Source organism: Apium graveolens, chromosome 11, assembly GCF_009905375.1.
Source record: "Apium graveolens cultivar Ventura chromosome 11, ASM990537v1, whole genome shotgun sequence".
NCBI classification, from domain to species: domain Eukaryota; kingdom Viridiplantae; phylum Streptophyta; class Magnoliopsida; order Apiales; family Apiaceae; genus Apium; species Apium graveolens.
The window spans coordinates 6,466,828-6,538,916 of NC_133657.1; the positions used below are offsets into that span (position 1 = coordinate 6,466,828).

General features: G+C 35.2%; 1 protein-coding gene across 1 annotated transcript; it reads right to left on the minus strand.

The window, feature by feature from the left end:
* Window positions 1-17,143: 17,143 nt before the first annotated feature.
* LOC141698077 (uncharacterized) lies at window positions 17,144-21,035 on the minus strand. The gene is made up of 2 exons (XM_074502684.1): window positions 20,645-21,035; window positions 17,144-18,273 (listed from the first exon to the last, which is right to left on the minus strand). The coding sequence occupies exons 1-2, from the start codon at window positions 20,935-20,937 to the stop codon at window positions 17,448-17,450; spliced, it is 1,119 nt and encodes a 372-aa protein (XP_074358785.1). The 5' UTR covers window positions 20,938-21,035; the 3' UTR covers window positions 17,144-17,447.
* Between the last annotated feature and the right edge of the window lie 51,054 nt (window positions 21,036-72,089).

A 72,089-nucleotide genomic window follows, 5' to 3' on the forward strand; every position in this document is an offset into this window, starting at 1 on the left:
GTTGTAGCAGCTTCACCAGTATCTCCAACATTTGCAGCATCAGAACTTAAAGAATCAGTATCTTCTGATAAGACAACTGTATGAGTAGCAATGGAGGCTTCAACATCCTCTAATTGCTGATCTGATACTAAGTTCTGATCAACAACCATATCCTGATGCTCACCTAAAATCGGATCATCATCTTGATGCAGAGAAGGTGTTAGTGATAACTCAGGAGTTTGAACAGCATCAGTAACAGGTGTTGTGGAAGGATTATTTGCTGTTGGAGCTTCTAAGAAAAGTATTTCAGGCACAACCAAGTTCTGAATATCAATTTCAGCACTTGTGCCTGGATCAACAAGAGATAAAGAAGGTAAATTAGCCTTGTCAGATACAGGTTCCTGAAATGGAGTTGATGGAGAAGAAGTGACTGGAGCAAATTCCTTGTCTTGTGAGATCAGAGATTCCTGATCCCCTTCCTTAGCTGCTTCCTCCTCATCATCTGAAACTGGCCTCTGTGCCCTCTGTTTCTTGTACTTCCTTGTTGATTTGGATTCCTTGGGAGTTGCAGGAACAGTCATACGTCTAAGCCTCTTGAGAAGCCTAGAACCCCCAATTGCAGAATCCTTCTGAGAAGTTGCCTTCTCAGCTTCATAAATCATAGGTTCTGAAGAAGGAACCTGATCTTCAGAATCTGTTTCATCTCTCAAAGTAATCCTCCTCTTCTTCTGAGATGTTTGAGGAACAGTCTTTGTTCTCTTTGGCTTAGAGGATGTAGGCTTCACAGTAGGTGCTGAAGAAGAAGGTTGAGCAGTCTGTGAAGTGGAGAGATATGATTTGAGATAAGTTCTGAGGGTAGGTTGAGTAGAATGAGAGGTAGGGACTGAGGTTGATGGATTTTGGTTATGGTGAGTTGGTTGAACATTTGAGTAAACAGATTTGTAAGTAGCTGGATCAGCATTTACCAGAATCTGTTTCACAGACTGAGACTATTAATCTTCCACTTCAACATTTCGAAATTAATCTGAGACTGTTACCAAATTTTACTCACAGATAAGTTAAGTAAAGGGTTAGACTGAAAAATCAGAACTTAGACCTATACCAGAACTTAACAGTCATCAGAACATAATGTCTTAACTCGAACAAGGAATATCTATCTTAATAAATACTCATACAAGTTCTTAGTTATGAAAGTCAGAAATTAATCATCAGAACGTGTAACTAGAACTTGTCCTCAGAATTTGTGCAGAAGTGACACAATGACTGTTTATCTAAAATAACATAGACCACCACAGAAATTTCATCATTCATATGGAGTGATGTGTGTGTGCATTAAGCTAAATAACAGACAAAGAGTAAAGTCTGATCTACTTCAGTACATCTTAGAAATAAGTCATAATTAAAATTTTGCTAAAGATCTGTCATTATCCTGAAACCTACTGATAAATGAGTTCATGCATGAGTTCACCTCTACTGTTTTTGTGCTAATTTTATGCATCTTTTGAAATTCTATTTTACAGAGGCTTCTCAGTGTAAGTGAGTCACGACTGTTTATTAGAATTTATGCTATTATCAGAGTATTTCTCCAGTAATCATAGAGTGTGAAAAGTCACCAAGAAAATATTTTGCTTTTCTAATGCATATTTACTTAATACCAGCAATGCACTTGGGTCGTCCCTTTCACATTTTTACTCTAGATCTCAAAGGAGTACCTGATATTATTCTTTGATTATTGTTCTTCTTCTTTTGATAAGTGAGGTTTATCAGCACTTAGTACATTCAGCAGTTTTACTAGAATCAGAACTTAAACAGATGAGTAGCATTATTCTAATTTGTGACTTAGTAATAAGATATACAAAGTAAACTTAACTAAGCTCAGTTATCAGAATTTGCTTGTGTCATAAGATTTCCACAGAAATAACTACTTCTTTCATGGGATCATTTGTTTATTGAAGACTAGTAGGTCAGTATCTAGCACAGTTATCCTCATAGGATAGAAGAGTTACTGAAACAGACATATCACTTATCAGAGTTTAGACACATATATCAGACAACAGTCAGTACTTGAAGACATTTATCAATTAATGCACAGAATATACAAAGAGATTAATTCTGTAAATACTGATCATAAAGTCTGATAACATAGAACAAGTTTAAGCAGATTTAGAGAAAGAACCTGAAATCATTCCAAGTTCATTTACCAATTTTGAAAAGGTAGCTTCACACAGTGGTTTTGTGAAGATATCTGCTACTTGTTGATCTGTGGGAACAAAATGCAATTCCACTGTACCTTCATCCACATGTTCCCTGATGAAATGGTACCTGATGCTGATGTGCTTTGTCATAGAGTGTTGAACTGGATTACCTGTCATAGCAATAGCACTTTGATTATCACAGTAAATAGGGATTTTGAAATATGTTAACCCATAATCCAGTAACTGATTCTTCATCCAGAGAATCTGTGCACAGCAGCTTCCTGCAGCAATATACTCTGCTTCTGCAGTTGATGTGGAAATTGACTTTTGTTTCTTGCTATACCAAGAAACCAATCTGCCTCCAAGAAATTGGCAGCTTCCACTTGTGCTTTTCCTGTCAATTTTGCAACCTGCAAAATCTGCATCTGAGTAACCTATTAATTTAAAATCTGATTCTCTAGGATACCATAATCCTAGATCAGCTGTTCCTTTAAGATACTTAAAGATTCTTTTTACAGCTGTTAAGTGAGGTTCTCTTGGATCTGCTTGAAATCTTGCACAAAGACAGGTAGCAAACATGATATCTGGTCTACTAGCAGTTAGATAGAGAAGTGAGCCAATCATACCTCTGTAATCAGTAATATCTACTGAATTACCAGTATCCTTATCCAGTTTTATTGCAGTGGCCATGGGAGTGGATGCACTTGAACAGTCTTGCATTCCAAATTTTTTCAGCAAGTTTCTGGTGTACTTAGATTGACAAATAAAAGTTCCTTCTTCACTCTGCTTGACTTGAAGGCCCAGAAAATAACTAAGTTCTCCCATCATACTCATCTGATATCTTGACTGCATTAGATTGGCAAACTTTTTGCAAAGTTTGGCATTTGGAGACCCAAAAATGATATCATCAACATAAATCTGGATCAAAAGTAAGTCCTTGCCATGGTTGAGATAGAACAATGTTTTGTCAATAGTTCCTCTGTTGAATCCACTTTCCAGAAGAAACTGAGCTAAAGTCTCATACCATGCTCTAGGAGCTTGCTTAAGTCCATAAAGTGCTTTATCAAGCCTGTAGACATAATCTGGATGTTTGGAATCTACAAAGCCTGGAGGTTGTTCAACATATACTTCCTCTTCCAATTCTCCATTGAGAAAAGCACTTTTCACATCCATTTGAAAGACAGTAAACTTTTTGTGAGCAGCATAAGCCATGAATATCCTTATGGCTTCTAACCTAGCAACTGGAGCAAATGTTTCATCATAGTCAATCCCCTCCTGTTGAGAATATCCTTTTACAACCAGCCTTGCCTTGTTCCTTACAATTATGCCATCACTGTCAGTTTTGTTTCTGAATACCCACTTTGTACCAACAACCGATCTATTCTTGGGTCTTGGCACTAAGGTCCAGACTTTGTTTCTTTCAAATTCATTCAACTCTTCCTGCATTGCTTGCACCCAATCAGCATCTTGAAGAGCTTCTTCCACTTTCTTTGGCTCAGTCTGAGAGAGAAAAGAATTGTAAAGACATTCATTCGAAGTACCTGTTCTAGTTCTGACACCTGCCTCAGGATTTCCAATTATTAAATCAGGTGTATGTGATTTTGTCCACTTCCTTGCAGATGGAAGATTTTCTCTAGAACTGGATGCTCCCCCATAATTCATGCTGTCTTCGATTTCATTTTCTGATGCTCCCCCTGAAACTATGCTCTCTGAGTTGGATCCTTCAGTATTTAGATTTTCAGCACTGTCAGTACTTGGCTTATCAGAACTTGACGAATCAGAATTTGACGAGCCAGATGTATGTTCTGATGCTTCTTGAGATGTGATAAAATCTTGAGTATGCTCCCCCTGCAATGGTGCATCTTCCTTTGACGTAGTCACCACAGTTTCAATAACATCAGAGTTTAATCCATCAGAATTTACAGTATCAGGACTTAGACTGTCAGGACTTGAGGTATCAGAATATGAATCTTCATTTTCAAATCTCAGCTTATTATGATCAATGCAATCTTCAAGTCCAGTGATCTTCTTGTCATCAAAAGAGACATTGATAGATTCCATGACCACTTTTGTTCTCAAATTATAGACTCTGAAGGCTTTTGTAGAAAGTGGATATCCTACAAAGATTCCCTCATCAGCTTTTAGATCAAACTTGGATAGCTGTTCAGGATGAGTCTTGAGAACAAAACACTTACATCCAAATACATGAAAGTATTTGAGATTTGGCTTTTTGTTCTTCACCATCTCATATGGTGTTTTTCCATGCTTGTTAATGAGTGTTGCATTTTGAGTAAAACAAGCAGTCTGCACAGCTTCAGCCCAGAAATAGGTTGGAAGCTTTGCTTCTTCAAGCATTGTTCGTGCAGCTTCAATTAGAGTTCTATTCTTCCTTTCAACAACTCCATTTTGCTGTGGAGTTCCAGGAGCAGAAAATTCCTGCTTTATTCCATAATTTTTGCAGAACTCTTCCATTATCAAATTCTTGAATTCAGTGCCATTATCACTCCTCAAAATTTTCACAGAATCTTTGATCAATTTATCCAGATGTTTGACATGATCAATCAGGATAGATGCAGTTTCACTTTTTGTGTGCAAGAAATACACCCATGTGTATCTGGTGAACTCATCTACTATGACCAACGCATATTTCTTCTTTGCAATAGACATGACATTCACTGGACCAAATAGATCAACATGAAGTAGATAATAAGGCTCAAGAATTGATGATTCAGTCTTGCTCTTGAACGAAGATTTTCTTTGTTTAGCCTTCTGACATGAGTCACAAAGACCATCAGGAACAAACACTGATTTTGGCAGTCCTCTCACAAGATCTTTCTTGATCAGTTCATTTATCTTGTTGAAGTTTAAATGAGAGAGTTTCTTGTGCCAATTCCAGCTTTCTTCAGTTGAGGCTCTACTCACTAAACAGATTGCAGAACCATCAGAACTTGTTGAAAGCTTAGCTTCATAAATGTTACCACGCCTGAATCCCTTCAGAACAATTTTTCCTTTAGATTTACTAACTATTTCACAATGTTCTGCAAAGAAATCAACATGATAACCTCTGTCACAGATTTGACTTATACTCAGTAGGTTGTGTTTAAGTCCTGAGACCAGAGCTACATCTTTAATAATGACATTCCCAAGATTGATATTGCCATATCCCAAAGTTTTTCCAATGTTGCCATCTCCATAAGAAACACTTGGGCCAGCTTTCTCCACAAAGTCTGATAGCAGGGCCTTATTTCCAGTCATATGTCCTGAACATCCACTGTCCAGAACTAGAATATTTTTCCTGTTGCCCTGCAATCAAAAAGACCACTAATTATTAGTTTTAAGGACCCAGACTTGCTTGGATCCTTTGGCCTTTTTAGGTTTGTTAACATTTGCAGCGGATTTAACATCAGATTTTATGTTAACAGTTTTCTTATCAGACCTTATACTAGAAGGAACAACAGAAACTTTCTTTAAAGAAGGTTTTATTTGATAATAATCATAGTACAAACTATGATATTCCTTACAAGTATAAATGGAATGCCATAAACTACCACAATGAAAACAAGGATTTTGTGGTTTGTATCTAACAGACTGACTCTTAACTCCTGACTTTGTAGATAAGGAGTTAATATTCTTATTCTTCCTGCAAAAAGAAGCCAGATGGTTAGAACTTCCACAGTTATGACATGCTTTCCTAGGAGCATCAGGAACAGATTTATAGTTATTGCTTTTATTCACACCTTCTTTTCCATTCCTGTTTTTCCTAGGTGATTTTACCTTGTTTGCATCCTTAACATCTTTCAGCTTATGCTTAAGCTGCTTCTTCGTCATTAAGCCTATGTTAACTTCAGCTGTCTTTTCCTGTTTTGGTTTGTCAGAAGCTAATTCCTTTTTAACTTCTGATTTCTCATTTTCGGATTTTTCAGTTACAAACTTAACAGGTTTTAACTTCGGCTTTTGCTTATCAATAGGCTTAATTTCTACAGTTCCTTTTTCATTTTCTCCATAGCCTAAACCCTCTTTCCAGTTTCCACTGCTTAGCAAATTTTGAGTTGTTTTGCCAGAGTTAGTCCAAGTTCTGATAATCTCTCTCTCCTTTTCTAACTCAGTTTTTAGAGATTCATTCATTTTTAGCACTTCATCCCTAATATAAAAAGCATTATCTCTATCCTGCTGAGTTTGATGAAACATGACTAACTCTTTTTCTAAGAAATCATTTCTTTTCTTAAAAGCAAGATTTTCAGAAGTTAATCTTTCACATGTTAAAGTTTGATCTCTATAACTAACAAACATGGTTTTAAGATATCTTCTCAACTCATCAATATCATCAGTATGAAAAGCATAAGTAGTCTGAGGTACCTTTGTTTCAGCAGCTTCAGAACTGCTCTCAGAACTTGATTTATCAGCATTTGCCATCAATGCATAGTTCTCCTCACTTTCAGAGTCTGAGGTGTCTGTCCAGCTTTTCTGCTTTGTGACAAGAGCTTTGCCTTTGTCATTCTTGGTCTTCTTGCAATCAGGAGATATGTGGCCTTTCTCACCACAATTATAACATTTAACATTAGCGTAATCTCCTCTGTCAGACTTTCCTCCTTTTCCTTCAGATCTTCTGAAATTCTTCTTATCAGAACTTATGCCTTTCCTGGAAAACATCTTTCCCTTCCTGAACTTCCTGTATGCAATCTTTGTGATTCCTTTCACCATAAGAGCACACAGCTTCATCATCTCCTCATCAGCATCAGTTTCAGGCAAGCTTTCAGAATCTGAGTCATCATCACTCTCAGAACTTGATGACTCAGTATCAGATTTTATGATAAGAGCTTTACCCTTATCTTTCTTTGAGGAAGGTGGTTTGGGGGATTCCTCTTCAACCTTGAGAGCAACTGTCCTTGACTTTCCTCCTTTTCTCTTGCTTCTTTGTTCCATCTCAAGTTCATGGGTCTTGAGCATTCCATAGATTTCATCAAGAGTTGTTTCATCAAGATTGTAGTTGTCTCTTATTGTTGTTGCCTTCAAATCCCAACATTCAGGAAGAGCTAACAGGAATTTGAGGTTTGTATCTTCAAGATCATACTCCTTATTTACTAATGACAAGTCATTCAAGAGTTTGACAAATCTATCATATACATCAGTCAATGACTCATTAGTCCTAGAGTCAAAGTGTTCATACTCTTGAGTGAGTATTGTCTTCCTGTTCTTCTTAACTGTTTCAGTTCCTTGACACCTTGTCTCTAGTGCATCCCATATCTCCTTAGCAGTCTTGCAGTTGATTACCCTGTTTGACATTACATTATCAATGGCACTATGCAATAAGTGACGTACCTTGGCATCCTTAGCAATAGATGCTATATCTTCAGCAGTGTAATCAGTCTTTTCCTTTGGTACGGTCATTGCTGCTTCACCTGCAACTACAACAGCGAGCTTGGTAGGTTTGTGAGGCCCTTCCCTGATTCTATCAAGGTATTCTGGATCTGTTGCTTCCAGAAACATGGTCATCCTTACCTTCCATATGGGATATTCAGATGGTCTCAATATGGGAACTCTGATAGTCTCATATCGACTCTGAGTTGATATCTTTGATGATTCCTCAGTTTTGGTAGGCTTAGTTGGAGTTTCTGTGTCAGACATGATTGTGTTTGGATCTTTAACTGTATGTGTGTTAACAGATAGCTCTGATACCACTTGTTAGGTCACACTTTCACTGTCGAGGGGGTGAATACAGTGTTTATTACAATCAAATCAAACTTCAAGAACTTATGTAACAGAAAACAAACTTTATTTAAACAATAAACTCTGTTACAATCTGGAACTGTTATCTCTCAGTGATGAACAAAATATCACGAGAGCTTCTAGAGTTATAATAAATAATATTCTCGATAATGATAACACCTCTAGTGTAAACTCTATTTCTGTGTTTATATACTACACAGTTACAAGATATTCGCTAATTGATATGGAATATAATTCTGCTTCCTAAAATATATCAATCAGATATCTTCTATTCCAAGTATTCCATTCTTCACGGAATTCCTTCTTCATGCATATCTCTTCTTATGTTTATCTTGATCTTCTTAACTTTAATCAGCTACTGTCCTTATCTGATCGTCCTTCAGCACTTAAGTTCTGATATCTATCTCCTGATAACATAAGTACTGATATCCCTTAAGTTCTGACTTCCAGTACCTTAAGTTCTGACTTCCAGTATAAGTACTGATCAGTTAAGTACTGATTTGTTCTGTTCAAATAAGATCTGAAATCTAAACATAAAACATATTAGCCATGACATTATCAAATATATCTAACAAAGTAAACTTAACTAAGCTCAGTTATCAGAATTTGCTTGTGTCATAAGATTTCCACAGAAATAATTACTTCTTTCATGGGATCATTTGTTTATTGAAGACTAGTAGGTCAGTATCTAGCACAGTTATCCTCATAGGATTGAATAGTTACTGAAACAGACATATCACTTATCAGAGTTTAGAAATATATATCAGACAACAGTCAGTACTTAAAGACATTTATCAATTAATGCACAGAATATACAAAGAGATTAATTCTGTAAATACTGATCATAAAGTCTGATAACATAGAACAAGTTTAAGCAGATTTAGAGAAAGAACCTGAAATCATTCCAAGTTCATTTACCAATTTTGAAAAGGTAGCTTCACACAGTGGTTTTGTGAAGATATCTGCTACTTGTTGATCTGTGGGAACAAAATGCAATTCCACTGTACCTTCATCCACATGTTCCCTGATGAAATGGTACCTGATGCTGATGTGCTTTGTCATAGAGTGTTGAACTGGATTACCTGTCATAGCAATAGCACTTTGATTATCACAGTAAATAGGGATTTTGAAATACGTTAACCCATAATCTAGTAACTGATTCTTCATCCAGAGAATCTGTGCACAGCAGCTTCCTGCAGCAATATACTCTGCTTCTGCAGTTGATGTGGAAATTGACTTTTGTTTCTTGCTATACCAAGAAACCAACCTGCCTCCAAGAAATTGGCAGCTACCACTTGTGCTTTTCCTGTCAATTTTGCAACCTGCAAAATCTGCATCTGAGTAACCTATTAATTTAAAATCTGATTCTCTAGGATACCATAATCCTAGATCAGCTGTTCCTTTAAGATACTTAAAGATTCTTTTTACAGCTGTTAAGTGAGGTTCTCTTGGATCTGCTTGAAATCTTGCACAAAGACAGGTAGCAAACATGATATCTGGTCTACTAGCAGTTAGATAGAGAAGTGAGCCAATCATACCTCTGTAATCAGTAATATCTACTGAATTACCAGTATCCTTATCCAGTTTTGTTGCAGTGGCCATGGGAGTGGATGCACTTGAACAGTCTTGCATTCCAAATTTTTTCAGCAAGTTTCTGGTGTACTTAGATTGACAAATAAAAGTTCCTTCTTCACTCTGCTTGACTTGAAGGCCCAGAAAATAACTAAGTTCTCCCATCATACTCATCTGATATCTTGACTGCATTAGGTTGGCAAACTTTTTGCAAAGTTTGTCATTTGGAGACCCAAAAATAATATCATCAACATAAATCTGGATCAAAAGTAAGTCCTTGCCATGGTTGAGATAGAACAATGTTTTGTCAATAGTTCCTCTGTTGAATCCACTTTCCAGAAGAAACTGAGCTAAAGTCTCATACCATGCTCTAGGAGCTTGCTTAAGTCCATAAAGTGCTTTATCAAGCCTGTAGACATAATCTGGATGTTTGGAATCTACAAAGCCTGGAGGTTGTTCAACATATACTTCCTCTTCCAATTCTCCATTGAGAAAAGCACTTTTCACATCCATTTAAAAGACAGTAAACTTTTTGTGAGCAGCATAAGCCATGAATATCCTTATGGCTTCTAACCTAGCAACTGGAGCAAATGTTTCATCATAGTCAATTCCCTCCTGTTGAGAATATCCTTTTGCAACCAGCCTTGCCTTGTTCCTTACAATTATGCCATCACTGTCAGTTTTGTTTCTGAATACCCACTTTGTACCAACAACCGATCTATTCTTGGGTCTTGGCACTAAGGTCCAGACTTTGTTTCTTTCAAATTCATTCAACTCTTCCTGCATTGCTTGCACCCAATCAGCATCTTGAAGAGCTTCTTCCACTTTCTTTGGCTCAGACTGAGAGAGAAAAGAATTGTAAAGACATTCATTCGAAGTACCTGTTCTAGTTCTGACACCTGCCTCAGGATTTCCAATTATTAAATCAGGTGTATGTGATTTTGTCCACTTCCTTGCAGATGGAAGATTTTCTCTAGAACTGGATGCTCCCCCATGATTCATGCTGTCTTCGGTTTCATTTTCTGATGCTCCCCCTGAAACTATGCTCTCTGAGTTGGATCCTTCAGTATTTAGATTTTCAGCACTGTCAGTACTTGGCTTATCAGAACTTGACGAATCAGAATTTGAAGAGCCAGATGTATGTTCTGATGCTTCTTGAGATGTGATAATATCTTGAGTATGCTCCCCCTGCATTGGTGCATCTTCCTTTGACGTAGTCACCACAGTTTCAATAACATCAGAGTTTAATCCATCAGAATTTACAGTATCAGGACTTAGACTGTCAGGACTTGAGGTATCAGAATATGAATCTTCATTTTCAAATCTCAGCTTATCATGATCAATGCAATCTTCAAGTCCAGTGATCTTCTTGTCATCAAAAGAGACATTGATAGATTCCATGACCACTTTTGTTCTCAAATTATAGACTCTGAAGGCTTTTGTAGAAAGTGGATATCCTACAAAGATTCCCTCATCAGCTTTTAGATCAAACTTGGATAGCTGTTCAGGATGAGTCTTGAGAACAAAACACTTACATCCAAATACATGAAAGTATTTGAGATTTGGCTTTTTGTTCTTCACCATCTCATATGGTGTTTTTCCATGCTTGTTAATGAGTGTTGCATTTTGAGTAAAACAAGCAGTCTGCACAGCTTCAGCCCAGAAATAGGTTGGAAGCTTTGCTTCTTCAAGCATTGTTCGTGCAGCTTCAATTAGAGTTCTATTCTTCCTTTCAACAACTCCATTTTGCTGTGGAGTTCCAGGAGCAGAAAATTCCTGCTTTATTCCATAATTTTTGCAGAACTCTTCCATTATCAAATTCTTGAATTCAGTGCCATTATCACTCCTCAAAATTTTCACAGAATCTTTGATCAATTTATCCAGATGTTTGACATGATCAATCAGGATAGATGCAGTTTCACTTTTTGTGTGCAAGAAATACACCCATGTGTATCTGGTGAACTCATCTACTATGACCAACGCATATTTCTTCTTTGCAATAGACATGACATTCACTGGACCAAATAGATCAACATGAAGTAGATAATAAGGCTCAAGAATTGATGATTCAGTCTTGCTCTTGAACGAAGATTTTCTTTGTTTAGCCTTCTGACATGAGTCACAAAGACCATCAGGAACAAACACTGATTTTGGCAGTCCTCTCACAAGATCTTTCTTGATCAGTTCATTTATCTTGTTGAAGTTTAAATGAGAGAGTTTCTTGTGCCAATTCCAGCTTTCTTCAGTTGAGGCTCTACTCACTAAACAGATTGCAGAACCATCAGAACTTGTTGAAAGCTTAGCTTCATAAATGTTACCACGCCTGAATCCCTTCAGAACAATTTTTCCTTTAGATTTACTAACTATTTCACAATGTTCTGCAAAGAAATCAACATGATAACCTCTGTCACAGATTTGACTTATACTCAGTAAGTTGTGTTTAAGTCCTGAGACCAGAGCTACATCTTTAATAATGACATTCCCAAGATTGATATTGCCATATCCCAAAGTTTTTCCAATGTTGCCATCTCCATAAGAAACACTTGGGCCAGCTTTCTCCACAAAGTCTGATAGCAGGGCCTTATTTCCAGTCATATGTCCTGAACATCCACTGTCCAGAACTAAAATATTTTTCCTGTTGCCCTGCAATCAAAAAGACCACTAATTATTAGTTTTAAGGACCCAGACTTGCTTGGATCCTTTGGCCTTTTTAGGTTTGTTAACATTTGCAGCGGATTTAACATCAGATTTTATGTTAACAGTTTTCTTATCAGAACTTATACTAGAAGGAACAACAGAAACTTTCTTTAAAGAAGGTTTTATTTGATAATAATCATAGTACAAACTATGATATTCCTTACAAGTATAAATGGAATGCCATAAACTACCACAATGAAAACAAGGATTTTGTGGTTTGTATCTAACAGACTGACTCTTAACTCCTGACTTTGTAGATAAGGAGTTAATATTCTTATTCTTCCTGCAAAAAGAAGCCAGATGGTTAGAACTTCCACAGTTATGACATGCTTTCCTAGGAGCATCAGGAACAGATTTATAGTTATTGCTTTTATTCACACCTTCCTTTCCATTCCTGTTTTTCCTAGGTGATTTTACCTTGTTTGCATTCTTAACATCTTTCAGCTTATGCTTAAGCTGCTTCTTTGTCATTAAGCCTATGTTAACTTCAGCTGTCTTTTCCTGTTTTAGTTTGTCAGAAGCTAATTCCTTTTTAACTTCTGATTTCTCATTTTCGGATTTTTCAGTTACAAACTTAACAGGTTTTAACTTCGGCTTTTGCTTATCAACAGGCTTAATTTCTACAGTTCCTTTTTTATTTTCTCCATAGCCTAAGCCCTCTTTCCAGTTTCCACTGCTTAGCAAATTTTGAGTTGTTTTGCCAGAGTTAGTCCAAGTTCTGATAATCTCTCTCTCCTTTTCTAACTCAGTTTTTAGAGATTCATTCATTTTTAGCACTTCATCCCTAACATAAAAAGCATCATCTCTATCCTGCTGAGTTTGATGAAACATGACTAACTCTTTTTCTAAGAAATCATTTCTTTTCCTAAAAGCAAGATTTTCAGAAGTTAATCTTTCACATGTTAAAGTTTGATCTCTATAACTAACAAACATGGTTTTAAGATATCTTCTCAACTCATTAATATCATCAGTATGAAAAGCATAAGTAGTCTGAGGTACCTTTATTTCAGCAGCTTCAGAACTGCTCTCAGAACTTGATTTATCAGCATTTGCCATCAATGCATAGTTCTCCTCACTTTCAGAGTCTGAGGTGTCTGTCCAGCTTTTCTGCTTTGTGACAAGAGCTTTGCCTTTGTCATTCTTGGTCTTCTTGCAATCAGGAGATATGTGGCCTTTCTCACCACAATTATAACATTTAACATTAGCGTAATCTCCTCTGTCAGACTTTCCTCCTCTTCCTTCAGATCTTCTGAAATTCTTCTTATCAGAACTTATGCCTTTCCTGGAAAACTTCTTTCCCTTCCTGAACTTCCTGTATGCAATCTTTGTGATTCCTTTCACCATAAGAGCACACAGCTTCATCATCTCCTCATCAGCATCAGTTTCAGGCAAGCTTTCAGAATCTGAGTCATCATCACTCTCAGAACTTGATGACTCAGTATCAGATTTTATGATAAGAGCTTTACCCTTATCTTTCTTTGAGGAAGGTGGTTTGGGGGATTCCTCTTCAACCTTGAGAGCAACTGTCCTTGACTTTCCTCCTTTCCTCTTGCTTCTTTGTTCCATCTCAAGTTCATGAGTCTTGAGCATTCCATAGATTTCATCAAGAGTTGTTTCATCAAGATTGTAGTTGTCTCTTATTGTTGTTGCCTTCAAATCCCAACATTCAGGAAGAGCTAACAGGAATTTGAGGTTTGTATCTTCAAGATCATACTCCTTATTTACTAATGACAAGTCATTCAAGAGTTTGACAAATCTATCATATACATCAGTCAATGACTCATTAGTCCTAGAGTCAAAGTGTTCATACTCTTGAGTGAGTATTGTCTTCCTGTTCTTCTTAACTGTTTCAGTTCCTTGACACCTTGTCTCCAGTGCATCCCATATCTCCTTAGCAGTCTTGCAGTTGATTACCCTGTTTGACATTACATTATCAATGGCACTATGCAATAAGTGACGTACCTTGGCATCCTTAGCAATAGATGCTATATCTTCAGCAGTGTAATCATTCTTTTCCTTTGGTACGGTCATTGCTGCTTCACCTGCAACTACAACAGCGAGCTTGGTAGGTTTGTGAGGCCCTTCCTTGATTCTATCAAGGTATTCTGGATCTGTTGCTTCCAGAAACATGGTCATCCTTACCTTCCATATGGGATATTCAGATGGTCTCAATATGGGAACTCTGATAGTCTCATATCGACTCTGAGTTGATGTCTTTGATGATTCCTCAGTTTTGGTAGGCTTAGTTGGAGTTTCTGTGTCAGACATGATTGTGTTTGGATCTTTAACTGTATGTGTGTTAACAGATAGCTCTGATACCACTTGTTAGGTCACACTTTCACTGTAGAGAGGGTGAATACAGTGTTTATTACAATCAAATCAAACTTCAAGAACTTATGTAACAGAAAACAAACTTTATTTAAACAATAAACTCTGTTACAATCTGGAACTGTTATCTCTCAGTGATGAACAAAATATCACGAGAGCTGGTAGGGTTATAATAAATAATATTCTCGATAATGATAACACTTATAGTGTAAACCCTATGTCTGTGTTTATATACTACACAGTTACAAGATAATCGCTAATTGATATGGAATATAATTCTGCTTCCTAAAATATATCAATCAGATATCTTCTATTCCAAGTATTCCATTCTTCACGGAATTCCTTCTTCATGCATATCTCTTCTTATGTTTATCTTGATCTTCTTAACTTTAATCAGCTACTGTCCTTATCTGATCGTCCTTCAGCACTTAAGTTCTGATATCTATCTCCTGATAACATAAGTACTGATATCCCTTAAGTTCTGACTTCCAGTATAAGTACTGATCAGTTAAGTACTGATTTGTTCTGTTCAAATAAGATCTGAAATCTAAACATAAAACATATTAGCCATGACATTATCAAATATATCTAACACCCAAAATCTACATACCTTTTCTGCAAATTAATTTTTGAACTTTGTCACGCCAATCTCTCTCTTATTGAAAGTCAGATTTTTACCCTTATCCCCGTATTCTTCTCCCGTAAATGGTATGTAAATGAAGTTGTTGTTTCACCCAATTTTCGTCTCCCGTTCAACATCATTCTAATCTCTCATCCATTTGCTCTTGCCCTGATTCGCCACCCTTCTTGACGACGCACACAGCCATGCCCCCACTCTTTAACACTATTTTCCCCTCTTCTGTCTAGATTTCTCCTGCAAAATCGATCTGTGTGTGTCCAAAGACCGCATACAAAGCAAAACTTGCCCAAACGTTCATATTTGCATGACATTATAAAACATGTGCCATTTTATTTCTTTATCTTTTTCCGTCTCTTAAGAGGTTTGCGTACATCCAGTTTGATCTTAACCCTCGTATATTCCATCCTGGAGTTATTCTTGGCATCATACATGACAAACTCTCCTAAAAATGTCACATAATTGCTTTCCCACCATTTCAGACATGAATCTAGTTGAAAGGTTATAAATCTGAACTCATATATTAAGATGTTATAATGCGACATTCAATAGCTATATTCCGGTAGGAATTTGACCCATTAAAATATCTCCAATAGCCTCTTTATTATAACTCTTAACTAAAAATTTGAGGAGTGATGACAAAATTGTTACAAAAGACTCTTAGTGGCTCTTTATATCACTAAGAGCATTTTCTCTCGTCTCAACTTTAAGAGCATAGTTACACTCTTAACTATTACTCCCTCCATCCCATTTTAATTGTCACATTTCCTTATATAGAAGTCAAATTGACCAATTTTTGACCAAAGATTAAACATTACTCTTATATTATTTCAAAAAACTAAAAATTATATATTAAAGTAGATTAAATCTACTTTCCGGTGATATAATTTTTTTTTATTTTTTTCAATTATAAATTATTAATAAACTTCGGTCAAACTTAAGTCAATTTGACCGACACAAATCCAAATGTGACAACTAAAATGGGATGGAGGGAGTATTATATTATATATTTTTAACCTTGCTATCTTTCTCTCACAATTTATTTTTGTTCTTTTGTGAATTCAAAATATTTTTAATAATAAAATATAGATCAAGGAGTTAATTTAAAGAGTATTGTTGGAGATGGATATATATTAAACCACTGAGAGTTAATAATTTATATTATTTATAAAACGTGTTTTCAAATGTGTGTCCAAGGGCACACAATAAGCACTAACTCACAGTTTGGTGCATTTTGATTGGTCCTCTAATCATAAATATTGATGGACCCCTCTGTATTTATATCAACTCCACCAATAAAAATATACCAAACTCATAAAATTTAGTGATTATTGTGTATCATTGGACACACATTAAAAAAAGACTGTTTATAAAAAGTGAGCTTTATAACTATAAGTATTGAATTGTCCCTCCATTGCACAACCATAACATGGTCCATGTGACTAAATTAAAACAAAAAAGATATCAAAATGACACATATTTATACTGGCATGACCAATTAAAATATTTTTAATTGCATTTCATTTTCCAACAAATTTTTTATCTGATTCGGTTTCTCTAATATGACTCAATTCCAGCGTATAACACGAATTTCCAATTTATGCGCGGCGATCAATTCAGTGTGTCAAACTTCAACCCAAGTGTGAACACCAAATTTAGATGATGATAATGAATAATGATACATCGATACCCACCTGCATGAGTAATGTCCATTCCTACGTTTATTACAATTCCCAAACTGCATGAGTGATGCCTATTCCTAAGCTTATTCCAAATTTAACATTTAATATGTGAAACCAGCGACACAACTGTTAACTGGTGGTGCAACGCTGAAAAACTAAACTCTGTGCATTTGAAGGTGTACAATTTGAAGTAAAGTCGATGGGCACCGTTTCATTTACGTCACTGGCTTGCAGAATCAGATCTTCAAATTAAAGAGAGAGCGTAAACAATCAGTCAGAGATTTGCCAATTATGACAAATTTAACCACAAAATCTCTACAAGAGACTAAAAATCTAAACTGGTGTTGTACATTCCTATAAGCACAACTTTGCTCTCCAGGCTAAAATTAAGATAAATGTACAAGTAGAACTTTTACAACATCGGTGACATAGTTTAAAGAACGTACCATGCCCGATATAAGGTTAGAAAAATCACCTCACAGGGCCCTAACAATTCCCACCAGTACTACCTAATCTAGTTATCAGTATTAGCGTGTCGAAGTTAAGGGTTAACTGGGTACTACCCCGAAACTTATTAGTGTCTTCTTTAACTTCAGATTTTCTACCAACAAGTCCTTGCAACATAATCTATCACGAAGGTGCACCATCTGAAGGTGTACTAGATGCGGCCTTGAGCTGGATGTTGCTCATGCTTAGCTCCATACTTCTCTGAACCATGTCATGCAGTAATTTCTTGGCAGTTTCAACAGCTTTATCAGATCCATCGACCCGGGTTGCAATGTCATAAACAATTCGTTCCATAACAGACGAAGCCAGTCTTTTTTCAGGAGGAGAATCTCTAAGCAGGTCCAGAAGTGTCCGAGCTCGGTCCTGAGCTTCAGGTGTACCCTCTACTGTTAGTCGTAGAAGGCCTGGTATTGCACCTTCTCCAAGAATGAGTTCACGATAGGTATCTCTGCAGCTCCGGCATAATGTGAGCAAAGCTCCAACTGCATGTTCTGTGCTAACAAGGGATCCATCTTCAACTGTTTCTACAAGGGTTAGTATCCCACCATTTACATTTGTAATAGCTGTTTTTCCTTCAGCCGACATAGAAAGCCTTTCAAGTAATGCAGTAGTTTTTTCAGCAAACTTAGAGTACTTCTTGCACTCTTTGAGGAGGTTGATGAGAGGAGGTACAGCTCTAGCGTCAAGAACCAGAGCAGGACCTTCATCGCAAGTGGAGAGATTATGGAGAGCTGTAACTGCATCAACCCTTCCCTGAAGACTTGCAGAACTTAGGATCTGCACTAAAAGAGGTGCAGCTCCGGAGGCTACTATTATCGGCTTGTTCGGCAGAGCAGATGAAAGTGTCAGAATTGCAGCTGTTGCTAACTCTCTCAGATTGCCACTCTGGATATTCAGAAGCTCCACCAGAGGAGGGACAGCACCGGCAGCAACTATGCTGACCTTGTTCCTGAATGGTAGATAAATAGAGAGGATTAAATAAGACTTAAGAACACAAGTATATGCAACTATAAATGTCAAATGTCGATCAAGTTACAAGCAGCCACTAGATAGATAACAATTATTTATGATGAACTAAAAGTATACTCAGCATACAGAATATCACTTCAGTCTTGGAGAATTAAACAACCTTAAACCCAAGATTGCCCAACAGTCAAGCATGTCAAAATGCTGGTAGTGTCTAAATGTTTGCAATAGCTGTTGAGCAAGCAAGCTTTTCTGTAAATAGAAATGACGCAGATCGCATATGCCCAAACAAATTTTTCAGATTCACAAGATGAGCAACTGAAGCATCTTATAACATAGCTTCAGCAGTCATAAGTAAACAATGTACACTATTAGCTAGGAGCTAGGTAAATGAACCTGTAACCTTGTACAAAATTATATCGTCATTGCTCATTCACGTGATATATATTCTGATTAGATAAGTACATACAACGCTTAATCTTTCATTTTTAACCATCTTAATTTGTGTCATCATTCGTGTTCTATCGGTCTTTTGGTTCCGTTTCATACACTCTTTTAATAACATTCACGCAAACTAAATTATGTTCAAGTAAATAACTAGCTATATTTACACACCCATCGTATTGCACAATAGGTGGACTCCGTGACCATATTGTGCAAAGGTGTGAAACACTTAAGTCACTTTGCTCTTTGTCAAAGAAAAATTATATATGACATATTAAATATATAAGAAACACCACAACCCCTCGGCATAATACTGAATCTTAAAGTAAATATAAATTAGTATATGAGAACACATGACTCCCAGATCACAATTAACTAACTTGTCATCGGATCACGCTTTTTCTCCAAAGTCTAAATGAAGTCTTCATACAAATACATAATCAAAACAAAACAATATTAGTTCAGTGTAACATATAAGGCATTATATGCCAAGGACAGAAAGAAGCAAGAATATCCGAATTCATTACAACTGGTCAATCTGGATACCTAGAATTGTAGTCTAGGGGACACTTGTCTCTTTGCAACAAGTAGCAACAACTCGAGAGTTCAAGCCTCAATCATTGTTATCAAGGCGCTTGACTAGTCGTTTTCAGAGGGTTAATTTGTGAGTTGTTGAGAAGTCGGTCGTCTTGTCAACGAGTGCAAAATCCGGTCCATATTCAATGAAATGCAAAAAAGAAACTATTTTCTAAAACTTCAAACAACAAATACAACAATGTGCGCATGCTACTCATAATTATTCCTCTTCTAGCATATATGTATACTCATAATTATTCCTCTTCTCGCATATATGTATGTATAGTCAGCCAGCGTATGCATTTGGGAAAAAAAAGATGCTGGTGATTATTATATCTATATTGCACTTAATATACACACGGAAATGTCGGATTTCTGTTGTGAGAAACCACATAGGCACATATATAGGATATGTATAACTACAGATTATTAATTTATTATTATAAATCTACTAACGAATTAACCCACCATCGACTCAACTCACTTGCCGACATGACAACCATGGTTTCAATGGAGGCCTGAGTGGGTGAGTATTTAATTTCCAGCAATTGACCCTTACCAAACAAACTGGTCAATCTGGGACCTTAGTCAAATTACTCAAAATGACAAGATGGAGCAACTGAAGAAATCAAGATATATTATAAAGGTCATCAAGAACACCAAAAACCCCAGACCTAACATAGCATAGTTATGACAGGCCATGCCTGATGAAATATAGACTGGTTCATTAAAAAACAATCTATGTGCTGAAACTAACAAATTCCTTTAATAACATTGAGTCTCTTAATTCAATTCGAAACTACAAATGAAGCACAGTAACCCCCAATCAAGGTCATGTAGAGTTCGAATGACTTAAAACCATTTAAGGCGGGTCAATCCTACTTTTTTGCAGAATAGCAACATAATAACGACCATTACAGGTTCAACACACACATACAAACACTGCACATATATGCGAACTTAAAATTGAAAGAATCTACAAACAAGTCAGTATAGAGCCAGACTTGACCAAACTATCAGCTTCATTCCTAATTATAATCGTGAACAGAGAATTCATTTGTCGAGAGGAAAGAGAGGAAAAAAATTCGAGTATCAGCTTAATATACAAATCCGAGAAAATCGCGAACAACAAAAGCATCCACAACAACTTATAACAATTAAACTCCAATTTCATTTCATTAGATATTCAACAGATCTAACACCTCAAACCCTAAACCATCAACAATCACAATTCCGCACACAAATCAAACAAATAACAACAAATGCTCATAAATTCCACAAAAATCACAAACAAAAACAACAATAATTAAAAAAAATCCCCAAAAAGGACATACAGTTCATTTCTGGCGGCAAGATTAAGCAAAGCAACAAGCGAAGCCTCCTTGGCCTCAAAATTAACCGACGTCAGCATCGGAACAAGCGCCGGAATAACACCGGCGGCGGCGAAATTAGATCTCGCACTAACAGCCGAAGAGTTTCTCACAAGCCTTCTAATATCTCTAGCGCCTTGTATTTTAACAAAAATATCATCTCCATTAATGAGTTTGTTAGCTACTTGTTCAATTACAATTTGTTTCTTTTTGTTCCATGTGTTGTTATCTTCTTCCATTACTTCATCTCCCATCATTTTGTTGTGTGTATGTATATGTATGTAATGTAAGTATAGGTGGTGAGTTACTTGCTGGGTTATATATTCACTGGTGTAATAAATTGGGGGATTAGGTGAGTGATTATTCTTTTTGGTTATTTTATAATTGTGAAATGGACCTATTTGGTTTGTGACTCCCGATATTTGTCTTCTTACTAATTAATTTGGAAATCAAGCTTTGTAGAGTGTACTAGTTTTTTAAATGATACTCCCCGTTTCAAAATAACCGTACACTTTTGATCGGCAAGATTTTATTTTAAATAATTATTCATTTACCATTTTAATGTCATTATTAAATCATAAAATTTTGTTTATATTTTGATGATGAAGTTTACAACATATATAATTATTGTTTCATGCTTTCGAAGTTAATTTTATGTTATACATAATTGTTTATATATAATAAATACTAATACTAATATAATTTTATTTTCGATGTTGTAATTTGTTAATATGCACAATTTTTTTTAAGTGAACAAATATTTTACAATGGAGGGAGTATTTTAGATCATTAAACCAGTTTATTTTTAACGAGATTATCATTTTAGCGATTATTACTAAATTGAGATTCAATCGTATAAATACTTCAATATTACTGAGAAACTCTTGTAAAATCTATATGTGTGTTTTTATGCATTTTACTTATAAAACAATATACTAACTGCACTAAGAGTTTATCTAACTTTTTGCGGAGGAGTGAGGAAATTCACAAGTGCTTTTTTCTTAGTTAGAATCCCTACAATTCATATGATATCACTCTAAAAATAAAAATAAGGGGATCGTGAGTCTATCGTGCAAAAACTTCTAATACTCAAATGGTATATTACACTGTCTCAGTCCATATATAAGGGTAGCCGGTAAAAAGTGATGAGCATGTTTGACCCCAAAGTACTTAAAGTTTTGATATTTCTCTTTTGAAAAATTAAACACGGTATGTGATATCTTACAACACCGTTAAAGTAATAGTCTGCAAATAGTACATTGATTGGGGGACACGCTCTAGTAGTCAACTTTGTTAAATTTACATGTAAGAATATAAGTTATAGAGAGTGTTAAGGTATTCCTCTATGAGAACCTCATCACAAGCCCGCAATATATGATTCTACAAATCAATAGATTGTATCCGAGGAAGCAACAAAATCAAATAGAATAGTATCATGTGCAACATACACACCTAACTAATCTACACAAATTGATAAGGTATTTAACCTTCATTATTAGATATTGAATATAACACAGAGGGGGTGAATGTGTTTTAAATATTTTTAAGCCAGTTTAAATTTGTTTGGTTGTATGAACAAAACAGATGAAAAATGCAGTTATATTATGTTAGCAGAAATAGAACAACAAACACAATATTTCAAAACTCACTTAATTTTGTATTAAAATTAAGTTAGGTCTTGCTACAAATTCTGGGTTCTTTGTAAGTAAAGAACTCAGCTTCTATCTTGAGAGAATACAAGAACTATGAATCTGTTTGTTACTACTAAACTAAGGATCAATGCATGTTTTATACACTAGTAGCACGGGTTTACAAAACTTGCACTAAAATGTACTAAACTCTTTTCTGAAGCAACCTTTTTCTATTTCCATTTCTAGCTTAGCAAATCTGTTCAGGATCTTGCAGGTCTGTGACCATCCTTTGTCTAGTTAATCTTGACTCTTGATCTTGTATTCTCCCCAGCTACTTTGTAGACTTTTCAATCTAGTTGTTAGATTGTTTGTTAGACTGATAATCTTGGATCTTGAATTTGTTTGCATTATGTATTTGATAAGCATGTCGAGATCTCCAGTTTGTTCTATAGAGAAGTGACATCTCGATAAGTATAATGACTTATCGAGATCTCACAGTTCTCTATAGGTATACTTGACTTATCGAGGTCTCTTGATATTTGTATGCTAAATGGCTTGTCGATATGTCTGAGATCTCTACATATAGAATTGACTTGTCGATATCTCAGAGATCTCTATATACATTTTAACTTGTCGATATCTCTAAGATCTCTAATGATAATTTGACTTGTCGATATCTCCAATATTCACATCTTCATTTTGACTTGTCGATATCTATGAGTAATCTACATGCAGAAATGACTTGTCGATATCTCCAATCTTCATATCTTCATTTGACTTGTCGATATATCTGAGACTTCTCTATAAGCCATTTTGGACTTCTCGATAAGTCATTCTGGAGTTATCGAATGACTTCTCTATATTGCTTGATCTGTAACTTGTCGATATCTTGACTTAGAATATTTTTCATAAAACAGATTTATTCAACTCTAAAGTTCTGTATCATTTCTCTGAGACATGATCTAACTTGATCTTCTTCTAGAGTTTATTCCTTAGGCTTAAACTGTTTACAGAAAAATATTCCGGTTTAATCTTCTAACCATTTTACAGACTCAAGTGATACAATATAAAATACAAAGTTGATTATCAAACAACTAAATCTTAGGATTGTCAAATTGGCTTAGTTTTGCTATTGTATAGGCATGTCTTGCACAACATTCATTGAAAACACCAATTCAGGCCCTTCACATGTATAATTTTATCCAAATTTTTTTTCAAAGCAACATCTAACTGAGCAGAAGCCTCTATAAAAATTGTGACAACTCATATTAGAAGTCATTAAGTTGTTCCAATGCACTCATAATTTTTCAGACTTAATACAATCTTTCATTGAAAATTTCTTAATAACCCCATCATCTTTTTTTATAGCATCACCAAGAAGCCTGATATCATCCCGAAGTTGACCAATATATGAATAAAACAGCTCATCTTAAAAATACATGAATCAATAATATGCGACATGCCAAAAAACCTATGTCTTCCCGATGTTAAAGACTCAAAGCCTATTTGAGTCATCTGATTAAATAATAGACAAGACCTTAGAGATCTCAACTATGTTCTAATATCAGTGTCATTGTCCAAATACCAAGCATGAATATAAAATTGTAATTATAACGTATTTTAAGAATTAGCGGAGGCAATGTAAGGGCAAAAAGGTGAGGACGTACTAAATCTACTTGTATTCTATAAGCCAACCCAATGACTTCGATTCTAAAAAATAACTTAGATGATTGCGGAGAAATTGACGCACCTCTTGGAACATCTTACCCATGTCAATTATATTATATTCATTTTTTAAATTCACCAAAAATATCAAGAAATTATTATTTGATCATTAAGTATCAACAAATTGATCACTTGTGGCACATGTTCAATACCTCTAAAAATTCCAATCCCAAAGTGAAAATCTCTCAAGTAGTCATCTCCTTACCCAACTTATCCAACTTATACGTCTTTATTTTGAAAACTAGATATCCACGTTTAATTTATTTTGGGTACTAATAATTGCACATCATAAATTGATGGTTGCACACCCTAATCAATTTACCTGACCGGATTACCCTTGTTTGGTTTGTTTAGTTTGTTTCTCATTACCTATTATATCCCTTTCATTCAAGCATATAACAATTATATCGTAACCTACATTATATCATAACTATGTCATAGTTCATTTTTAATTTTTTATATTATCATATTATTAAATTATATTTTCTTTTGCATGATCTTCTACATAGATACAGCATTTGCATTATCTTAACAAGTTTAATGTAATAATTAAAATAATTTCATTCTGATTAAATAATTTAATATTACAATAACATATTGTAAATGTCAAGTACGGAAAGGTTAATTTCTTTAAGATTTAGATATAACATAAGAATGTGAGATTGATTATCTTAGAGAAAATTATTTTTTATAAAAAAAATAAAATTGAAATAAACAATACAGTATACAAAAAAAATGGTATTTTTTGTAACACAATTTGACGCACTAGTTTGACTAACACATTATAGATCAAATTGATAAAAATGATTTATTTGAAAAAATCCAAATTTATATTGTAAATAAAAAAATTATGTGTCATACAAATTTTTTTGACAAATTGTGATATATATTAACGTTAAGGATATAATGGTAAAAAAGAATAAAAGGTTGTGCAACAATGAAGTAGGAGTCTATAATTATCATTTCGTTAGGGATGATCCTTCAGATATTTGGAGTCAGAACCGAAATTATATTGGATATTTAAATATCCAAATCTAAGGATTTTCATTTTATTATTTTAAACCAACACTACAACATAGATTGCATTCTACAACCCCCGAAACCGTTGCTTAAGGTAAAAAAACGTTGCTACAGATGCCAAAAACTCTATTGTAACGGTTTTCCAGGGTTGCAATTTTAGCCGTAGGGAAAGAACTCTATTGCAACCCCGACACACCCTATTGCAACTTATGTTTATCTGTTATAGAAACATTCTACTGCAACATCAACCAGAGTTGCGATAGGACTTGACCAGTGTTGTGGTAGGAGGTTGACATTCTGAAAAATTTTGTGGGGCCCATAATTTGTAGCACTATATAATACCTGTTGGAACCCTTTCATGATTATATTTTAATAAAAATTACTTTTATTAACATACATTTTCTGAAAATAAGAAACATGTTCATTTCATACATTCCGAACAATATAATACAAAATAAATATACAAGATACGAATAAACTTGAACAAGTGAGATGATAATGGTTTATAAATTTATAAAAAAATTAGGTAAACTTGAACCAGTAGGACGTGCATGCTTCTACATAATCTTTTTAGAGGCAAAACTATAAAACATAATTAATAGGAGCGAAAATAATATGCAATCATCTCAATCCAAGTCATCTTGATTTGTAAGGAAATGTAAGCTTCCACGTGACCTATTCTTCACTTCGTCAACTTGAGGCCCTTCTCTTCTAGGATTCCTGCAAACGCAATAAGTATACCACACTTCAGCAGGTCTGACTTGACTCATTACTGGAAAAATAGAAAATACAATACAATACACATAACTTAATGAGCCTAGTACAATTCATACTTTGAACCGAAGAGACAAGTTTCTTACCAAATAAAAGGGTCTTCACAGATCTGTTCATTACTATAAATTTTATACACTAATCAATTATTAGTTTCACAAAATCAAACCAGGCATACCACTTCTAATAATTTAATAAATTTGACAATAGTCATCTAAAAATAGAAGTGAAATATATCTTACACAGATTAATCCTTTGTGTAACATGTTGGATATATTTGATAATGTCATGGCTAATATGATTTATGTTTAGTTTTCAGATCTTACTTAAACAGGATAAATCGGTACTTACTGGAAGTCAGGACTTAAGGATATGAGTACTTATATTATCAGGAGATAATTATCAGAAGATGGATATCAAAACTTAAATGCTGAAGTACATTCAGATAAGGAAAATAGCTGATTAAAGGAAAGAAGATCGAGATAAGCATAAGAAGAGATATGCATGAAGAAGGAATTCTATGAAGAATAGAATACTTGGAAGAAAAGATATATGATTGATATATTTTAGGAAGCAGAATTATATTCCATATCAATTAGTGATTATCTTGTAACTGTGTAGTATATAAACACAGACATAGGGTTTACACTATAAGTGTTATCATATTCGAGAAGATTATTCGTAGTAACCCTAGCAGCTCTCGTGATATTTGTTCATCACTGAGAGGTAACAGTTCCATACTGTAACAGAGTTTATTATTTTAATAAAGTTTGTTTTCTATTACTTGAGATATTAAAGTTTGATTTGATTGTACTTTACACTGTATTCACCCCCTCTACAGTGTGTGTGACCTAACAAGTGGTATCAGAGCCTATCTATTAACGCACATACAGTTAAAGATCCAAACACAATCATGTCTGACACAGAAACTCCAACTAAGCCTACCAAAACTGAAGAACCACCAAAAACACAAATTCAAAGTCGGTATGAGACCATCAGAGTTCCCATACTGAGACCATCTGAATATCCCATATGGAAGGTGAGGATGACCATGTTCCTGGAAGCAACAGATCCAGAATATCTTGATAGAATCAAGGAAGGGCCTCACAAACCAACCAAGCTCGATGTTGCAGTTGCAGGTGAAGCAGCAAAGACCGTACCAAAGGGGAAGAGAGATTATACTGCTGAAGATATAGCATCAATTGCTAAGGATGCTAAGGTACGACACTTACTGCATAGTGCCATTGATAATGTAATGTCAAACAGGGTAATTAACTGCAAGACTGCTAAGGAGATATGGGATGCTCTGGAAACAAGGTGCAGGGAACCGATATAATTAAGAAGAACAGGAAGAAAATACTCACTCAAGAGTATGAACACTTTGACTCAAAGGCTAATGAGTCATTGACTGATTTATATGATAGATTTGTCAAACTCTTGAATGATTTGTCATTGGTTGATAAGGAGTATGATCTTGAAGATTCAAACCTTAAATTCCTGTTAGCTCTTCCTGAATGCTGGGATTTGAAGGCAACAACAATAAGAGACAACTACAATCTTGATGAAACAACTCTTGATGAAATTTATGGAATGCTCAAGACTCATGAACTTGAGATGGAACAAAGAAGCAAGAGGAAAGGAGGAAAGTCAAGGACAGTTGCTCTTAAGGCTGAAGAAGAATCCCCCAAGGCAGCTACCTCAAGGAAAGACAAGGGTAAAGCTCTTTTCACAAAGTCTGATACTGAGTCATCAAGTTCTGAAAGTGATGATGACTCAGATTCAGAAAGCTTGCCTGAGACTGATGCTGATGAGGAGATGATGAAGCTGTGTGCTCTTATGGTGAAAGGGATCACAAAGATTGCATACAGGAAGTTCAGGAAGGGAAAGAAGTTTTCCAGAAAAGGCACAAGTTCTGATAAAAAGAATTTCAGAAGATCTGAGGGCAGAGGAGGAAAGTCTGATAGAGGAGATTATACCAATGTCAAATGCTATAACTGTGGTGAGAAAGGCCACATATCTCCTGATTGTAAGAAAGTGAAGGGTGACAAAGGCAAGGCTCTGGTCACAAAGAAGAAAAGCTGGACAGACACTTCAGACTTTGAAAGTGAGGAGAACTATGCTTTGATGGCAAATGCTGATAAAGAAAGTGTTGAGAGCAGTTCTGAAGCTGCTGAAACAAAGGTACCTCAGACTACTTATGCTTTTCATACTGATGATATTAATGAGTTGAGAAGATATCTTAAAACCATGTTTGTTAGTTATAGAGATCAAACTTTAACATGTGAAAGATTAACTTATGAAAATCTTGCTTTTAGGAAAAGAAATGATTTCTTAGAAAAAGAGTTAGTTATGTTCCATCAAACTCAGAAGGATAGAGATGATGCTTTTTATGTTAGGGATGAAGTGCTAAAAATGAATGAATCTCTAAAAACTGAGTTAGAAAAGGAAAGAGAGATTATCAGGACTTGGACTAACTCTGGCAGAACAACTCAAAATTTGCTAAGTAGTGAAAATTGGAAAGAGGGCTTAGGTTATGGAGATGATAAGAATGATAAATGAACTGTAGAAATTAAGCCAGTTGTTGTCAAGCAAAATTTAAAGTTAAAACCTGTTAAGTTTGTAACTGTAAAGTCTGATAATGAGAAATCAGAAGTTAAAGTGGAATTAACTTCTGACAAACTAAAACAGGAAAAGACAGCTGAAGTAAACATAGGCTTAATGACTAAGAAGCAGCTTAAGCATAAGCTGAAAGATGTTAAGAATGCAAACAAGGTAAAATCACCTAGGAAATATAGGAATGGAAAGGAAGGTGTGAATAAAAGCAATAATTACAAGCCTGTTCCTAAAGCTCCTAGGAAAACGTGGCATAACTATGGAAGTTCTAACCATGTGGCTTCTTGTTGCAGGAAGAATAAGAACATAAACTCCTTACCTTCAAAGTCAGGAGTTAAGAGTCAGTCTGTTAGATACAAACCACAAAATCCTTGTTTTCGTTGTGGTAGTTTATGGCATTCCATTTATACTTGTAAGGAATATCATAGTTTGTACTATGATTATTATCAAATAAAACCTTCTTTGAAGAAAGTTTCCATTGTTCCTTCTAGTGTAAATTCTGATTCAAAGTCTGATAGTGTAAGTCCTGATAAGAAAATTGTTAACATAAACTCTGATGTTAAACCCGCTGCAAATGTTAACAAACTTGATAAGGCCAAAGGATCCAAGCAAGTCTGGGTCCTTAAAACTAATCATTAGTGGTCTTTGTGATTGCAGGGCAACATGAAAAATATCCTAGTTCTGGACAGTGGATGTTCAGGACATATGACTGGAAATAAGGCCCTGTTATCAGACTTTGTGGAGAAAGCTGGCCCAAGTGTTTCTTATGGAGATGACAACATTGGAAAAACATTGGGATATGGCAATATCAATCTTGGGAATGTCATCATTAAAAAGGTAGCTCTGGTCTCAGGACTTAAACACAATCTGCTGAGTATAAGTCAAATCTGTGATAGAGGTTATCATGTTGAATTCTTTGAAGAACACTGTGAAGTTGTGAGTAAATCCAAAGGCAAAGTTGTTCTGAAAGGATACAGGCGTGGTAACATTTATGAAGCTAAGCTTTCAACAAATACTGATGGTTCTGCAATCTGTCTGATGAGTAGAGCATCAATTGAAGAAAGCTGGAATTAGCACAAGAAACTCTCTCATTTAAATTTCAACAATATAAATGAACTAGTCAAGAAAGATCTTGTGAGAGGACTGCCAAAGTCAGTATTTGCTCCTGATGGCCTTTGTGATTCTTGTCAGAAGGCCAAACAAAGAAAATCTTCATTCAAGAGCAAGACTGAATCATCAATTCTTGAGCCTTATCATCTACTACATGTTGATCTATTTGGTCCAATGAATGTCATGTCTATTGCAAAGAAGAAATATGCGTTGGTCATAGTGGATGAGTTCACCAGATACACATGGGTGTATTTCTTGCACACAAAAAGTGAAACTACATCTATCTTGATTGATCATGTCAAACATCTGGATAAATTGGTCAAAGATTCTGTGAAAACCATAAGAAGTGATAATGGCACTGAGTTCAAAAATTTGATAATGGAAGAGTTCTGCAAAAACCATGGAATTAAGCAGGAATTTTCTGCTTCTGGAACTCCACAGCAAAATGGAGTTGTTGAAAGGAAGAATAGAACTCTCATTGAAGCTGCACGTACAATGCTTGAAGAAGCAAAACTTCCAACCTATTTCTGGGTTGAAGCTGTGCAGACTGCTTATTTTACTCAAAATGCAACACTCATTAACAAGCAAGGAAAAACACCATATGAAATGGTGAAGAAAAAGAAGCCAAATCTGAAGTACTTTCATGTATTTGGATGCAAGTGTTTTGTTCTCAAGACTCATCCTGAACAGCTATCCAAGTTTGATCTAAAAGCTGATGAAGGAATCTTTGTTGGATATCCACTTTCCACAAAAGCCTTTAGAGTCTATAATTTGAGAACAAGAGTGGTCATGGAATCTATCAATGTCTCTTTTGATGACAAGAAGATTACTGGTCTTGAAGATTTTATTGATCATGATCAGCTGAGATTTGAAAATGAAGACTCAAATTCTGATACTGAAAATCCTGAAAGTCTAAGTCCTGATACTGTAAACTCTGATGGATTAAACTCTGATGTTATTGAAACTGTGGTGACTACGCCAAAGGAAGATGCGCCTATGCAGGAGGAGCATACTCAAGAACATATCACATCTCAAGAAGCATCAGAACATACATCTGGCTCGTCAAGTTCTGATAAGCCAAGTTCTGATAATTCTGAAAATCTAAATTCTGAAGAATCCAACTCAGAGAGCATAGTTTCAGGGGGAGCATCAGAAAATGAAAATGAAGACAGCATGGATCATGGGGGAGCAGCCAGTTCTAGAGAAAACCTTCCATCTGCAAGGAAGTGGACTAAATCACATACACCTGATTTGATAATTGGAAATCCTGATGCAGGTGTCAGAACTAGAACAGGTACTTCAAACGAATGTCTTTACAATTCTTTTCTCTCTCAGACTGATCCAAAGAAAGTGGAAGAAGCTCTTCAAGATGCTGATTGGGTGCAAGCAGTGCAGGAAGAGTTAAATGAATTTGAAAGAAACAAAGTCTGGACCCTAGTGCCAAAACCAAAGAATAGATCTGTTGTTGGTACAAAGTGGGTATTCAGAAACAAAACTGACAGTGATGGCATAATTACAAGGAATAAGGCAAGGCTGGTTGCAAAAGGATATTCTCAACATGAGGGAATTGATTATGATGAAACATTTGCACCGGTTGCTAGGTTAGAAGCCATAAGGATATTTTTGGCTTATGCTGCTCACAAAAAGTTTACTGTCTTTCAAATGGATGTGAAAAGTGCTTTTCTCAATGGAGAATTGGAGGAGGAAGTATATGTTGAACAACCTCCAGGCTTTGTAGATTCCAAACATCCAGATTATGTCTACAGGATTGATAAAGCACTTTATGGACTTAAGCAAGCTCCCAGAGCATGGTATGAAACTTTAGCTCAGTTTCCTCTGGAAAGTGGATTCAACAGAGGAATAATAGACAAAACACTGTTCTACCTCAACCATGGAAAGGACTTACTTCTGGTCCAGATTTATGTTGATGATATCATTTTTGGGTCTACAAATGACAGACTTTGTAAGAAGTTTGCCAAACTGATGCAGTCAAGGTATCAGATGAGTATGATGGGGGAACTTAGCTATTTTCTGGGCCTTCAAGTCAAGCAAAATGAAGAAGGCACTTTTATTTGTCAAACTAAGTACACCAGAAACTTGCTGAAGAAATTTGGAATGCAAGATTGTTCAAGTGCATCCACTCCCATGGCTACTGCAACAAAACTGGATAAGGATACTGGTAAATCAGTAGATATTACTGATTATAGAGGTATGATTGGCTCTCTACTCTATCTAACTGCTAGTAGACCTGATATCATGTATGCTACCTGTCTTTGTGCAAGATTTCAAGCAGATCCAAGAGAACCTCACTTAACAGCTGTGAAAAGAATTTTCAAGTATCTTAAGGGAACAACTGATCTGGGATTGTGGTATCCCAGAGAATCAGATTTTAAACTAATAGGTTACTCAGATGCAGATTTTGCAGGTTGCAAAATTGACAGGAAAAGCACAAGTGGAAGCTGCCAATTTCTTGGAGGCAGATTGTTTTCTTGGTTTAGCAAGAAACAAAAGTCAATTTCCACATCAACTGCAGAAGCAAAATATATTGCTGCAGGAAGTTGTTGTGCACAGATTCTTTGGATGAAGAATCAGTTACTGGATTATGGGTTAACATATTTCAAAATCCCTATTTACTGTGATAATCAAAGTGCTATTGCTATGACAGGTAATCCAGTTCAACACTCTATGACAAAGCACATCAGCATCAGGTACCACTTCATCAGGGAACATGTAGATGAAGGTACAGTGGAATTGCACTTTGTTCCAACAGATCAACAACTAGCAGATATCTTCACAAAACCATTGTGTGAAGCTACTTTTACAAGATTGGTAAATGAACTTGGAATGGTTTCAGGTTCTTTCTCTAAATCTGCTTAGTTTTGTTCTGTTGCATCAGACTTTATAATTAGTATTTACAGAATTTAATCTCTTTGTGTATTCTGTGCTTAATTGAAAAATATGTTTAAGTACTGACTGTTGTCTGATCAATGTTTCTAAACTCTGATAGTGATATGTCTGTTTAGGTAACTATTCAATCCTATGAGGATAACTGTGCTAGATGTTGACCTAGTAGTCTTCAATAAATAAGGGATCCCATGTAAGAAGTAATTATTTCTGTGGAAATCTATTGACACAAGCAAATTCTGATAATTGAGCTTAGTTGAGTTTACTTTGTCTATCTTATTACTAAGTCACAAACTAGAATAATGCTACTCATCTGTTAAGTTCTGATGCTAGTAAATCTGTTGAATGTACTAAGTGCTGATAAACCTCAATTATCAAAAGAAAAAGAAAGAGAAACAAGGATTAAAAATCAGGTACTCCTTTGAGATCTAGAGTAAAAATGTGAAAGGGAAGACCCAAGTGCATTGCTGGTATTAAGTAATATGCATCAGAAAAGCAAATAAAATATTTTCTTGGTGACGTTTCACACTCTATGATTACTGGAGAAATACTCTGATAATAGCATAAATTCTAATAAGCAGTCATGACTCACTTACACTGAGAAGCCACTGTAAAATAGAATTTAAAAAGATGCACAAAATTAGCACAAAATAGTTGAGGTGGACTCAAGCATGAATTCATTCAATAGTAGGTTTCAGAATATTGACAGGTTTTTTAGTAAAGTTTTAGTTATGCCTTATTTCTAAGATGTACTGAAGTGAATCAGACTTTTCTCTTTGTCTGATATTTAGCTTAATGCACACACTAACCACTCCATATGAATGATGAAAATCACTGTAGGGATTTATGTTGTTTTAGATGAACAGTCATTGTGTCACATTGCACAAATTCTGAGGACAAGTTCTGATTGCATGTTCTGATGATTAAGTTCTGAAGAATATAAATCAGAATTTGTGTGAGGACTTACTAAAATAGGCATTCCTTTTTTGAGTTAAGAAATTATGTTCTGATGACTGTTAAGTTCTGATATAAGTCTAAGTTCTGATATTACAGTCTGATTCTTTACTTGACTTATTTTTGGATAAAATTTGACAACAGTCTCAGTTTAAACCAGAATACTGTTGAAGTGGAAGATTAATAGTCACTATAGTTAGGGATAGTGGTACTCGTACATGAACAGTCAACTTTTACTTGCTTCTTGTGCGCATTAAACCATGTTTTCTCTTTCCAATGAATGTTTTTCTTTTTCCAAGTCAGGGGAGACGAGGTAGAATTAATTCCACCTGTCAGCATTAAATTTCTTTGCGTCTCCTGGCATTCTCTTGCCTATATAAACAACCACTTCACATCAGCCTTCCCATCAACTCTTTTATCACAAACTCACCTTAGACAATATATCAAATCCTATCTCTCCACTTCACAGACAGTTCAACCCTCATCCTCAGCACCTACTATGAAGCCTTCATCTTCCAAACCTAAGAGGACAAAGACTGTTCCTCAAACACCTCAAAAGAGAAGGCTTTGAGAGATGAGTCTAACAGTGAGGAACAGGTTTCTGCATCAGAACCTCTTGTCCAAGAAGCTGAGACAGTGACTTCTCAGAAGGATTCTGAAATTGGGGGATCTAGGCTTCTCAAGAGGCTTTATAGAATGACTGTTCCTGAAACTCCCATGGAATCCATATCTACAAAGAGATACAAGAAACAGAGGGCAAAAAGGCCAGTTTCAGATGATGAAGAAGCAGCAGCTAAGGAAGGAGATCAGGAATCTCTGATATCGCAAGAAAAGGAATTTGCTAAAGTCACTTCTTCTTCATCAACTCCATCTCAGGAAGCTGTTCTTGAAAGGCCAACACACCATCTGTGTCTCCTGTTCAAAAGTCTGTATCTCCTGTTAATACAGGCACCAGTACTGAAATTGATGTTCAGAACCTGGTTGTGCCTGAAGTAATTCTCCTAGAAGCTCCAACAACAACTAATCCATCAACAACACCTGTTACTGATGCTGCTCAAAATTCAGACTTCTGTTCTACACCTTCTCTGCATCTCGATGCTGATGATCAGAATATAGGTGAGCATCAGGATATGGCTGTTGATCAGAACTTAGAACCAGATCAGCAATTAGAGGATGCTGAAGCCTTCATTGCTACTCACACTGTTGTTTTATCAGAAGATACTGATTCTGTAAGTTCTGATACTGCAAATGCTGGAGATACTGGTGATGCAGCTCCAAATACAGATGCTGATGAAGCAGGTCCTTCAGGACATGCTCCTCAACAAACTATTCTTAAATCTGAACTTGTTAAGAAGTTTGTTACCAGAGAAGCACCAGTGCCTTGGAGTGAAACTCCTGCAGGACAAGAGTGGACTAAGGAATGGAACTCAGTTTCCTGTGTTCCAAATGCAAAGCATCTTGCTGAGCACTTGACAAAAGCTGATGAAATGTTAATTTCTGATGATTTCAAAACCCAGCTCATAGTCACTGCATTGAGTACTAAACATCTACAAGGTCTCCATTCAACTACTCATGCAGAGCTACACAAGATTCAGGAAGAATTCATCAAACATGACCAAATTCAGAAAATTGACAAGAAAAAGTTCTTCCAACCTACCTTTGACATGATTGCTTATATTGAGAAGACTCAAGAGAAACAACAAGCTCAGATTGATGATATTCTGCAAAATCAAGCTTCTCAGCAATCTCAACTTACTGAAATCCAAGCCTCAGTGGAATTGCTTGTCTCTCTTCTACTACCTGCTGATGCCAAAAAGGGGAGAAAGTAATTAAGTCTAAATGCAAGACTGGCAAGACACTGAAAGGGAAGGATGATGAAAAGGATGATCAAGGAAACTCTGGAATGGGTAGAGGTCATAGTCATGGTAGAGGTTTCTCATCAAGAAAAGCTGAAATCACAAGTCACAGGACAAGTTCTGATACTGGGAAAAGAATTAGTTCTGCTACTGGTAAAAGGATAAGTTCTGATGAACTTTTAGATCTTGATGAAGAAATGTCAAGACAGTTATTTCTTCAGGAAAATCCAGGAATGGACTTGGAGAGTTTAATGGAAGAAGAAGCCAGACTTAAATCAGAAAAAGTCACATCTAAATCTGAAGCTTCTGGTAAAAAGACACTTCCAAAAATCAAAGGCATTGTGATAAAAGAAAGGACAAATACTGAAGCAACATTGGCTAAATCACAACCGCAGATAGATCCAAGATCCAAGGGTAAAGAAAAGGTTGGTGAACCTATCAAGGTTTATGTGCCTCCTGAGAATGAAGAAATCACTGATGAAAAGGATGATCTTGCTCTGACTTCAAGAAAAGTTCTTAAAACAACCTTGGACATGGCTCAAGTTGTTCAGAGTCAAGAGACAGTAAGTTTTGATATTCCAAAGAAGCAAGTAACCTCTGACATAGCTCAAGTTAACTTGATATCAGAAGTTAGACCAAAGATACTCCTACCAGGATTCACTAAAGTAAAACAGACTCAACCTTTGAAGACTGCTGCAAGTGGTTTTGAAGCAAGAGTAGTTACTGGAAAGGAAGCAAGAGATAAAACTGGATTGGGAAGTGTTGATGAAAGAAGAATACAGAACACTACCAATAATCCAACTTCCTTGAGTGAACCAGGTATTGGAGCAACTCCTGAGAGATTGAATCAACTGGAATCTGTACAAATGGTTTACCATACCTACTTGAAAGAACACATCTTGTTGTACTTCATTAAAGATGGTAGGGTTTATCATATAAGGCAAAATGCCATTCCATTGAAGTATTTTGAAGAATTGGAGCATGTACTATTCCTACTTCAAGTGGATGATAGATTGACAGGAAGTGCTGCAAACTATTTGAAGGATCAGATTCAGAGACAGAAAAGGCTTTATTCTGTTAAGTCTGACTGCACATATGTTCCAAAGTACAGAGATCACAAGAGTGATAAAGTTGAAATGAAGCCCAACACTGCTAAAATTATAACTACCTTTCTGGGTTACAGGGCTGTGGAATTCAATCTTGAGTCTGATAAAGCTTATTTGATCAGACTGGATCAGGATATAAGAAAAGCAAAGATTAATGATTCCAGGGCTGCAATCTTTCAAATTGGTGAAGATAATGCAGAGCTTAAAGATGCTAAAAGGAGAATGATTGATGAACTTAGATATGCTGAGAGATGTTTGTTGAAGAACTATCTCAGAACAACTTCTGACATCAGAGAGATCAGAAGATGAAGCCAAGTCAAGATCTACAACTGATTAAATTCTGATATTTGTACAGACTGAAGCTGTTATCAGAAGTTAAATATTGGTAAAGCTCTAAGGACTGTAAGTTGTAGTTATCTAGTCTAATTCTCATGCATTTGTACTTAATGTTTTTGACATCATCAAATATCTGTTAAACTTGTATATTATGCTAATTTACAAGTTGGGGGAGATTGTTGGATATATTTGATAATGTCATGGCTAATATGATTTATGTTTAGTTTTCAGATATTACTTAAACATGATAAATCAGTACTTACTGGAAGTCAGGACTTAAGGATATCAGTACTTATATTATCAGGAGATAATCATCAGAAGATGGATATCAGAACTTAAGTGCTGAAGTACATTCAGATAAGGACAATAGTTGATTAAAGGAAAGAAGATCGAGATAAGCATAATAAGAGATATGCATGAAGAAGGAATTCTATGAAGAATAAAATACTTGGAAGAAAAGATATCTGATTGATATATTTTAGGAAGCAGAATTATATTCCATATCAATTAGTGATTATCTTGTAACTATTTAGTATATAAACATAGACATAGGGTTTACACTATAAGTGTTATCATATTCGAGAAGATTATTCGTAGTAACCCTAGCAGCTCTCGTGATATTTGTTCATCACTGAGAGGTAATAGTTCCATACTGTAACAGAGTTTATTGTTTTAATAAAGTTTGTTTTTTGTTACTTAAGATATTAAAGTTTGATTTGATTGTACTTTACACTGTATTCACCCCCTCTACAGTGTGTGTGACCTAACATAACACTAATTTTCCTGAAGATAATGACATCGCGTATTGACAAAATAAAGGCCTTATAAAGTACGACCACTAAAATGACCACTTGTTGTTCAAATAAAGTAAAAAAAGAAAGAAACACCGCAAATCAGTATTAAATAAAATCCATTACGAACAGGACTTTCTAGTTTCTAGCACAAAGCTTTAATCTTGAAGGATATTGGGGTGAGGAATAATGAACTAAAACTTTTAACCATACAATGAACACCAGTTCCAGGGGCACGTGTATTTATTTATTATATATAAATTATTTGAAGAACAAAATTATAGAATTTTGTTATTCATCAATTCACCATCTTTATCTATAATATATACCATCTCTATCTGCAAACACTTAAAGGTTGTGCCTTGTTGAGACTTGGTCGCAGCAGCTCAAGTAATACCCGATATTTTATGTTTGAATCCCAGCATACTACTGATCCACTTATCAGTCCCAAGAACTTGGCTTTTGAGTTAAGGGAGTGTTGAAGATATATGATACAATCAAGCACATCAGCTACTATTCCAATCGGAACTAAAAATCAAAAACTTGAAGTTCATATTAATCGAAAGAGAAGAGGAGATAAGAAGAACTAACAGATGTGAAGACATTTACAAATAGTAGTGGCATCTCTGAGAATATTCTTTCACAATAAATCCCTGAGAATTTTCTGAACTTGACATTCAGACATTCAGAAATGGTCTCATTCAATATTTCAAGGACTGCAAGTTAAAATAAACAAAAATATAAGGCTTCTCAACACCCAGAAATTACATAAAACCAAGTCTAAGATTATAATTTGGTTCTAAAAAGAGTCTTATCAAATAAACTGCTTTCTTCGACCCAGCATATAGGAACCTCTCAAAACCACCAAGAAAGAGTTTGCGCCAGCCCAGATATGCTGCAATAAGAGGATTCGACTTGTTCATATTCTGAACATTAACAAACATGAAAAATTATATGTTTTAATTTACCCTTCATATGATCTTTTACATTGTTCGTCCTTGTTCCCAGAATCCTCATAAGTTATATAATCATTCTTACGAACCCACCATTTTATACCCCAACTTAGATCGGATTGCCAATAAATTTTGCATAACATTGAGTTTGCATATTACATTTTTATAACTTATAAGATATGTAAAATAGGATTACAGGAGCATTCATAATTATACTAATAGTAGTATCCATTACAAACTTGATGCAGATCATGATTATCAAAGATACATTTAGGTAATGTATTTTACACATTAAAAGAAACCAAGGAGGCAAGGACTTAATGCGTCCCTAGAACTTAGCAGATAACATATACCTTAGTCAGTGTTCAAGAAGCCATGGAATTTCTTCCATTTTTTATACTTTTTTTTAATTTATCTTTCAAAGAATTTGTTCTATATCTATTAGCATATTCCCCAAATACTACAGTGGTCAAACCACATTATGCATTTGTCTTGCTCATCAATTTATTGTTCTATCTGGAATCCAGCTCTACCTTGTTCAATTAAAAACATCCCAAAATGACTTATTTTGTCAGAATAGTATCTAGGCGGCGGCCTTGTTACTATCTAGCTGATTGGCCTTCACCTCTTGTTGTCCTCGGTCTCCCAATAAATAAACCATTATAATTTCTTCATTTTGTTTTATTTAGAAAGAACTTGTAATGTAGACAACTAAACTAGATAAGCTTGAAGAAAAGACAAAGTAATATTATACAGTAAAATTCGATGAAAATTTGCTAAAAAATTTGACATTGAATCTAAGAAATCAGCAGTAATGACAAATAATTCAAGTGGTGCATTCTAATTCTAACTAGTTTAATGTTCATCTCTTAATCCCTTGTATGTATGAATAGTACACTTGTGAAGTAAATTTCCAGTTTCATAATACACACAAACACATATATATATATTCTCCAGATAATGTAGTAAATCCAACTAATTATGTATCTACCCTGCCATTGTCCTATAAACTTCCATACAAAAACACACAGACTTTCATACTTTTAATTTCTTGTAAAAGTTTGAGTTCTATAAATTGACCAGAATGGTGATACAGTCAATTAAAATCCACTTGAGAATATGCTTTTCTTCTGGAAGATGAAAAATACCAAACATGAAAACAAATAAAAACTTAAAATCAGTAACCAAACAAAATAATGTTGAATAAAGCCTAAGGTCCAAAGGTATAAACATAATCTCGAATCAAAAAACCAGAAATAGAAATTAAGCTTTCACTAACAAGCAGCAACATATCTAACATATCATCAACTAACAATTTATTTCAATTAAAAAGTAGCAAAAAACAACTGCAAAGAATTATGAAACAATATAGGGTATCGAAAAATACCTTAAATATTGTTGGGGTACATCATAACCCTGACCCTTGATCCCTACAAACCAAACACCAATCGTATATCAACAAAGCATAACAACATTTCAAACAATATATACACACAAAAACCATAAATAAAAAAGTGAAAAATTACCATGGATTTGGGAGGGAGATTAGAGGTGAATTTGGGAGGGAAACTGTTATGCAAGACATGCCTATACAATAAAAAGACTAAGTCACATTGACAACCCTGAGATTTAGTTGTATGATAATCTAAATATGTATTATGTATTGTATTTCTTGGGTCTATAAAAAAGGTTAAGATTAGACTGGTGCATTTTTCTGTAAACAATTTCAAGCCTAAGAATAAACTCTGGAAGAAGATCAAGCAAATATCATGCCTCAGAGAAAAGATGTAAAAGCTTGGAGTTGAATAAATCTGTTTTATGAAAAATGTTCTAAGTCAAGATATCGACAAGTCACATATCAAGTTATATAGAGAAGTCATTCGAGAACTCCAGAAAGACTTATCGAGAAGTCCAAAATGGCTTATAGAGAAGTCTCAGAGATATCGACAAGTCAAATGAAGATATGAAGATTGGAGATATCGACAAGTCATTTCTGCATGTAGAGAACTCAGAGATATCGATAAGTTAAAATGAAGATGTGAAGATTGGAGATATCGACAAGTCAATTTCTCACTAGAGATCTCAGCGATATCGACAAGTCAAAATGTATATAGAGATCTCTGAGATATCGACAAGTCAAATTCTACATGTAGAGATCTGAGACCTCGACAAGTCAAATACACTTATAGAGAACTCAGAGACCTCGACAAGTCAATTACACTTATAGAGAACTCAGAGATCTCGATAAGTCATTATACTTATCAAGATGTCACTTCTCTACTGAACAAACTGAAGATCTCGACATGAAGCTCAATTATAGTAATACAGACAAGTTAAAATTCAAGATTATCAATCAACAAATGATCTATTCACTTAGATTGGAAAGTCTACAAAAGTAGCTTGAAGAGTGCAAGATCAAGGGCCAAGATTAACTGACAAAGGATGGTCACATACCTACAAGATTTGCAAAGATTTACTGAGCCTAAAATAGAAAGAATTAGAGATAGCTTAGAAAAGGGTTTAGTACATCTTATTGCATGCTATGTAAACCCGTGTTTACTAATCTATAAAGTAAACACTGGTCCTTTGCTTTAGAATTAACAAAACAGATCTAAATTTTCTTGTACTCTATCAAGAAAGAAGCCGAGTTCTTATATTTTTAAGAACCCAAAATTTGTAGTAAGACAAACTTAATTAATAGAAATCAAGTGAGTTTTTAAATATTGTTTTTGTTGTGCTTATTATTTTAATTCTGCTAACATAACATCTCCACAATCATAATCTACTTTGTTCACCATATCCAAAAAAGTTTGAAAAAGGCTAAAAATCAAGAAAACACATTCACCCCCACTGTGTTGCACTTAATATCTAACAAGTGATATTACAGGAAAATCTGAAAGAAAACAGATAAAGATCTTGGAAGTATGAGTGCACAGAAGTTAAGTAGCATCAAGATACCAGCCTTTGACAAAGCCAACTACACACTATGGAAAAAGAAGATGATGCTGTTTATAAGGATGGCCAACCCATTATATATTCATATTCTCAAGAATGACCCTTTCACTCCCATAGAAAGGTTTGAGGAATCTAAAGATGGAGATATGGTCATCCCATCTCATTATACCCCTAAAGACCCCTCAATATACACTGAAACTGAAAAAGAGAAAGTCTCTCTGGATAGTGGCTTGTAATTAATTCTGATAGGGTCACTTGACAATGTAATGTACAACAATATTGTCAACTGTGACACAACCAAATAGATCTGGGAGAAAATAGAGATTCTGTGTGAGGGAACATAGGAAGTTAGGTCAAATCAAAGGAGGAGACTGGTGTCTCAGTATGAGGGTTTTATGGAAAAGCCTAAAGAAGGAATTATTGAAGTTTTTGAAAGGTTTAACAAATTGATAAATGAATTGCAACTTCATGATAAGTATAATGAAGCTGAGGAGGTTAACCTAAATTTCTTGCTATCTCTTCCTGACCACCTTGAACAGAAGATATCAGTCATAAGAGAAGGAAGGGACTTGAGCAGAATGACATTGGAGGTGCTGTATGGAATCTTGAAGAAATATGAACTTGAAATGTTAAAAAGAAGTCATTAAGGTCAAACCAAGGACATGTAGTTGATGGATCTAGTGCCTTGGTTGTCAATGACAGTGAAGCAAGTGAAGATGAATAAGATGCAAAGACTCCAATCATTCAAGCTATGGAGCAAAAGAACAAAGGACCCAAAAAATAAGATATTTTGGAGCTAGAGGAAGATGAGTACTATACCCTTAATGAACTAGATGAGATGGACCAATCTATGGCATACCTGGCTAGAAAAGTTTCTAACATTAGGGTCAAAAAGCCAAGATTTATCAAGAACAAGGGACAGTCTTCCAACAACAACAATTGGAAACCAAAAGCTCAGTATAACTCAGCTAACAAAGGTGGCTACAAGACTAGATCTGTTGACAGATCAAAGATAAGGTGCTTCAACTGTGATGAATTGGGTCACTTTGCTACTGAGTGCAGGAAGCCAAAGAAAGTGAAAAAGGATAAAGACTATCTAGAATCGGAAGCAAAGTATGAAACTCTCTTGAAGAAACAACAGGGAAAAGCTTATATTGCTAAAAGAATGAGTTGGGATGACACTGATGAAGATGATGAAAAATAAGAGTTTGGAAATTATACTTTCATAGCTCTTGACCATGGAGAATCATCTACTTCAAAATCAGAGGTATCAAATCTAACCACTATTGATTTAGATGCAAGTCAATATAAAGAAAGTGTTGAAAAGATGAGTGTAGAGATTGTTCATACCCACACAAGCATAGTGACAGCTACTGAAGAAGTGAGTAGGCTGTCAAAGATAAATCGGAATCTTGAGACTAAGAAACAAGATTTGGAACTACAGCTTGTTGAGCTTGAAACTGTCAAGCAAGAAAATGAATATTTGAAAAATAAGCTAAAGTGTGCAAGTGAAATTGAAGTTGTGTTGAGGGAAAAGTTAGAGAAGAATGAGGTAAAACTGAAGTCATTCAGGAATGCGTCTGAATTGGTTGGACAATACCATGAGAAGAACAAACCATGCGCTAACGTAGATATTAGTTTGGAATATAATGCCTTGAACAACAATAAAAAATGAAGGTGATAAAGGAAAGGCAATTGGAAATCAAGATGTCCCGGTTATGCTAAGAAAAGTTGATGCACCTTTGTTCAAGGCATGTGAAGTTAATTTTAGTGAAGTTGAGTTGGTCATCAAGCAAGAGCTTGCACATAAACAACTCTAACTCCTAAAATTGAAAAGAATCCCATGGTAAATCAAGTTTCTGAGAAGCCAATCAATAAAATCAAGACTGAGAATACAGGAAAGAAAAAGAAAAATTAGAATGGGAAAATTAGAGTGAACAAGAGAAACAACTTTGCATTTATTGCAGATGTTCCCAACAACATTGTCAAAAATGTGGCTCTACTAGTCATCTAACTCACCTTTGTAAAAAGGGTGTTTGTGAGCCAAAAGTGGGAGCATGCAAATACAATAAAGCAAAGGCTGAAGACCCATATTCCTTCTGTGACAAATTTGATTGCATTCCTTGTAATATGAAAGTAATGACAAGTTGTTATAGACTGGGAATGAATCTCAAAGAGGCAAAAACTGAGTCTACAACCAAGAAGGAAACTGTAAATCAAAATTTGAACAGTATTCTTTCTGAATCATCAAATTCTACTTCTGCACATTCTGTTAACACGAAGAAAGTACCCAACACTGATTGGGTAGCTAAACACACTTAATCCTCATTGTGTCCTGGGCAAAGAGAAGAAGGTCATATGGATCATAGATAGTGGATGCTCCAGGCATATGATAGGTGATAAAGCCCAGTTATCACAATTTGTGGAGATGGTTAGCCCATTGGTGACTTTTGGAGACAACAAAAAAGGATTCACAATGGGATATGGCAAGTTAGTTTCTGGAAATACTGTCATTGAAGATGTGGCACTGGTAGCTGGTCTTGAGGTGAATCTCCTGAGTGTCAGTCAATTCACAGATAAAGGTTTTACTATTTTATTTGACATAGGAGAATGCTCAATTATCAGCAAAAAGACTGGTGAAGTTGTTTTGAAAGGAGCAAGAAATGGAAGTTTGTTTGTTGCAGATTTATACTCAACAAATAAAGATGGAATATGCCGCTCTACACCAAGGCATCTGTTGAGCACATCAAGTGACACAAAAAGCTTTCTCACCTGAATTACAAGGCAATTAATACCCTGGTGAAAAAGGAGTTAATGAGAGACATGCCAAACTTGGAGTTTGCTCAAAATAAAGTTTGTGAGGCTTGTCAAAAAAGCAAAATGAAGAGGTCTAGTCACAAAAGCAAAACTGTGAATTCCATAAGTGCACCTCTGCAACTCATTGACATGGACCTGTATGGACCAGTTAATATCTTATCTATTTCTAGAAAGAAATATGCACTTATGATGGTGGATGACTACTCAAGGTACTGTTAGATATATTTGTGATGTCATGGCTAATATGATTTGTGTTTAAGTTTTCAGATCTTACTTAACAAGACAAATCAGTACTTAACTGGAAATCAGTACTTATACTGAAGTCAGGATTTAAGATATCAGAACTTAAGTTATCGGAACTTAAGTTATCAGGAGATATTTATCAGGAGATAATATCAGGACTTAAGAAGACTTTCAGATAAGGCAGGCGGCTGATTGAAAGGAAAGAAGATCAAGACAAACACAAGAAGAAATATGCATGAAGAAAGAATTCTATGAAAAATAGAATACTTGGAAGAAAAGATAACTGATTGATATATTTTAGGAAGCATAATTATATTCGATATCAATTAGAACATTATCTTGTAACTGTGTAGTATATAAACACAGCATAGGGTTTACACTATATGTGTTATCTTAATCGAAGTCATTTTCTTTGTAACCCTAGCAGCTCTCGTGATAATTTGTTCATCACTGAGAGAGAACAGTTCTTTGTAACAGAGTTTATTGTGTTGAATAAAATCTGTGTTCTGTTACTTGAGTTCTTATATTCGATTTGATTGTATTAAACACTGTATTCAACCCCCTTCTACAGTGTGTGTGACCTAACAAGTGGTATCAGAGCTATCTGTTAACACACATACAGTTTAAGATCCAAAAACAATCATGTCTGAAGAAGAACAAACTCCAACCAAGCCACCAAGACACAAGATTCTGAGAAGAAGCTTTCCAGGAAAGGTGGAAGTCCTAAAAAGAAAGGGCTCAGAAAGACTGAAGTAAAAGGAGGAAAGTCTGACAAAGGCCATATCTCTCCTGATTGCAAGAAAAACCATTCAGACACTTCAGATTCTGAAAAAGAGTTAAACTATTCCTTAATGGAAAATTCTGATAGCAGTCCTAAAACTGCTGAATTGAAGGTACCTCTATCAACTCTTGCTTTTGATACTGATAATATTGTTGAGTTGAGATCTTATCTTAAAACCATATTCATTAGTTATAGAGATCAGACTTTAACATGTGATATGTTAACTTCTGAAAATCTGGCTTTTAAGAAGAGGAATGATTATTTAGAAAAAAAAGTTAGTCATGTTCCATCAAACTCAGAAAGATAGAGATGATGCCTTTTATGTTAGGGATGAAGTGCTAAAAATGAATGAATCTCTAAAAACTGAGTTAGAAAAGGAAAGAGAGATTATCAGGACTTGGACTAACTCTGGTAGAACAACTCAGGATATTCTTAGTAGTGGAAACTAGAAAAAGGGCTTAGGTTATGGAGATGATAAGAACAGTAAGGGAACTGTAGAAACTGAGCCTATAGTTGTTAAATAAAAACCAAAGGTAAACCCTGTTAAGTTTGTAACTGCAAAGACTGATATTGAGAAATCAGAAGTTAAGGAGAAATTAACTTCTGACAAACCTAAACAGGATAAGCCAACTGAAGTTAACATAGGCTTAATGACTAAGAAGCAGCTTAAGCATAAGCTGAAAGATGTTAAGAATGTAAACAAGGTAAAGCCACCTAGGAAAAATAGGAATGGAAAGGAAGGTGTGAACAAAAGTAACAATTATAAGCCTGTTCCTAATGCTCCTAGAAAAACATGTCATAATTGTGGAAATTCTAACCATCTGGCTTCTTTTTGCAGGAAGAATAAGAACATAAACTCATTACCTTCAAAATCAGGAGTTAAGAGTCAGTCTGTTAGATATAGGCCACAAAATCCTTGTTTTCATTGTGGTAGTTTATGGCATTCCATTTATACTTGTAAGGAATATCATAGTTTGTACTATGATTATTATCAAATAAAACCTTTTTTAAAGAAAGTTAACATTATTCCTTTGAGTGTAAGTTCTGATGCAAAGTCTGATATTGCAAATTCTGATAAGAAAATTGTTAACATAAACTCTGATGCTAAATCCACTGCAAATGTTAACAAACTTAATAAGGCCAAAGGATCCAAGAAAGTCTGGGTCCTTAAAACTAATCATTAGTGGTCTTTGTGATTGCAGGGCAACAGGAAGAAGATCATAGTTCTGGACAGTGGATGTTCAGGACATATGACTGGAAATAAAGCCCTGCTATCAGACTTTATGGAGAAAGTTAGTCCAGGTGTTTCTTATGGAGATGGCAACATGGGAAAAACTCTGGGATATGGCAATATCAATCTTGGGAATGTCATCATTGAAAAAGTAGCTCTGGTCTCAGGACTTAAACACAATCTGGTAAGTCTGAGTCAAATCTATGACAGAGGTTATCATGTAGATTTCTTTGAAGAACACTGTAAAGTTGTTCTGAAAGGATATAGGCATGGTAACATTTATGAAGCCAAGCTTTCAACAAGTACTGATGGTTCTGCAATCTGTCTGTTAAGTAGAGCATCAATTGAAGAAAGCTGGGATTGGCACAAGAAACTCTCTCATTTAAATTTCAACAATATAAATGAACTAGTCAAGAAAGATCTTGTGAGAGGACTGCCAAAGTCAGTATTTGCTCCTGATGGCCTTTGTGATTTATGTCAGAAGGCAAAACAAAGAAAATCTTCTTTCAAGAGCAAGACTGAATCATCAATTCTTGAGCCTTATCACCTACTACATGTTGATCTATTTGGTCCAGTGAATGTCATGTCTATTGCAAAGAAGAAATATGCTATGGTCATAGTGGATGAGTTCACCAGATACACATGGGTGTATTTCTTGCACACAAAAAGTGAAACTGCATCTATCTTGATTGATCATGTCAAACAACTGGATAAATTGGTCAAATACTCTGTGAAAATCATAAGGAGTGATAATGGCATCGAGTTCAAGAATTTGATTATGGAAGAGTTCTGCAAAACCAATAGAATAAAGCAGGAATTATCTGCTCCTGGAACTCCACAGCGAAATAGAGCTGTTGAAAGAAAGAATAGAACTCTTATTGAAGCTGCACGAACTATGCTTGATGAAGCAAAGTTGCCAACCTACTTTTGGGCTGAAGCTGTGCAAACTGCTTATTTTACTCAGAATGCAACACTTATCAACAAGCATGGAAAAACACCATATGAGATGGTGAAGAAAAAAAAGCCAAATCTGAAGTATTTTCATGTATTTGGATGCAAGTGTTTTGTTCTTAAGACTCATCCTGAACAACTATCCAAATTTGATCTAAAAGCCGATGAAGGAATTTTTGTTGGATATTGTAACACTCCCAAATCCGGGGTCAGGATTGGGTGTCACTACATAATTTTTAAATAATAATAAAAACCTGTATATTAAAATAATATACAGATAACCCCTCATATTCAGGATCGCTTACAGGTTATAGTATGAAACAAGAATCTAACCTTCTAAAATTTACATTATCTAAATACAATTTCATTACCTCACTACTAATTTCCTTGTATTGATCACTCCAACATCTCCACATTTCTTCAGATGGAATCGCACCACTTTTGCTATCTACTAAAAGCTATTCACCTTGCCCTCATTTGATACTGAAAGAAATAAGAGTTCACAAAGCAAGAGTGAGCCAAAAATGCCCAGCAAGTATCATAAATGGTTTCCAGATATCAGATCATAAAATTCCTGGAAACGATTGTTGTATGATTTTAAAAACGGCTTTACATATTTAAATAGTTGAGCAAAAAAAATAGCGGCCCTCACTGGCCTTTAATCATAAATCACATTTTGCTGTAAAAGAACAGTGATCGTTTCAATATTTCATCCTTTTGAATCAAATCTCTGCTGAGTTCGTAATTATGAACTATTCAGGAAGGAATGCCGTTAATGGCGATCAACAATAATTTAGATTGGACACTGGAAACTAACGTATGCACTATAACCTGCTGATCAGTCAGGAGATAGTGCGGATCTATACCCAACTGCATAGACCCAACCAACATATGGGGTACCCAGGAAACTATGACCTAAGGGTCCGGTTCATCCTTGACCCATAGGATCCAGCTTATCACTGGTCCTAATAGTAACCGTCCAGCCCGTAGAGTATTTTCTGAAAATTTGGGCAGCACCTCCCCTATACCATCGACTACCAGTTGGACTCAAGCCGACACCACCAATCTACCAATCATCTACAATCACATCCATCCATTTCCATCAACCAAATTCATCCAACCACCATAGTTTGAACTATATCATTTTGATTAGTACATGTATGATTAATTAGCATAACATTTATCTTTTGAAATGAGACTTAAGGTCTTATACCAACATTTAATATACCCATTCCCTTCCCAGCTCTTTCAGAATATTACAAAATTTTATCAGTAAGCTTTAAAATTTATCTCGTGTCTCAAAATTTTATTTCGCGAGTATTTTAACTTATTTATTATCGTTACGAATTGTGTATAGTTACTTTTAAAAATTATGCCGCATCCTTCAACGAATTATACCAATACTCCTTCTTTGACAATACAACTCAATTTCATTAGTGAGTTTGTTTATCTTTCAATAACCACGCAGGGTCTTAATTATCATTGTCATAATAGGATAAAACTCCATCATCAGTTTGTTATTTCTTAAAAGGTATCGCAGTCAAATCACCATTACTTTATCTCCACTTATGTTCCCGTATCGAACTTTCATCACCGACCCGATTATGGGGATTAAATTTACCATAACTTATTTACGCAAGTTAGAGAATTTCAAATTTCTTGAAGAGCACGTTCGCAGTTCGATTACATTTAAGATTTCTTCCATCTTGAATCTTCACGACAAATATCTTCCCGCGACGAAGGGATGTTTCATGTAATAATTTCATGTCTGAATCATTGTTCATAATTTCCTTGATCTTTAATCATCGTCCCGATACTCGTTTGCTCCGTCTGAGGCACACAACTTACTTCATTTTTTTTGTAATTGATCTAATTATTACGGTTCACTAACGATTCATTCCTCATCGAAATCTTCCAATTCGAAGTGCATCGTGTTAACGTAATCTACCGTACTGATGAGATCCCTGTAGTAAGAACAACTGTCTAACTTGATATTTTTTCCATGTCCACATCTGTCGGTGCATCCATTTTCCTTGCTCGCAGATGTCCACCATTTATCGATTTGCAGTCGTATCTATATTTGTTGTATGATTCCACGTGTCACACTATTTCATTTCTTTTGAAATCGTCAAAGAACAGACTTTGCGCAAGAGGAGAGTGTGTATATAGGATTTTGAATGAAAAGAATGATAAGGAATAACAATTACAACAAACAGTTGAAAGAATCTGTAAGTCAATTGAAGGAAAAAGAATGACTGAAAATTTAGATATGAATGAGACAACCATATTCGTACTCAAGATGGCCAGTCTTTCATACTATATGGCATACAGCACATGATTAGGTGGCGTCCCACCCGACTCTTCATCATTTCGACAAAGCGTCATACCACAACACTGTTTGTCTCAATCAAGAATCAGTAATTTGAAAAGAAAAACGATTCAGAAAGAATACAATAAATTTTTCTTTATCCAGAGGAAGTAAGTTAGCTCCATTATATATATGAGATGGAGAGTTGAATTGAGTTATGAAAGCACCAAATAGAATATGATGTTAGCGAGAGACTATTAAGGAAAGATTGATATTATACGTTAAAGTTATGAAAAATTATGAGGTTGAAAGATTAACCTGAGAAGATGAAAGTTATATACTTGAAAAGTATCAGTATTATTCCTTAGGGTGATTCTGAGGACAGAATCCTTTTAAAGGGGGAAGGATGTAACATCCGGGAAATATCGTGTAATTATTTGTATCAATATATGATTATTATGTGAATATTATATGAATTTTTGGTGAATTATCTGGTGTTTGATAATAATTGGATGTTTGTATGTAATAAAATGTGAGTATGTTAATTTTAATATGTGCAGAATAAAATATAGATAATTAAGGTATTTTTCTGGTAATTTTTGGAGTGTTAGATGATTTTATAACGATTTATAATTTATTAATTATTTTCTGAATAATTACAAAATTATTTTTTAAAGCCGGGAATCGTCCGACTTCAACCGTTTTTACGTTTTTACAACCCGAAACTTTTCGGACAGGTTAGGAAGGAGTTTTCAGAAGAGTTTCGGGTTGTAAAAACGTAAAAACGGTTGAAGTCGGACAATTCCCGGCTTTATAAAATAATTTTGTAATTTTTCAGAAAATAATTAATAATTCATAAATTATTATAAAATCATTTAACACTCCAAAAATTACCAGAAAAATACCTTAATTATCTATATTTTATTCTGGACATATTAAAATTAACATACTCATATTTTATTACATACAAACATCCAATTATTATCAAACACCAGATAATTCATCAAAAATTTATATAATATTCACATAATAATCATATATTGATACAAATAATTACACGATATTTCCCGGATATTACATCCTTCCCCCCTTAAAAGGATTATGTCCTCAGAATCATGCTAAGGAATAATACTGATACTTTTCAAGTATATAACTTTCATCTTCTCAGGTTAATCTCTCAACCTCATAATTTTTCATAACTTTAACGTATAATATCAATCTTTCCTTAATAGTCTCTCGCTAACATCATATTCTATTTGGTGCTTTCATAACTCAATTCAACTCTCCATCTCCTATATATAATGGAGCTAACTTACTTCCTCTGAATAAAGAATAATTTATTGTATTCTTTCTGAATCATTTTTCTTTTCAAATTACTGATTCTTGATTGAGACAAACAGTGTTGTGGTATGATGCTTTGTTGAAATGATGAAGAGTCGGGTGGGATGCCACCTAATCATGTGTTGTATGCCATATAGTATGAAAGACTGGCCATCTTGAGTACGAATATGGTTGTCTCATTCACATCTAAATTTTCAGTCATTCTTCTTCCTTCAATTGACTTACAGATTCTTCCAACTGTTTGTTGTAATTGTTATTCCTTATCCTTCTTTTCATTCAAAATCCTATTCACACACTCTCCTCTTGCGTAGATTTTGTTCTTTGACGATTTCAAAAGAAATGAAATAGTGTGATACGTGGAATCATACAACAAACATAGATACGACTGCGAATCGATAAATGGTGGACATCTGCGAGCAAGGAAAATGGATGCACCGAGAGATGTGGACATGGCGAAGATATCAAGTTAGACCGTTGTTCTTGCTACAGGGATCTCATCAGTACAGTAGATTACGTTAACACGATGCACTTCGAATTGGAATATTTCGATGAGGAATGAATCGTTAGTGAACCGTAATAATTAGATCAATTACAAAAAAAATGAAGTAAGTTGTGTGCGTCAGACGGAGCAAACGAGTATCGGGACAACGATCAAAGATCAAGGAAATTATGAACAATGATTCAGACATGAAATTATTACGTGAAACATCCCTTCGTCACGGGAAGATATTTGTCGTGAAGATTCAAGATGGGAGAAATCTTAAATGTAATCGAACTGCGAACGTGCTCTTCAAGAAATTGTGAAATTCTCTAACTTGCGTAAATAAGTTATGGTAAATTTAATCCCCATAATCGGGTCGGTGATGAAAGTTCGATACGGGAACATAAGTGGAGATAAAGTAATGGTGATTCGACTTCGAGACCTTTTAAGAAATAACAAACTGATGATGGAGTTTTATCCTATTATGAGAATGATAATTAAGACGCTGCGTGGTTATTGAAAGATAAACAAACTCACTAATGAAATTGAGTTGTATTGTCAAAGAAGGAGTATTGGTATAATTCGTTGAAGGATGCAGCATAATTTTTAAAAGTAACTATACACAATTCGTAACGACAATAAATAAGTTAAAATACTCGCGAAATAAAATTTTGAGACCCGAGATAAATTTTAAAGCTTACTGATAAAATTTTGTAATATTCTGAAAGAGCTGGGAAGGGAATGGGTAAATTAATTGTTGGTATAAGACCTTAACTCTCATTTCAAAAAATAAATGTTATGCCAATTAATCATACCTATACTAATCAAAATGATATAGTTCAAACTATGGTGGTTGGATGAATTTGGTTGATGGAAATGGATGGATGTGATTGTAGATGATTGGTAGATTGGTGGTGTCGGCTTGAGTCCGACAAGTAGTCGATGGTATAGGGGAGGTGCTGCCCAAATTTTCAGAAAATACTCTACGGGCTGGACAGTTACTATTAGGACCAGTGATAAGCTGGATCCTATGGGTCAGGGATGAACCGGACCCTTAGGCCATAGTTTCCTGGGTTCCCCATATGTTGGTTCAGTCTATGCAGTTGGGTATAGATCCGCCTTATCTCCTGACTAATCAGCATGTTATAGTGCATACGTTAGTTTCTAGTGTCCAGTCTAATTTATTGTTGATCGCCATTAACGGCATTCCTTCCTGATTAGTTCATAATTACGAACTCAACAGAGATTTGATTCAAAAGGATAAAATATTGAAACGATCACTGTTCTTTTACAGCAAAATGTGATTTATGATTAAAGGCCAGTGAGGGCCACTGTTTTGTTTGCTTAACTATTTAAATATGTAAAGCCGTTTTTAAAATCATACAACAATCGTTTCCAGGAATTTTCTGATCTGATATCTGGAAACCATTTATGATACTTGCTGGGCATTTTTGGCTCACTCTTGCTTTGTGAACTCTTATTTCTTTCAGTATCAAATGAGGGCAAGGTGAATTGCTTTTAGTAGACAGCAAAATTGGTGCGATTCCAGCTGAAGAAATGTAGAGATATTGGAGTGATCAATACAAGGAAATTAGTAGTGAGGTAATGAAATTGTATTTAGACAATGTAAATTTTAGAAGGTTAGATTATTGTTTCATACTATAACCTGTAAGCGATCCTGAATATGAGGGGTTATTTGTATATTATTTTAATATACAGGTTTTTATTATTATTTAAAATTGTGTAGTGACACCCAATCCTGACCCCGGATTTGGGGGTGTTACAGTTGGTATCAGAGGTACAGGTTATTGGTCACTGAAATAAGAATAGGTAAGGGTAATATAGGAGTGATAGGTCATATGAGATAGGAAAGACCCTAGGAATACTCATTTTAATTTGAATTGAGTATGAATGAGGATTAGAAGGTCCGATTTGGAATTGGTAAGCCAAGATTGTTGAGGCAAGCGTAAGGTGAATATCGCAACGCTATAGGTATATTGAGTTCTCCGATCCTACAGTAATAAGGAATCGATAGATCGGCGGAGACTGGATATGCTACCCTACGTTTCATGCGGTTTTGAAGAAGATGTGAATGAGTCTTGTGAGAATTTCGCGTAAGAGAGGCTAGGTGAGTTTTGGGTACGATATAACTTAGGATTAGGTAGTAGGACGAGCATCACGCTGGAGGCAACAAGTTGGTGGAAGCTGATGAAGAACCAACGTTGCACGTTTCGAAGGCAGCATGAGAAGATTCCTATCACTTATCGGGAGCTGCGCAAGGAATGATATCTACCTTACTAGGTATAGGTATGACTAGCAAGAAGATGCGAACCAATCTATAAACCGAACATCGAATCGCCTGCGTGGTGGTAAGCATAGCGTCAAAAACGATGGCAAGAATATCAGAGACAGTACTAAATGACAGTATTGCGGTGGAATTGCGAATAAATGATATACGACGGTAAATGAAGTTTCATCGACTAATAAGTATGAGCAGAATCCAAGGAAGAGTAAAAGATGTACCAAAAATGGAGAGACCTTTATATGGGCATTTCTTTAATTAGATATTTCATTAGCAGATCAATAGAATAGCAAGTAACTTATCTAGTAATGACGACCAAATAATTGATTTTCAAAATTTTAAAATGAGATTTCGGAGAAGATTTTCTTAATCAACTTTCAGAAGATTTTTGTATGAAATGAATTTTACAATTTGGTTGTCGAATTACTATTTATGTTCTTGTTATTATAAACATAAAATGACCTAAAAAGAAGAATGGATATAGTCTCAGTATTGTTAATCTGGAGGACCAAGTAGACCCACTGGTGAGAAGAAAGTTTTAGGTTTTTCATGAAAGACGAACATAAATTTTGTTTAATATTAATGATTAAATTAACTTGTTAAAACATTATTTACCCAATTCATGAAATTGTTAAAAATTTAACGAGATTCGTAATTTGAACGGCAGAGGATGACTGAAGGAAATGGAAGAATCTTCCAGATAATTGGAGAAAAATAGTATTCCTATCGACGGAGTTGAGACGTTGCAGGATCGACTGTTACCTTATGTGGTATAAAGGAAATTGGAAGTAATCATTATAAATTTCGTAGGAACATGATTACGAATAAAGCATAAAAGCATTTAATGTGGAGGCATTTCAGACGACATTTCAAAAGATATAATGTAATCTGAATTATGAATCTCTCATTCGACTGGTTTCTGAAGGCATACGTAAGTAAAGCGTGGAAGGTGATCAACATCGACATTATTTCTCTTAATACGATAGCATATATTCTTTTGATTCTTGAATACGTATGAGTTTCTTCTGTGGATAAATCATATGAAGCAAAGATGAAAGCAAAATTTATTGTATTCTTTCTGAATCATTTTTATTTTCAAATTACTGATTCTTGATTGAGACAAACAGTGTTGTGGTATGACGCTTTGTCAAAATGATGAAGAGTCGGGTGGGATGCCACCTAATCATGTGCTGTATGCCATATAGTATGAAAGACTGGCCATCTTGAGTACGAATATGGTTGTCTCATTCACATCTAAATTTTCAGTCATTCTTCTTCCTTCAATTGACTTACAGATTCTTCCAACTGTTTGTTGTAATTGTTATTCCTTATCCTTCTTTTCATTCAAAATCATATTCACACACTCTCATCTTGCGTAGATACTGTTCTTTGACGATTTCAAAAGAAATGAAATAGTGTGATACGTGGAATCATACAACAAACATAGATACGAATGCAAATCGATAAATGGTGGACATCTGCGAGCAAGGAAAATAGATGCACCGACAGATGTGGACATGGCGAAGATATCAAGTTAGACAGTTGTTCTTGCTACAGGGATCTCATCAGTACGGTAGATTACGTTAACACGATGCACTTCGAATTGGAAGATTTCGATGAGGAATGAATCGTTAGTGAACCGTAATAATTAGATCAATTACAAAAAAATGAAGTAAGTTGTGTGCGTCAGACGGAGCAAACGAGTATCGGGACGACGATCAAAGATCAAGGAAATTATGAACAATAATTCAGACATGAAATTATTACGTGAAATATCCCTTCGTCACGGGATGATATTTGTCGTGAAGATTCAAGATGGAAGAAATCTTAAATGTAATCGAACTGCGAACGTGCTCTTCAAGAAATTGTGAAATTCTATAACTTGCGTAAATAAGTTATGGTAAACTTAGTCCTCATAATCGGGTCGGTGACAAAAGTTCGATACGGGAACATAAGTGGAGATAAAGTAATGGTGATTCGACTGCGAGACCTTTTAAGAAATAACAAACTGATGATGGAGTTTTATCCTATTATGACAATGATAATTAAGACCTTGCGTGGTTATTGAAAGATAAACAAACTCACTAATAAAATTGAGTTGTATTGTCAAAGACGGAGTATTGGTATAATTCGTTGAAGGATGTGGTATAATTTTTAAAAATAACTATACACAATTTATAACGGCAATAAATAAGTTAAAATACTCGCGAAATAAAATTTTGAGACACGAGATAAATTTTAAAGCTTACTGATAAAATTTTGTAATATTCTGAAAGAGCTGGGAAGGGAATGGGTATATTAATTGTTGGTATAAGACCTTAAGTCTCATTTCAAAAGATAAATGTTATGCCAATTAATCATACCTATACTAATCAAAATGATATAGTTCAAACTATGGTGGTTGGATGAATTTGGTTGATGGAAATGGATGGATGTGATTGTAGATGATTGGTAGATTGGTGGTGTCGGCTTGAGTCCGACTGGTAGTCGATTGTATAGGGGAGGTGCTGCCGAAATTTTCAGAAAATACTCTACGGGCTGGACGGTTACTATTAGGACCAGTGATAAGCTGGATCCTATGGGTAAGGGATGAACCGGACCCTTAGGCCATAGTTGCCTGGGTACCCCATATGTTGGTTGGGTCTATGCAGTTGGGTATAGATCCGCACTATCTCCTGACTGATCAGTAGGTTATAGTGCATATGTTAGTTTCTAGTGTCAAGTCTAATTTATTGTTGATCGCCACTAACGGCATTTCTTCCTGAATAGTTCATAATTATGAACTCAACAGAGATTTGATTTAAAAGGATGAAATATTGAAACGATCACTATTCTTTTACAACAAAATGTGATTTATGATTAAAGGCCAGTGAGGGCCGCTGTTTTGTTTGCTCAACTATTTAAATATGTAAAGCCGTTTTTAAAATCATACAACAATCGTTTTCAGGAATTTTCTGATCTGATATCTAGAAACCATTTATGATACTTGCTGGGTATTTTTTGCTCACTCTTGCTTTGTGAACTCTTATTTCTTTCAGTATCAAATGAGGGCAAGGTGAATAGCTTTTAGTAGACAGCAAAAGTGGTGCGATTACAGCTGAAGAAATGTGGAGATGTTGGAGTGATCAATACAAGGAAATTAGTAGTGAGGTAATGAAATTGTATTTAGACAGTGTAAATTTTTGAAGGTTAGATTCTAGTTTCATACTATAACCTGTAAGCGATCCTGAATATGAGGGGTTATCTGTATATTATTTTAATATACAGGTTTTATTATTATTTAAAATTGTGTAGTGACACCCAATCCTGACCCCGGATTTGGGGGTGTTACAGATATCCATTTGCAACAAAAGCCTTCAGAGTCTACAATTTAAGAACAAGGGTTGTCATGGAATCTATCAATGTCTATTTTGATGATAAGAAGATTACTGGACTTGAAGATTTCAATGATCATGATCGGCTGAGATTTGAAAATAAAGTTTTAAATTCTGATTCTGTAAATCCTGACAGTTTAAATCCTGATACTACAAACTCTGATGGATTAAACTCTGATGTTATTGAAACTATGGTGACTACGCCAAAGCAAGATGCACCTGTGCAGGGGGAACATACTGAAGATCCAACCACATCTCAAGAAGCATCAGAACCTACAACAGGCTCTTCAAGTTCTGATTTATCAAGTTCTGATGAGCCAAGTTCTGGAAACTCAAATTCTGAAGGATCCAACTCAGAGAGCATAATTTCAGGGGGAGCATTAGAAAATGTTGATGGAGACAGCATGGATCATGGGGGAGCATCCAGTTCTAGAGATAACCTTCCATCTGCAAGGAAGTGGACAAAAGCACATACACCTGACTTAATTATTGGAAATCCTGATGCAGGTGTCAGAACTAGAACAGCTACATCAAATGAATGTCTCTATCATTCTTTTCTTTCTCAGACTGAACCAAAGAAAGTGGAAGAAGCTATTCAAGATGCTGATTGGGTGCAAGAAATGCAGGAAGAGTTAAATGAATTTGAAAGAAATAAAGTCTGGACCCTAGTGCCAAGACCAAAGAATAGGTCTGTTGTTGGTACAAAGTGGGTGTTCAGAAACAAAACTGACAGTGATGGCATAATTATAAGGAATAAAGCAAGGCTGGTTGCAAAAGGATACTCTCAACAGGAGGGAATTGATTATGATGAAACATTTGCACCAGTTGCTAGATTGGAAGCCATAAGAATATTTTTGGCTTATGCTGCTCACAAGAAGTTTAAAGTCTTTCAAATGGATGTGAAAAGTGCTTTTCTCAATGGAGAATTGGAAGAGGAAGTATATGTTGAACAACCTCCAGGCTTTGTAGATTCCAAATTTCTCATTCATGTCTACAGTCTTGATAAAGCACTTTATGGCCTTAAGCGAGCTCCAAGAGCATGGTATGAGACTTTAGCTCAGTTTCATCTGGAAAGTGGATTTAACAGAGGGACCATTGACAAAACTTTATTCTACCTCAACCATGAAAAGGACTTACTTTTGGTGCAGATATATGTTGATGATATCATTTTTGGTTCTACAAATGACAGACTTTGTAAGAAGTTTGCCAAGCTAATGCAGTCAAGATATTAAAATGAGTATGATGGGAGAACTTAACTATTTTCTGGGTCTTCAAGTCAAGCAGAATGAAGAAGGAACTTTTATTTGTCAAATTAAGTAAAACAGAAATTTGTAGAAGAAGTTTGGAATGCAAGATTGTTCAAATGCATCCACTCCTATGGCCACTGCAACAAAGTTGGATAAGGATACTGGTAAATCAGTAGATATTACTGATTACAGAGGTATGATTGGCTCATTACTCTATCTAACTGCAAGTAGACCTGATATCATGTATGCTACCTGTCTTTGTGCAAGATTTCAAGCAGATCCAAGAGAACCTCACTTAACAGCTGTGAAAAGAATTTTCAAGTACCTTAAGGGTACAGCTGATCCGGGATTATGGTATCCTAGAGAATCAGACTTTAAGCTAATAGGTTACTCAGATGTAGATTTTGCAGGATGCAAAATTGACAGGAAAAGCACAAGTTGGAAGCTGCCAATTTCTTGGAGGCAGATTGGTTTCTTGGTTTAGCAAGAAACAGAAGTCAATTTCCACATCAACTACAGAAGCAGAATACATTGTTGTAGGAAGCTGTTATGCACAGATTCTTTGGATGAAGAATCAGTTACTGGATTATGGGTTAGAATTTTCTAAAATCCCTATTTACTGTGATAATCAAAGTGCTATTGCTATGACAGGTAATCCAGTTCGACACTCAATGATAAAGCAGATCAGCATTAGGTACCACTTCATAAGGGAATATATGGATGAAGGTACAGTGGAATTGCATTTTGTTCCAACAGATCAACAACTAACAGATATCTTCACAAAACCACTGTGTGAAGCTACTTTTACAAGATTGGTAAATGAACTTGGAATGGTTTCAGGTTCTTTCTCTAAATCTGCCTAGTTTATGTTCTGATACATCAGACTTTATGATCAGTATTTACAGATATTATTATCTTTGTGTATTCTGTGCTTAAATTGAAATTTGCTTAAGTGCTGATTATTGTCTGATGTGAATTTCTAAACTCTGATAGTGATATGAATATTTATGTGACTATTCAATCCAATGAGGATAACTGTGCTAGATGCTGACCTAGTAGTCTTTAATAGACTAAAGCTCCCATGTTTGAAGTAATTATTTATGTGGACATCTTTTAACACAAGCAAATTCTGATATTGAGCTTGGTTAAAGTTTACTTTGTGTATCTTATTACTAAGTCAAAAACTAGAATAGTGCTTCTTATCTGTTAAGTTCTGATGTTTGTAAATCTGATGGATGTACTAAGTGCTGATAAGCCTCACTTATCAAAAGAAAAAGAAAAAGAAAAGAAATAAATATCAGGTACTCATTTGAGACCTAGAGTAAAAATGTGGAAGGGAAGACCCAAGTGCATTGATGGTATTAAGTGATATGCATTAGAAAAGCAAAAAAAATTCTTGGTGACTTTTCACACTATATGATTACTGGAGAAATACTCTTATAACAACATAAATTCTGATAAGCAGTCGTGACTCACTTACACTGAGAAGCCACTGTAAAATAGAATTTCAAAATATGCATAAAATAAGCACAAAACAGTTGAGGTGGACTCATGTATGAACTCATTCTACAGTAGACTTCAGAATAATGACAGATTTTGAGCAAAGTTCTTAGTTATGCCTTATTTTTAAGATGTACTGAAGTGAATCAGACTTTACTCTTTGTCTAATATTTAGCTTAATGCACACACATACACTCCATATGAATGATGAAAATTACTGTGGTGATAAATGTTATTTTAGATGAACAGTTTAAGTGTCAGTTGCATAAATTCTGAGGACAAGTTCTGATGGAAGTTCTGATGATTAAGTTTTGAGGAAACCATATCAGTATTTGTGTGAAGAATTACAGGAATAACCATTCACTTTTCGAGTTAAGAAGCCATATTCTGATGACTTTTAAATCCTAATAATAATCAAGTTCTGATGTTGACGTGGCAATATTTATTTACTTAATTTATTTTTGGTCATTACTTGAACGATCATATTTTTACAGAATATTGGTTTATGTAAGATAAAATAGTCATTATCATTATGGGTTAGCGGTTAGTGTGTATGTCTTGAATGAACAACATTCCATTCGTCATCTGGATTCAACTTCCAGAGAACATTAAAAATGATCTTTTGTCTTTCCAAAGAGAAGTTCATCTTCGTATTCTTAAACAGCTGGAGCTAATCATTCGTCTTGCTGTTCTCTTTGTTGAAAGTAGGAAGAAGAATTAATTGTCATCAATCCGTTTCTCTTCACCATTAGCTTTGTCAGGCTTCTTAGCTTAGGACTAAGGCTGTTGATGTTAAAAATCGTAGAATAGGACTATCTTGTAATTTTTGCATGTAATTGATAAATTTCATGAATTGTACTCATCTGATATATCAATGAAATTTTCTTTAATTGCAAGATTTGTTCTTTGTTTCTCAAATTATGTGACTGTGCATGTTTAATTGCAATTTATTAATCTTTACTTCATCGATCTTTAATTTTATTTTGTGATGAATGTTTTGATTAAATTCTGTTGATTTGAGGAAACAACTGAGGAACAAGTTCCCATATCAGAACCTGTTATTGTAGAAGCTGAGAAGGTCTCTTCTCAGAAAGATACTGTAACTGGGAGTTCTAGGCCTCTCAAAAGGCTTATAAAGATAAATCCTGATGTTAAAGCTCCTACAATGTCTCCACCTTTGAAGAAATTGAAGAAACAGAGAGCTCACAGGGACATAGTTGAGTCAGATTCAGAGGATGTGGTGGAAGCAGCTAAGGAAGGGGATCAGGAATCTATGATCTCAACAGAACCAATTGTTATTGAATCATTTCCTTCTGCACAACCAGAAACTGCTCAAGACAGAATACCTATACCTCCTGTATCACCTATAATTGAACAAGTACATACTGAAGACCCAGGTACAAGTGCTGAAATTGATATTCATAACTTGATTGTGTCTGAGGTTTTGTACTTGGAAGCTCCAGCAACTCAACTCACTCCACCAACAACACCGATTTTGGATGTTGATCAGAACTTGGCTGCAGATCAGAATATAGAGGATGATGTTGAAGCCTATATAGCCTCACATACTGCTATTTTATCATAGGATGCTGATACTGCAAGATCTGCAAGTTCTAATGCTGCCAATAAGGATATTACTGGTGAAGTTGCTGCTAATTTAGATGCTGATGCAGCTGGTCCATCAGGACAAGCACCTCAACAAACGGTTAACAAAGCTGATTTGATAAAGAAGTTTGTTAGGAAGGAAACACCAGTATTTTGGAGTGAAACTCCTAGAGGACAGGAGTGGACTAAGGAATGGAACTCAGTTAGTTTTGTTCCAAATGAAAAGATTCTTGCTGAGCATCTGGTAAAAGCTGATGAAATGTTGATAAATGATAATTTCAAGGCACATCTGAGAGTTACTGTATTGAGTACTAGACACCTTCAAGGTCAACACTCAACAACTCATGCCAAGGTGAATAAAATTCAAGAAACCTTGATCCAGCAAGATATGAATATGAAACTTGAAAAGAACAGATTTTTCAATCCTGCCTGTGACAGAATTGCCTACATTGAGAAAACTCAGGAGAAGCAACAAACTCAGATTAATGAAATCTAAAGAATCAAGCTTCTCAGCAAACTCAACTCAATGAGATCCAATCCTCAGTGGAATTGCTTGTCTCTCTTCTTTTACCTGCTGATGCCAAAAAGGGGGAGAAAGTGATTAAGTCCAAATGCAAATCTATTCAGACACTGAAGGGAAAGGATGATGGAAATATTGACCAGGGAAACTCTGATAAGGGTAGAGGTTAAGGTCAAGGTCAAAGCAAAGGATTTTTATCAAGTAAAGCTAGAATTACAAGTCAAGGAACAAGTTCTTATACTGGGAGAAGAATAAGTTCTGATACTGGTAAAAGGATAAGTTCTGGTGAACATCTAGAACTTGATGAAGAAATTTCAAAGGAATTATTTCTTAAAGAAAATCCAGGAATGGACTTTGAGAGTCTAACAGGAGAAGAAGCTAGACTCAAAGCAGAAGGTGTCAAGATAAAATCTAAAGCTTCTGTTGTTGAAAAGAAATTTCCAAAGCCTAAGGGTATTGTGATAAAGGAAAGAACAAATTCTGAGGCAACCAAAGCCAAATCAAAAGTGGAAATTGATCCAAGGTCCAAGGGCAAAGAAAAAGTTGATGAACCTTTAAAGGTTTATATGCCAGTCATGGATGAAGAAATAACTGATGAAGATGCTAGTCTTACTCTGTTGCAAAAGAAGATTTCTCAAACAACCTCTGACATGGCTCATGTTGTTCAGAGTCAAGACTTAGTAAACTCTGATATGACAGTGAAGCAAGCAACCTCTGACATAGCTCAAGTTGGATTGATATCAGAAGATAAGGAAAAGGAAACCTCTAACATTGCTCATGTTAAATCTTCAAAGATACTCCTACCAGGATTCACCAAAGATAAACAGACTCAACCTTTGAAGATTGCAACAAGTGGTTTTGAAGCAAGAGTTGTTACAGGATAGGAAGCAAGAGATAAATCTGGATTGGGTAGTTCTGATGAAAGAAGAGTACACAACACTACCAATGATCCAACTTCCTTAAGTGAAATAGGAGTAGGAGCAACTCCTGAGAGATTGAATCGACTTGAATCTGTACAAATGGTTTACCACTCTATTTTGAAAGAACATATCTTGTTATATTTTATGACAGATGGAAGGGTATACCATATATATTCCTACTTCAAGTGATAAACCGATAAACAGATAGTGCTGCAAGTTATTTAAAGTCACAAATTCAAAGACATAAGAAGTTTTACTCTGTAAAGTCTGACAGCACATATTGTCCTAAGTACAGAGATCACAAAGGTGATATTGTTGAAATGAAGCCTAACACTGCTAAGATTATAACAACTTTTCTGGGTTATAAGGCTGTGCAATTCAATCTAGAGTCTGACAAGGCATATCTGATCAGACTAGATCAGGACATAAGGAAAGCTAAGATAAATAATCTCAGAGCAGCTATTTTTCAAACTGATGAAAATATAGCTGAATTGATAAATGCAAAAAGGAGGATGGTCAATGAACTTGAATATGCTGAGAGATATTTGTTGAAGAACTATCTCAGAACAACTCCTGACATCAAAGAGATCAGAAATTGAAGCCAAGTCAAAGATCTACAACTGCTTAAATTCTGAAGTGTATATAGATTGAAGCTGTTATCAGACCTTGAGGATGGTAAAGCTATAAGGACTGTAAGTTGTAGTTATCTAGTCAAATTCTCATGCATTTGTACTTAATATTTTTGACATCATCAAATATCTGTTGAACTTGTATATTATGCTAATTTACACGTTGGGGGAGATTGTTAGATATATTTGTGATGTCATGGCTAATATGATTTGTGTTTAAGTTTTCAGATCTTACTTAACAGGACAAATCAGTACTTAACTGGAAATCAGTACTTATACTGAAGTCATGACTTAAGATATCAGAACTTAAGTTATCAGAACTTAAGTTATCAGGAGATATTTATCAGGGGATAATATCAGGACTTAAGGAGACTTTCAGATAAGGCAAGTGGCTGATTAAAAGGAAAGAAGATCAAGACAAACACAAGAAGAAATATGCATGAAGAAAGAATTCTATGAAGAATAGAATACTTGGAAGAAAAGATAAATGATTGATATATTTTAGGAAGCAGAATTATATTCAATATCAATTAAAACATTATCTTGTAACTGTGTAGTATATAAACACAGCATAGGGTTTACACTATATGTGTTATCTTAATCGAAGTCAATATTCTTTGTAACCCTAGCTGCTCTCGTGATAATTTGTTCATAACTGAGAGAGAACAGTTCTTTATAACAGAGTTTATTGTGTTGAATAAAATATATATTCTGTTACTTAAGTTCTTATATTCGATTTAATTGTAGTAAATACTGTATTCAACCCCCTTCTACAGTGTGTGTGACCTAACAGGTACACATGGGTAGAGTTTATGCATTCGAAGGATGAAACTCCACACATCATAATTGAACACATCACGAAAATTGAGAAGCATATTGAAGATCAAAATTGTGTAAAAAGATTGAGGAGTGACAATGACACATAATTCATTAATGTAATTCTGCATGAATTCTGCAAAGACAATGGCATTGTTCAAGAGTTCTCAGCTGCAAGGACACCTCAGTAAAATGTGTTAGTTTAGAGAAAGAATAGAACACTAGTTGAAACTGCTATAATAGTGCTGCAAGATGCCAAGTTGCCAACAAGTTTTTGGGAAGAAGCTGTCAACATTGCATGCTACACTCAAAACAGACATCTCATCAACAAAAAATCTTGGCAAGTCACCTTACTCAATTTTATAAAAAAGGAAGCCTACTATAAAACATCTGCATGTGTTTGGAAGCTAGAGTTATGTTCTAAAAGACAACTCTGAATATGTGGGAAAATTTGACTCTGAAGTTTTTTAAGCAAGTTTTCTGGGTTATTCATTGGAGAGAATTGCCTACAAAGTCTATGTGATTCAACAAAAGAAAATTATGGAAAATACAGATGTGACCTTTGATGATGACAAGTGTTCAGGCTTGGAATGCCTTGATGAAAATGAAGCTAAAGCCCTTAAGTTTAAAAATTTAAACATTGATAGTGATTCTGAAGATGAAGCTGAAATCAACAGAAGCAATAGAGTGAATGAAGTTTGTTAGGTCACACAACACTATAGAAGGGGGTTGAATATAGTATTTATACAATCAAATCGATTTCAACACAAGTATGTAACAAAGATCAAGTATATTCAAATAAACTCTGTTACAATAGAACTATTGTTCTCTCTCAGTGATGAACAATATCACTAAGAGCTGCTAGGTTACAATGAATAATGTTCTCATAAATGATAACACATATAGTGTAAACCCTAAGCTGTGTTTATATAGTACACATTTACAAGATATCTTCTAATTGATATAGAATATAATTCTGTCTCCTAAAATATATCAATCAAATATCTTCTACAAGTCTTCTAGTCCTCTAACTCTTCATGCATATCTTCTTTTATTTTAGTCCAGATCTTCTCCTGTAAATCAGCCACATTCATTATCTGAAGTCTTCCTGCACTTAAGTCCTGATATATATCTTCTGACGCCTTAAGTTCTTATATTAAGTTCTGACTTCAGTAAGTTCTGATTTCAGTAACGCCTGATAAGTCATGTTGTTAAGTTCTGAAAACTAAACACAAATCAGATTAGACATGACATCTCAAATATATCTAACAATCTCCCCCAAATTATAAATTATGAAAAATATACAAGTTAATAGATTTGATGATGTCAACAACATTTAAGTACAAATGCAATGAGATTTTAATTAGACACTAACTACAACTTACAGTCCTTGTAGCTTTAACCAATCTTACCGAGTCAATCTGAATCCAAAGTGATTCTTGACAAGGTTTGATATCAGCTTTTCTTCTTTATTCTTTAGGACTTGAACTAGTGTAGCTTTGACTTGTTTCAATTCTTCATCTTGACTTCCAATCTGGTAGATTGCAGTCCTAAGTGCTGAGATGTTATTTCTTTCTAAGCCATCACCAAGTATGATCACCCTTGGATGAGAAGAGTCTTCATTGTAGCACATAAATTTCTCTTTTAAAATTACTTCAAGTTTAGAAGAATCTTTCTTCATTGGAATTTTACTTCCATCATCTTCAACTATATTAGGAATGAATTTTGTAACCCTTGAACCAGAAATTCTTGCTTTATCCCTTATAGTCTTCATTATGAAATTTGACCATCTCCTGGTAATCTCGGACTTTATCTCTAGAAGATAATGAAAGAATTGAAGTTCTTTCAGAGATTTGTTCAGCACATCTGATTCTGACATTTGATATGTTCTTCCATATTCAAGAAATAGAAACAGATTTTCTTTGGCATTATGTTTATCATGAGAATCCGGTACCACTTGAACAGATATAACCTTGTCAAGGTGTTTCTGTGTAACTTCTTCAAGAGGTTTGTCAGTCAATAAAAATGGATCTCTTGTAAGCACTTCAACTCTTGTCTTGATTTTGGCTTCTTCAGAACCTAATCCAGCTCTGTCTCTTGCTTCTCTGGCTTTCAATCCAACAGTCATGAAATCATATAGCAGCTGGCTTTTCTTGGGATCTAATGGATTAACATTCTTCCATAGGAGTTTTCTCTTATCAGTAAATGTCAATTTATTGAAATAAACTTGAGCACTGTCAGAGGTTGATGTCTTGATAACTTGATCAGGATTTGTTGTTTCTTTTGTAGCTTGTTGTTCTTCATTCTGAACAACTTGAGCTGTGTCAGAGGTTGTTTTAAATTCTTCAGTTATCTTCCTTCTCTTCAGAGTTTGAACTGTTTCATCTACTGCAGCATCATCATCAAATACTTAAACCAGTTTGCATACAGGTTTCATCAGGATTTGAGGAATCTTCATCTCCTGTGGCTTTGTTGGTTCATCAATTTTTCCTTTCCCCTTATCTTTGGGATTAGTTTCAACTTGTGCTCTTGTCTTGGGCTTTGAAGCCTCAGAATTTGACTTTTCCTTAATCACAATGCCTTTTGCCTTAGGCCTTGGAGGTTTCTTTGCATCAGAAGCCTTAGACTTAAGATTTGTCTTCTCAGCTGAAAATCTAACTTCTTCCTCCTTTAAAGTCTCTAAATCCATTCCAGGATTATGTTTGAGAAATAATCTTCTACCAATTTCTTCATCAAGTGTCTGAATTTTAGGATCTTTGTTGTAGACAGTAGTCTCCATTCCCTTGACCTTCAGAGTTTACAAAAACTTCTAAGAGTCTTTACTTCCTTCTTAAATCAGAACATCAGAACTTGATAGCAGATTTTGAGCATCTACAGCTTCAGAACCTGTCTTCTTCTGTATAGAAGATTTGCTAGCATCAGAAATTAGTTTCCTTGAAGAAACTTTGCTACTTTGCCCTTGACCTTGACACTTGCCCTTGCTAGGGTTTCCCTGGTGATCCTCATTGTCATCCTTTTTCTTCAGAATTTGGACTTAACTACCTTCTCCCCCTTTTTGGCATCATCTGGTAGTAGGAGAGAGATAAGAACTTCTGAAGATTGAATTTCATTCAGTTGAGCTTGTTGAGAGGCTTGATTATTCAGGACCTCAGTAATTTGGGCCTGTTGCTTTTCTTGAACCTTCTCAATAGCTTCAACTTTCTCATGTATAGGTCTGATAAACCTCTTTTTTCTAGCTTGATCTCCATATCCAGCTTATCAGCTTTTTCCAAAAGTTTTTCAACTTTTTCATGAGTTGTGGAGTGCAGACCTTGAAGATGTTTAGTACTTAGAGCTGTGACTTTGGGTTGTGTCTTGAAATCAAAGTTTGTTAACAACTCATTAGCTTTAGCAATATGCTCTGTCAGAACTTTTGAGCTTGGAATGAAATCAGATTCATTCCACTTCTTGGTCCACTCAACCCCTCTGTGAGTTTCTTCCCAAGGAACAAGAGCTTCTTTTTTAACAAACTTTTGAATCAATTCCTCCTTTCCAAGAATGGGAGCATTTACTGGAGCACTGTATCCAGAACTTGCTAACATCTCCTCATCTTCTGATAACACCAGAGTTTGTGTAACTGAAGGAGATGTTGTAGCAGCTTCATCTAAATTCTGATCTTCAGGTTCCAGATCCAGAATTGGTGTAGATGGTAACTCAGCCTGTAAGATTAGAGAATTAACAGTAGATGGCTGAGCTGTAGTTGGAGCTTCCAGATAGAGCATAGTTGGAATGTTCAGCCTGTGGATGTCAATTTCAGGACTTAATCCTGAATCTTCAACTGTTATTTCTTTAATTGGAGAGACATGAGGTGTAATCACTATTTCTGGAACAGTGTCTTTAGCTTGATGTGGGGATTGCAAAGCTTCAATTACAACAGTGTCTGATGAGATCAGAGATTCCTGATCCCCTTCCTCAGCTTCTTGAGTATCCTCCGAAAGAGGTTGTGCCAAATGCCTTCCCGCTCTCTGTTTCTTTGATCTCCTGGATAGTGAAGGAGTTGCCTGAGCAGCATCAGAACTTATAGTTCTTTTCCTCTTCAAAATATCTAAACTCTCAGCTTCAGTCTTATTCTGATGGGTTGACCCTTCAGCTTCAACTGTCACATATTCTGATGCATGAACCTGGACTTGCTCCTCTTCTTCATCAGACTCATCCCTTATTATCATCCTTCTTCTCCTTGGTGGAGATTTAGGAACTGATTTTGCTCTTGAAGGTTTGGGTCTTGATGTTGTAGTAGATGGTTGTGGATGAGAGGATTATGCTGGTTTGAAATATGTTCTGATGGTAGGTTGTGGTTGTGGTTGAGAAGTTTGAGCTGTTTGTGTAGTGGTTGTAGGTGCTGATGGAGATTTGGATGTTATACATCATGATATATGGCAGTATAGGTGTTTGGATCAAAGTTTACTAAGACCTGTTTGACTAATTGAGGAATTTGGAGGGGTCTTAGTACAGTCTTCTTATTATCAGTAGATAATAAGTCAGTGAAAGCCCTTTTTGCAAGTTTAAAGGGTTCAATTGTCTCACTAAAATTCTGAGGTGCATCAGAACAACCAAAACTGTATATAAGCTGACAGAATCTAGCAAAATAAACTATGCTTCTATCTTCTGTCATCCTATCACCTATGAAACCTAAAACATCACTTGCATAATCAAAATGTGTTTGATTCAAGAGAGCATACCCGATTTACTGACTCATTATGGGTATAGCATCAAAGTTGGACCACTTGTTGGTAAAAGCTTTTGTAATGCAGTCAAAGAAAAAACTCCAGTCCCTCCTGATGTGGGGTCTCTTGAATTGTCCCAGCTTTGCCAAAGACTTTTCATAGCCCAGATTTGCTATCATTTACTGAAGGGCCGGCTCCTCAACTGATGAACTGAAAGTGCAGTCTTTTGGCAAATGTAGTGCTTGTCAAATAGTTGACAAAATCACCACATGCTCATCCTCCCTTGTTGTAAATATGATGCTTGGGGACCCATTTGCACCACCATCATCATATACTCCTGACCTCCAAAACTCCAGAATTTGCTTCCCTGAGAGAGCCCGGGGTTGGGTCAGTGCATAGCCTATTTCACTTCGAGCAAGAAAGTCTTGGATGAAATGAAGTTCTGAAGGAGCCTCGTCCTTAGAAAGAATATCCATGTAATTATTAGGAACAAACTTGGCTCCATCATAGATTAGATCTTTGGGTGCCATTTCTGGAAAGAAATAAGTGAGAAAATGTTTGTTTGCAAGGTGTTTGATAAAATGCTTGTAAGAAAAATGGCTTCAGAGAATATTAGAGAGAGAAAGAGAATAAAAGAGATTAGAGAATAAGAAAAGTAGGTAAAAGATTGTAAAATCGTTTAACTCCCATATATATACTCTCTCCACTCAACAGCTCTTTTTAGAAGTAAAACAGACACTTTATACTTGGCAGCCAGTAAATAGTTAAAGCAGTAGTTAGTGGGCACGAAAAATAAGCAGTAATTATTGTGCACATGCAGTTGTCAAGGCAAACACGTTTCCCACTAACCAAATGATTATGACTATTTTTATCTCACTTAATTATTTTTTGATAAAATATGACCGTTACAGTAAAACCACAAATAAGTCAAGTAAATAAATAATGTCACGTAAGCATCAGAGTTTCTATCAGGATTTGCATCAGAACTTGACTATTATCAGAATTTAACGGTCATCAGAATATGGCTTCTGTACTCAAAAAGTGAATGTCTGTTTCTGTGATTCTTCATACAAATACTAACTTGTTTCTTCAGAGTTTAATCATCAGAACTTGTCCTCAGAGTTTATGCAAATAATACTTAACTGTTTGTCAGAAATAACTTGATCACCACAGTAATTTTCATCATTCATATGAAGTGAGAGCGTGTGCATTTGCAAATGATCAGATAAAGATTAAAGTCTGATAAACTTTAGTATATCTTAGAAATAAGGCATAACTAAGAAAAGTGCTTAAAATATGTCTTTAATTTTGAAGTCTACTATAGAATAAATTTATGTAAGAGTCCACCTCAACTGTTTGTGCTCATTTTATGCATCTTTTGACATTCTTTTTACAGTGGCTTCTCAGTGTAAGTGAGTCACAAATGCTATCAGAATTTATGCTATTATCAGAGTATTTCTCCAGTAATCAGATAATATGAAAAGTCACCAAGAAAAATTTATTTGCTTTTCTAATGCATATAACTTAATACCAGAAATGCACTTGGGTCTTCCCTTTCACATATTTACTCTAGATCTCAAAGGAGTACCTGACTTCAATTTCTTTTCTTTTCTTTTCTTCAGATAAGTGAGGCTTATTAAGCATGTAGTTCATCCTTAAGATTTACTAACATCAGAATTTGACAGATAAGAAGCAAAAATTTAGTTTATGACTTAGTAATAAGATACACAAAGTAAATTTGACTAAGCTCAAAATCAGAATTTGCTTGTGTAATTGATTTCCACATAAATAACTAATTCAAACATGGGATTTCTAGTTGGTTAAAGACTACTAGGTCAACATCTAGCATAGTAATCCTCATTGGATTGAATAGTCATAGAACATTCAAAACACTATCAAAGTATATAGAATCACATCAGATAACAATCAGTATTTAATATATTACAGTTTAAGTACAGATTACATGGAGATAAGACAATCTGTAAATACTGATCATAAAGTCTGATGCATGAGAACAAAAACTAAGCAGATTTTGAGAAAGAACCTGAAACCATTCCAAGTTCATTTACCAGTCTTGTAAAAGTAGCTTCACATAGTGGTTTGGTGAAGATATCTGCTAGTTGTTGATCTGTTGGAACAAAATGCAATTTCATTATACCTTCCATCACATGTTCCCTTATGAAATGGTACCTAATGCTGATGTGCTTTGTCATTGAGTGTTGAACTGGATTACCTGTCATAACAATAGCACTTTGATTATCATAACAAATGGGTATTTTAGAAAATTCTAACCCATAATCCAGTAACTGATTCTTCATCCAAAGAATCTGTGCACAACAGCTTCCTGCAACAATATATTCTGCTTCTGCAGTTGATGTGGAAATTGATTTCTGTTTCTTGCTAAACCAAGAAACCAATCTGCCTCCAAGAAATTGGCAGCTTCCACTAGTGCTTTTCCTGTCTATTTTTCATCCTGCAAAATTTGCATTTGAGTAACCTATTAGCTTAAAATCTGCTTCTCTAGGATACCACAATCCTAGATCAGCTGTACCCTTAAGGTACTTGAAAATTCTTTTCACAGCTATTAGATGATGTTCTCTTGGATCGGCCTGAAATCTTGCACAAAGACATGTAGCATATATGATATCAGGTCTACTTGCAGTTAAATAGAGTAAATAACCAATCATACCTCTGTAGTTAGTAATATCTACTGATGATCCAGTATCTTTATCTAACTTGGTTGTAGTGGCCATGGGAGTGGATGCAGTTGAACAGTCTTGCATTCCAAATTTCTTGAGTAAATTTCTGGTGTACTTGGATTGATTTATGAAAGTACCTTCTTCATTTTGCTTGACTTGAAGTCCCAGAAAATAGCTAAGTTCTCCCATCATACTCATTTGATATCTTGACTACAT

What these genes read in the sequence shown, in the direction of transcription:
- LOC141698077 (XM_074502684.1), bottom strand. Translation starts at nt 20,937, where the DNA reads ATGATGGGAGATGAAGTAATGGAAGAAGATAACAACACATGGAACAAA. An exon ending in CTTGCCGCCAGAAATGAACT is followed by an intron (nt 18,274 to 20,644) that starts GTATGTCCTTTT and finishes TCTACCATTCAG; the next exon opens with GAACAAGGTCAGCATAGTTG.